Here is a 72,089-nt window from a genome sequence, read left to right as displayed (position 1 = left end):
AATATCTAGGCTAAATGGTGGATTACAATATGAAATGAATAAGCAGCTAAGGATGGTAGTAGGGGAGGCGAATTTTCGATTCGGTTTACTGGCGGAATTTTAGGAAAAGGTGGTTAGCTGTGTAGGAGATCACGCACAAAAGACTAGTGCGACCTATTCTTTAGTACTGCTTCAGTGTTTGGGATCCCCACCTGGTCAGATTAAAGGAAAACATCGAAGTAATTCTGTGGCGAGCTGCTAGACTGGACGCCGGTAAGTTCGGTCATCGAGCGAATATTACTGAGATGCTTTGTGAAGTCAAATTGGAATCACTGGAGAGAGGACAACGTTCTTTTCGCGAAACACTGTCGAAAAAATTCAGAGAACCAGCATTTGAAGCTGTCTGTAAAATATTTCTACTTCCGGCAACGTACATTTCTCGCAAGGATCACGAAGATAAGGCAAGAAAAATTAGGGCTCATAAGGAGTCATATACACAGTCGTTTTTCCCTCGCTCTCTTTGTGAGTAGAACAAGAATGGAAACTGCTAGTAGTGAGGTGAGATACCCTCCGCCATGCATCATATGGCGCCTTGCAGGATATGTATTTACATTCAGATGTAGGTAAACGAAAAAATATATCCAGAAGATTAAAGGATACGTCCGTTCATTGGTGCCAAATATGAAACTTTAGTTTGGATGTAAGAAACGGCGAAATTTTGCGCAAACCCGCTGTAAATGAGAGAGAAAATCCGTAATTACACGGTACTTGGCTCGGTCGTAACGGTGACCCTAGGAACAGTACAGCGTTCGTAATTAAACGAGAAACCACGGTGGGTTTAATCCAAGCCTGAATTCGCTTACCGCTACCTGACATCCACTGCCTGACTTTTTTTCCACTTCTGCTCTAAAGAGCACTTCTCCTGGGAATAAAACGCTCTTTGTGCTGCTTTGACTCAGAAACACCGAAATATTATTACTTTTTCTACGCAGTTATTGTATCCCATTATAAGTAAATGTTCGTGACAAAGCCGCGGCAATTACCGAACGAAGTCAATGCAATCCGCTAAGTGGTCTGGAGCTATTCTGTTTGCTTTGCAAGCAACAGGGAAGTGGTAGGGTCACTGGAAATACTTAAAATTTATGTTCTTTGTTCGATTTCGTAGGTAAGATTGAATCCATACTGATGACGTCCCGTCAAAGATTGTTTCTTTTTTGGATTTTCTTCATCAAACTCTAGCGCCTAATGATGCGTTTTATTTGTTGATAATTTCATTTTCTCTGCCTCGTGATGACTGGGTGTTGTGTGATGTCCTTAGGTTAGTTAGGTTTAAGTAGTTCTAAGTTCTAGGGGACTTATGACCATAGATGTTAAGTCCCACAGAGCCATTTGAACCATTTAATAATTTCAGTACAGAAGCTGTTACTGCTGTATCCAGGCCCGTATGCACCTCTGAAATACTACGTGTCACTTTGCATGCCAAAAGTTTTTGCGAGGAAGGCGGAATGTGGATTGAGACTGCAGATTTTCTGTCACAGTATTATAAAGAGAAGCATTTTCTCCTTTTTATGCTCTGTCAAGCCCATTTTTCAGGTAATAGATCACTGACGAAAAATACCTGGGCAAAAGAGAAAAAACAATATGTTTTGCTCAAGGTGATTACGGAAAAAATAGTTTTTCTACAGAAGCTAATGCTCTATTTTTCCTTTCAGTTTGCTTCGTGCTTAATTACAAAAGCACTGACAGTTTCTGACAAAAGTGGAATATCTGTCTCTCTTTGTTTGTTTGTGTGTGTGTGTATCAACGTCGTTTACGTATGGTAATCCCGAATGCGATGGTATTTTGCGTATACTACTGGCCATTAAAACTGCAACCGAGAGGATATCATGAAACAAACGTCAGACTGTGTTTCAACACAACCGTACAAAATAGTGAAAAGAAATTCTACCCATATTCTTCATAGATTGATGTGACGATAGTCATGGGATACCTCCTCACATCGTGTCAGACAGTAGTGCAGGAACTCAATGTGGTTTAGACTCAAAGTCGTTGGACGTCCCCTGCAGAAAAAATGAGCCACGATACCTGTACAGCCGTCCATAGCTGGGAAAGTGTTACCAGTGTAGGATTTTGCGCACGTACTGACCTCTCGATTACGTCCCACAGATGTTCGACAGGATTCAGGTCGGGTGATATGGGTAGCCAAACCATTCGCTCGAATTGTCCAGAATGTTCTTCAAATCAATCGCGAACAATTGTGACCAGATGACATGGCGTATTGTCATCCATGAAAATTCCATTGGTTTTTGGAAACATGAAGTCCACGAACGGTTGCAAATGGTCTCCACGCAGCCGAACGTAGCCATTTCCGCTCATTGATCAGTTCTGTTGGACCAAATGACCCAGTCGATTCCATGTAAACACAGGACACACCATTATGGAGTCACCACCAGCTTGCACAGTGCCTTGTTGATAATCTGCGTCCATGGCTTCGAGGGATCTGCGCCAGACTCGAACCCAATCATCAGCTCTTACCAACCGAAATCGGTACTCATCTGACCAGGCCTCGGGTTTCCAGTCGTCCACGATACAAACGATACGGTGAAGAGCCCAGGAGAGGCGCTGCAGGCGGTGTCGTACTGTTAGCAAAGGCATTCGCGTCTATCGTCTGTTGATATAGCTCATTAACGCCCAATTTCGCCGCACTGTCCTAAGACATAACGTCTTCGTTCGTCTCACGTCGATTTATGAGCCAATTTCACGCAGTGTTGCTTGCCTTTTAGCACTGACAACTCTACGCAAAAGCCGCTGATGTCAATCGTTAAGTGAAGGTCGTAGGCCACTGCGTTGTCCGTGATGAGAGGTTTTGACTGAAAATTGATATTCTCGGCACGCTCTTGACGTGGTGGATCTCGGAATATAAAACCCCCTAACGATTTCCGAAACGGAATGTCCCATGCGTCTAGCTCCGACTACCATTCAGCGTTCAAAGTTTGTTAATTGCCGTCTTGCTGCCATAATCACGTCGGAAGCTTTCTCACATGAATCACGTGAATAAAAGTAACACCACGGTTAATGCACGCCTTTTTAGACTTTATGTACGTGATACTACCTCTCTCTATATATGCGCGTATTGCTATCCCGTGACTTTTTGTCTGTGTTAGAGTATAAGTAAATTTTACGCAACGGGTTTCTCATCCAGAAATTGCTTTTCAATGGTGATTATTTGTAAGAAGGTCACCTTATACTTCCTGTAAGAAGAAATAACGTTTACGAGCACATGTTACAATTCGAAAGCAACAAGTTTGTGGTCGTGGAGACTGTAATCTATCTTTCGCTATTTTACTGCAAGTGTCGCTCGGGATGCCAGGCCAGGAATGTCACACGAATGTGGATTCGATGGGTTCAGGGGTACCATACTGAACGACAAGCAGGATGTCAACGGCACCCCGCAACTAGCGGCCGAGACGACAGAAGTATAGTTCGTTCTGCAGCGTACGATCATACCCGCACATCAGGTACCATAAATCAGAAAACGGTCTTGTTTACACGAAGAGAAGTATCTAAACGGACTGGGCGACTCTGTCTGAGACGTTTCGGTCTGTCAGCTACACTTAGCTATACTCATCACACGAGTGGCACCATGCTGTCTTGTCGAACGAGTCCCCAATCTGCGTACATGACCACGATGTGCATAGCCATGTATGAGGACTCCAAAGAGAATATACATTGTCCAGTTGCACTCTTCATGATCGTATAGGCCCATACTGTGCATACTGGTATGGGATGCCACTGAGTACACAACGAGACCAAATATGGTTCACGTAGCTGGTTATTTTGACAACCGCTATTACGTTTCTGACAGGTTGCTGTGTCCTTTCTGTGACGTCTACGTGTCGTCATCTTCCAAAAAGATAATTCAAGACTGAATGTGGCCTCTTATTTCCAGTTCACATTTATGCAGAGGACGTTTCACTGTTGCCTTGGCTAGCGAGGTCTCCACATCTCCAACTCACTGAAAACGTTTGGTGAAGGGTTTCTGAGTGACTGGCATGCAGTCACTCGCCAACGTGTATGATTGCTGAACTCTAGCATAGAGTTAAAGCGGCGTGGAGTGATGTAACCTTGTATGTCACTCAAGCCCTGTTAGACTCGATGCCCAGCTCTTTGTACTAAGGTTCGCATTCTTTATACCCTCAAGGTTGGTTGATTGATGTGGGTAGAGAGGTGGTGCCATCGGATTAGGGGAGGATGTGTAAGGAAGTCAACCGTGACCTCTCAAAGGAACCATACCTGCATTTGCCTGAGTCGATGAAGGGAAATCACGGAGAACCTAAATCAGGAGACGCCCAGATGCAGGTTTGAACAATCGTCCTGCAGAATGCGAGCCCAGTGTGCTAACCACTGTGCCACCTCGCTCGGTGTATACCCTCAAGTCACCAAAATATAAGTTCGTATGTTCTTTCTACCACACTGTATATGCACGATAAATAATAATCTGATTTTGGTACTGATAATACAGTTTTCAGCAACTCTGAATAAAATTTTCGGATTCTGTAACTGCGAAAACGAAGAAGCATTGTGTGCTAAGCGAACACATAAGAATCAACTTCGTTTTGCTGATGACAGTGTACTATTTGACTCTATTGCAGATAAACTTCAACAAATGATTTACAGTGACACTAAAATAATAGGAAGACCAACAGATGGAAAAAAATTGTTTCAGTGGCGTTGAAGACATAGAATCAGCTTTCGTATTTAGTGCAGCAGAAGACAATTACTGGAAAAAAAGTGAAAATGATTTGATGCAGTTTGGTAAACTAATTAGTTTGCAAACTGAATATTTCAATGTGAGCGAAACGAAAAGGCTATAACACCAGTTTTGAAGTATGGCAATACACATGGGCTTTCAATGTGACAACTATTAAAAGAACTAAGAATTGCTCGAAGGGCCATGAGATTAAAAATGTGGGCCTGGCCCAGGCACGAACTCGGTACCTTAGCCTTTCGGATGAATCCAGGTTCTGTTTACAGCAACATGATGGTCGCATCCGTGTTTGTCGACATCGCGGTGAACGCACATTGGAGGCGTGTATTCGTCATCTCCATACTGGCGTATCACCCGGCATGATGGTATGAGGTGCCACTGGTTACACGTCTCGGTCACCTCTTGTTCGCATTGACGGCACTTTGAACACTGGACGTTACATTTCAGATGTGTTACGACCCATGGCTCTACCCTTCATTCGATCCCTGCGAAACCCTACATTTCAGCAGTATAATGCACGACTGCATGTTGCAAGTCCTGCACGAGCCTTTCTGGATACAGAAAATGTTCGAGTGCTGCCCTGACCAGCACATTCTCCAGATCTCTCACCAATTGAAAACGTCTGGTCAATGGTGGCCGAGCAACTGGTTCGTCACAATACGCCAGTCACTACTCTTGATGAATTGTGGTATCGTGCTGAAGGCGCATGGGGAGCTGTACATGTACACGCCATCCGAGCTCTGTTTGACTCAATGCCCAGGCGAGTCACGGCCGTTATTACGGCCAGAGGTGGTTGTTCTGGGTACTGATTTCTCAGGACCTATGCACCCAAATTACGTGATAATGTAATCACATGTCAGTTCTAGTATAATATATTAGTCCAATTAATACCCGTTTATCATCTGCGTTTCTTCTTGGTGTAGCAACTTTTAATGGCCAGTAGTGTAATAACTAGGAGCAGGAGCATGTTAACAGTAGAATGTTGGTCGTGATGGGGAAGCCATTTATCTTGAGGCGCTGTTAAAGTAGATAAAGTAATCCTGAGTCGGTGTTGCAGATGGATTCCAGGTACTGGCAAACGTGAGACAGCAGTCAACGATAATACCAAGGCACTTGACATTGGTTCTCCATGGTATGTCAGTTCCGTTTGCTGACAAGTGGGCATCATAGCAGTGAAGCATCATAGCAGTGAAGACAATAGCATTTTGGCGATGTTGACAGTAAATCTCCCATAGTAGGACCAGTGGTGATTGGTGTCCAGGTGCTTTTGGAGTATGCTTGCGACGTATGTTAAGTTGAAGCTGCTCCTGTAGCTCGCAATGTCATCATCAAAGAGAGATAATTGATCCCCTATATGATGAGGAAAATCATTCAAGTAGGTAGGATAAAGTATTAGACTCAGAATGGAGCCTTCAGGAACTCCTGCAGCAATGATTCGCAGTAGGGTATTGCATCACTCTACAGTAACACAGAATTTACTATTACTGAAAAAGGAAAAGATGGTTTTGACAGTGTGAAAGGGACAGTCTTGAGAGAAAAGTTTATGGATGAGCCCAGGATGCCAAACTTTATCAAAATCTTTTTCTAGATCTAAAAATACAGCACCAGATCTGTGCCATATTTGACGTGATACACAGATGTGTTCAACCAAGTGTAGTGTTTGATGGACCATATTGTGATTGGTGCGAAAGCCAAACTGCTGGAGAATGAGAATATTTCTGGCTGTGAGGCAGTGCCTGAGAAGCTGCAGAATAATGAGTCTGAAGACTTTTACAGGACAGCAAAGAGAAGAAATCGGCTTTGAATTCTGTGAAGACTGTAAGTGCTTGCTACGCTTAGGCAAAGTGATTACCTAGCTTCCAGTGTTTAGGACAATAAAGCTGGTCGAGGCAGGTATTGCAGAAGTTGGTAAGGTACGCAGCGCTCATAGGTGGCAGGTGCTGAAGATAGAGAGGAGTAATTGCATCAGGTACAGGAGCCCTTTTGTTATGTAACGTGCCAATGTTTCCACATTTACATGTGGAAAAGTAGACGTAACTGGAGCACGTAGTCGATGGGCTACCTGCCTCATGATTGTTTCCTCATCATCGTCACTTTCATGATCGTCGGAATGGGGAAGGTGAATTGTAGTTCCAAAATGTTAGCCAAGGCTTACGCTTTTTTTGGTGTTGGTGTGGGGGGGGGAAGGGCATAGGTCAACCAATTCCATCCATGAAATGGTTTGACCGGTGCAGTACGACTTTCCTCCGACCTCACTTATCTGGGTTACCTTTTCCTTCATGATGGGACGTCTGCCAACACTGACATCTGTACTGTTGAAGCTGCTCCATGATTTAACAACCGAGACGGTCCATCTGGTGGCGATATGAGGGATCTCAATGGTTCTGCCAGCGTCTGCGAAATCCTCGTTTTACTCACAGAAGATCTGAATGTGCTATGGAAGGAAGCGCCTGTTGTTATGGTGAGGGAAGGTTGCGGTCGCTCGTTTGCTGTGAAGGAGGTGACGTCTTCGTTGATTGCCGCCTTGGAAGCTAAGGTGGGGAATAGCAACGATCATAGTTGGTATGGGTAGACCGGATGGGGCCTTCTGTGTAGCGCATCAGTGACCCTGGTGGATCACCTTCTCGATGATCGGGCAGTGCCTGCCGCTATGTCCACTTGTGGCTTTCCGCACCAGCTAGAAAATAAAGCAGCAAGCTAACTATATATGGTCCAGCTTCATTCTATGACCCGAGGAGAGAGCGTTGAGATCAAACCCATGGTGCTTGGCATAGCAATATATATATGACGAATCAGAGCTCCATCGACGAACTGTCAGAGGTTGTTCGGGCAGCAGACAGCCCAGACGGTCCATCTGGTGGCAGTCTGCCGGAACTCAATGGTTCTGCCGGCGTCTGCGGAATCCTCGCTTTACTCACGGAAGATCTGAATGTGCTGTGGAAGGAAGCGCCTGTTGTTATGGCGATTATTTTAGTGCAAGGGACTCATGGGCTCTGGCGGCTCGTCACAGAGTATTAATGTAATTATGATTTATTCGGTTTGTTACTGCAGTCACAATGTTTCTAAGGACATACTTTAACAACAGTGAAGAAGTCTGTAATATGCAATGACCAAAACGTACAACACACAACACAGTAACGTAAATACCCTTAGACGAAAAACGTAAAGTTTTATCACAGTGTGTTCATTCTGTACTGCCGGTATTCAGGACAGCACATAAAAAAATCCGAAGCTGTTCCCTTGCAGGTGTTGTTAAAAATTTCGACTACCTTGAACATGGCAGAGTGCACAGTGATGCGCCATCGACTGCATCACACACTCAATAATTCCAAGACTTTGGCGCACTACTTTCTTGGCTGCGATAATCCACCAACCAAGTGAGCTCTCCAATGCCCCTAGAGGAAGTCAGTTAGTGTCACTACTATCACGGTCGTCCAAATTGCACTTCAGTGTGGTTCCTAACGAATTCTCAGCGGCACTTCTTCTAGGACCCGTGGGAAGACACTCTGAAAGAACATTTCGTACACAGCTCCGTACAGAGTATGAGGAAGTAGATAAGGCGCATTCAAAGAGTAGTTGATAATACTGACCCACACATACACAGCAAGCTTCTGTTTACAGTATAGACAGGCCATTGCTTGCAGATTTCCGTTGTCTAATACATGGCTATTCCTACTGTTGAATACACCCTGTGTTGTAAACATGGACTCGTCTGTAAGCAAGACGAAAGCAGTAAAATTGGGATTTTCTGCACATTGTTGTAGGAAACAATTAGCAAATGCCTCTCTAAATAGGAAATGTGCCGTCTGCAATGATTTTATCTTCTGAGGATAAGATGAATGCAGTTGTTATTCATATAAGAAAAAAAGGTTCAAATGGCTCTAAGCACTATGGGACATGTGAGGTCATCAGTCCCTTACATTTAGAACTACTTAAACCTAACTAACCTAAGGACATCACACACATCCATGCCCGAGGCAGGATTCGAACCTGCGACCGTAGCAGCAGCAAGGTTCCGGACTGAAGCGCCTGGAACCACTCGGCCAGCGCGGCCGGCTGTTCATATAAGATACTCCGAGCAGTTGATAAGGCTACGTTCAGGGGTCGTGCTACGCTCCTACTACTGGAGGCAGGTTTGTCACCAATCGCTTGTAACACATTGTCTTCCATATCAGGTTTTTAATCGTGCCTTGCCCAGTATCTCCCATTCTGTCTCGGAAGGGTCCAGTTCCTCATAAGCGCCTGTGTACAGATGCAAAAGTACTGTGATGTCGTTGCTGTCGGTGTGGTGCAGGGGTGCACGGCGAATACACCTTTACTTTGTCAGCGTGGTGTTGGCGAAACTGTATAGGATTTCTCGGCGATAATAAAACGTTCAGATTTACAGTATTGTGTTTCCTCGTCAGCGTCTGCTTACGTTTCGTGCCAGTGACACAGCAGAATTCCGCTGACTACTGTTGTCGGCTCGGCTGGCTGTCATCAAGGCCGTTGCTCCAGCAACGCAGCTTAAGTTATTACGGCTGCCACCTGGACATCTGCAGGAGAAGACGTAGCGCGAGTATGTGCCCCACACTGCTCGATACCGCTCCAGTAGACGACGAAAATCTGCTCCACCAGACAGAGAGACCCCCGGCTCCCCAGTGTCTGCAGCGATAATCAGGAACAGAGGCACCAGATTGCCCTCTCACCCAGCAGTGGAGATGAGATGAGTATTGTTTTTGTTTTGCATGTTGGCACTCCGGTCACTTAGGGTTTGTTTATCGATTGTCATTCTTTTTATTTGCAGTTCAATGTCGCTTTTTTTAGTCTAGATATTATCATTTTGTCATTTGGAGATTGTGGGAGGGGCTGTGCACGCTAGAAAACGGAGTTCCAAGTGGAGAAACATTTCCGACGTATTCTTGTGTTTGAGTTCAATAGAGAGGCGGTAGCAGCGGAGTCAGTCAGAAACATGGGGATAATGCCATTGGCACTGGACAGAGCACGGCAAGAAAATGGTTTTCTCGTTTTAAGGGGGATCGTTTTAACATTAGTGACTCTCCGTGTTCAAGTAGACTTAATGGTTCGATGAAGATTGTTAGAACGTATTAATGTACAGTGATCTACGTCAGAGTATTTGACAACTGGATAACGTAAGGAGCTGTGATCTATGTATGGGTACTGGATGCTCTAAGCCAAAATCACAAAAATCGACGAAGCTGTCCATCTCTGCTACTTCAACATTGATCGGGTGGTGAAGAACACTGACCATTCCTATCCTGTATCTTTTCGTGAGACGAGAAATACCGCTAACATAAGGGGAAAAACGACGGTTGAGACCCTAAAAAAGCAGCAAGTCCAAGTACAAAGAACTGCGCGCATCCGCCAAAGATAATGTTACGCATCTAGGTGAATGGCGATGGTGTGTGTAGTATAAATTGTTTCCCCGATGTGTAGCCATCACGGTCAATATTTACTGTCAATAACAGAAGTTTTGCAGACGCAGCCCAAAAACAATGACCAGAAATGATGTGTCTAGGAATCCTGCATGGTCGGTTCGCTAGAGAAACAATCAAATAACTCGTATTATTACAACGAAACAAGTACAGTTACTTAACTCTGAGCTGCGCGGAGTGGCCGCGCGGTGTAAGACGCCATGTAACGGATTGCGCGGTCCCTCCCGCCGGAGGTTCGAGTCCTCCCTCGGGCATGGATGTGTGAGCTGTTCTTAGCATAAGTTAGTTCAAGTTACTTTAAGTAGTGTGTAAGTCTAGGGACCGATGACCTCAGCAGTTTGGTCCCTTAGGGTGTCACACACATTTGAACAACTTAACTCTGATAGTCTTCTTCAGAATAGAGAAACACAAGTCCTCGCTACGTAGAGCTTACTAATGACAGAGGCTAACATCCGTCGGCTAACCAAGTGGCTAACGCTGAAGCTGCTATCGAAGTGATCTGCCAGCGGCAGGGCGCGGCGCCTATGTCCTATTCACCTAGGGGGCCGCTCCTGTCGCGTTGTCATCCTGGAGGGCGGTCGGTCAACGTGCGATTGGGCGACCTCTACATCTACATTCTACATTTATACTCCGGAAGCCACCCAACGGTGTGCGGCGGAGGGCACTTTACGTGCCACTGTCATTACCTCCCTTTCCTGTTCCAGTCGCGTATGGTTCGCGGGAAGAACGACTGTCTGAAAGCCTCCGTGCGCGCTCTAATCTCTCTAATTTTACATTCGTGATCTCCTCGGGAGGTATAAGTAGGGGGAGGCAATATATTCGATACCTCATCCACAAACGCACCCTCTCGAAACCTGGCGAGCAAGCTACACCGCGATGCAGAGCGCCTCTCTTACAGAGTCTGCCACTTGAGTTTATTAAACATCTCCGTAACGCTATCACGGTTACTAAATAACCCTGTGACGAAACGCGCCGCTCTTCTTTGGATCTTCTCTACCTCCTCCGTCAACCCGATCTGGTACGGATCCCACACTGATGAGCAATACTCAAGTATAGGTCGAACGAGTGTTTTGTAAGCCACCTCCTTTGTTGATGGACTACATTTTCTAAGCACTCTCCCAATGAATCTCAACCTGGTACCCGCCTTACCAACATCTAATTTTATATGATCATTCCACTTCAAATCGTTCCGCACGCATACTCCCAGATATTTTACAGAAGTAACTGCTACCAGTGTTTGTTCCGCTATCATATAATCATACAACAAAGGATCCTTCTTTCTATGTATTCGCAATACATTGCATTTGTCTATGTTAAGGGACAGTTGCCACTCCCCGCACCAAGTGCCTATCCGCTGCAGATCTTCCTGCATTTCACTACAATTTTCTAATGCTGCAACTTCTCTGTATACTACAGCATCATCCGCGAAAAGCCGCATGGAACTTCCGACACTATCTACTAGGTCATTTATATAGATTGTGAAACGCAATTGTCCCATAACACTCCCCTGTGGCACGCTAGAGGTTACTTTAACGTCTGTAGACGTCTCTCCATTGATAACAACATGCTGTGTTCTGTTTGCTAAAAACTCTTCAATCCAGCCACACAGCTGGTCTGATATTCCGTAGGCTCTTACTTTGTTTATCAGGCGACAGTGCGGAACTGTATCGAACCCCTTCCGGAAGTCAAGAAAAATAGCATCTACCTGGGAGCCTGTATCTAATATTTTCTGGGTCTCATGAACAAATAAAGCGAGTATGGTCTCACACGATCGCTGTTTCCGGAATCCATGTTGATTCCTACATAGTAGATTCTGGGTTTCCAAAAACGACATGATACTCGAGCAAAAAACATGTTCTAAAATTCTACAACAGATCGACGTCAGAGATATAGGTCTATAGTTTTGCGCATCTGCTCGACGACCCTTCTTGAAGACTGGGACTACCTGTGCTCTTTTCCAATCATTTGGAACCCTCCGTTCCTCTACAGACTTGCGGTACACGGCTGTTAGAAGGGGGGCAAGTTCTTTCGCGTACTCTGTGTAGAATCGAATTGGTATGCCGTCAGGTCCAGTGGACTTTCCTCTGTTGAGTGATTCCAGTTGCTTTTCTATTCCTTGGACACTTATTTCGATGTCAGCCATTTTTTCGTTTGTGCGAGGATTTAGAGAAGGAACTGCAGTGCGGTCTTCCTCTGTGAAACAGCTTTGGAAAAAGGTGTTTAGTATTTCAACTTTACGCGTGTCATCCTCTGTTTCAATGCCATCATCATCCCGGAGTGTCTGGATATGCTGTTTCGAGCCACTTACTGATTTAACGTATGACCAGAACTTCCTAGGATTTTCTGTCAAGTCGGTACATAGAATTTTACTTTCGAATTCACCGAACGCTTCACGCATAGCCCTCCTTACGCTAACTTTGACATCGTTTAGCTTCTGTTTGTCTGAGAGGTTTTGGCTGCGTTTAAACTTGGAGTGAAGCTCTCTTTGCTTTGTACCACGGTGGGTTTTTCCCGTCCCTCACAGTTTTACTCGGCACGTACCTGTCTAAAACGCATTTTACGATTGCCTTGAACTTTTTCCATAAACACTCAACATTGTCAGTGTCGGAACAGAAATTTTCGTTTTGATCTGTTAGGTAGTCTGAAATCTGCGTTCTATTACTCTTGCTAAACAGATAAACCTCCCTTCCTTTTTTTATATTCCTATTAACTTCCATATTCAGGGATGCTGCAACGGCCTTATGATCACTAATTCCCTGTTCTGCACATACAGAGTCGAAAAGTTCGGGTCTGTTTGTTATCAGTAGGTCCAAGATGTTATCTCCACGAGTCGGTTCTCTGTTTAATTGCTCGAGGTTATTTTCGGATAGTGCACTCAGTATAATGTCACTCGATGCTCTGTCCCTACCACCCGTCCTAAACATATGAGTGTCCCAGTCTATATCTGGTAAATTGAAATCTCCACCTAAGACTATAACATGCTGAGAAAATTTATGTGAAATGTATTCCAAATTTTCTCTCAGTTGGTCTGCCACTAATGCTGCTGAGTCGGGAGGTCGGTAAAAGGAGCCAATTATTAACCTAGCTCGGTTGTTGAGTGTAACCTCCACCCATAATAATTCACAGGAACTATCCACTTCTACTTCACTACAGGATAAACTACTACTAACAGCGACGAACACTCCACCACCGGTTGCATGCAATCTATCCTTTCTAAACACCGTCTGTACCTTTGTAAAAATTTCGGCAGAATTTATTTATCTCTGGCTTCAGCCAGCTTTCTGTACCTATAACGATTTCAGCTTCGGTGCTTTCTATCAGCGCTTGAAGTTCCGGTACTCTTCTCACAGCCGTCTCTTCTCTGTCGTTCCCGACTGGCGTGCCGGCGCTGACTTTAAGCCGTAACAAGAAAGACTGCGAGAAGTGATGCTACTCCACGATAACGCCCACCCGCTGTCTGCTAGACTGACAGAAAGTGCTATAGGCCTATAAGAGCTTTCCAAAAGGACGTTTTCACTTAATCTTAAGCCCTCAGATTTTCATCTTTTCTACTGTTTGCCGAACAATCATCAAGGAACTTCCTTTCAGAATGAAAATGCGCTCCAAGTATGTATCGACGAGTTCTTCACCTCAAAACCAAGTAATTTCTACTGCCGTGATTCCTACGTTACACCAGCATTGCCAGACTGTTGTAAATAGTGAAAGAGAATATATTATTGATGACTAAAATCTCTGTTATGTGATCTGTTGTATTTATTAAACTAATGGGAAAACGCTACGAACTTATGCACCAACTCAATCCAATAAGCACCACGAGATGTACTGCTATTGGAAGAGCCTGGGATTGTGTCCGCATCATCGAGGCAGTAGGTGGCGGCCAATTCCAAGTCCCACAAACGACAGATCGTGGATACATGGACGTTGTAATCTCGGCAACGGCAACCAACCTGTTCACGAGAAGTGCTGGAACATATAACACATAGATGTTGCTACACCGCAATAATAATTGAACTGTGTGTTTAGGTACGAACGCCATCGCAGTACTAGAGAACTAAGATCTTTACGGAGATGGGATTCACGTAACAAGAGCTAGCGGATAATCTCTGTCTCTCTCACTCGGTGGTCATTTTGCTGAATGCGTAACTTGCGCCTGGGGATTGGTGCCGGTGTAACAACGTGTGGTGTGCTCGTTACGCGGCTGGCTTATAGTTTTTGTTGTTTATTTCTGCTGCATACCTATGTCATCTTCTCTGATTTGTGCCTCCACTTTCCTCCTATGTCGCCTAACATCGGGAACAGCTCAGCGTAGCGTCGTTGTGGCGCTCTTCCACTGCATTCAGTGAACCCATACACGAGGTGCATTTCGGCCACCTCTTCATCTGTAAACCTACCCACAGTACTGCTCTATATCACTGCTAATGCACAAGTAACGCTGTCATTAAACAAAACCCTAGAAAGAACCGAACAGTACTGGATGCAAACACGAGGACAACGATTTAAGGAGGGCACCACTGTTGTTAACAGCGAATCGAAGCAACTCACACAGTGCATACCGCCAGCATATGCACTGTCACGCACTATTTTCAATGTAATGTAGATACAAAGTCAATTGGGGCAAGAAACGAGACGAAATGCAATAACTCAGTAACGAGCTGCCAGAGGTGTTGCGTCCCTTGTAGCAAAAACTCAGTATTTATGTATGTATATATGTAAACCGGGGACCTAGAAATGACGGAGAGGCTCTGTCCCCTCGCAGCCGCAGTGGTCCACAACCCCACGACGACTACCGCAGTCCACTTCACCACTCCGCCGCCCCACACCGAACCCAGGGTTATTGTGCAGTTCGGCACCCGGTGGACCCCCCAGGGAACGTCTCGCACCAGACGAGCGTAACCTCTATGTTTGCGTGGTAGAGTAATGATGGGGTACGCATACGTGGAGGATTTTTTTGCACAGCAATTGCCGACATAGTGCAGCTGAGGCGGAATAACGGGAACCAGCCAGCATTCGCCGAGGCAGATGGAAAACTGCCTAAAAACCATCCACAGACTGGCCAGTTCATCGGACGTCGACACAAGTCCGCCGGGCGGATTCGTGCCGAGACCAGGCGCTCCTTCCCACTCCGGAAAGCCATGCGTAAGACCACTCGGCTAACCGGACAGGCCAAAACTCAGTAAGTATCCCACAACATCTAAAAGTTTGCTGTTGGAACTCTGGTTCACCGTATTTTGTCATTAAGTGAGGTGACCTATCCAGTTATTGAGCCCATGTGTGTCTGCAACTTATTCTTCCATGAGGAACTGTCTTTGGCGAAATTCAGCCAGTCGACTCCACTGATCTTCCACGGGTCTTCATCCCATGGGTTTGTTGGACCCCGTCCAAGCACTGCCTCTGTCGTTCGGTAAACATTTCTTCTGGCATCATGGCTAGCCCATTGCAATTTCGTCGATTTCATACATACAGAGTGTTAGAAAATTATACAAACTTCGATGGGCTGTAGAGGGTACCTTGAGGAACCATCTGTGGATAGGAACCAGTGTCTGGAAACATCATCCAACGACGCTACAGAGCGTCGAAGTTATAGGTGCTGGTGCATGCCGATCGGACACCCTTCGGCAGCAAATGTCACTTTCTCCGTTGACTGACGACAGGCTGAACGTCTCGCAATGTTGGTTATTATTCAGTGATCGCGATTAATCGCCACGATCGACAGCGGAGGAGATGCAGCTACCTGATGCATAGACAGGCCTTGTCTCCTATGAAACCGATGTTCTGTTGCCTCATTGGATGACTTTTCCAGATAAGGGTTCCTATCCCCACTTTATTCTTCACGACCTGCTATTTAAATTCATTGTAGATTCCCAGTACCTAGAAAATACAGCGACTATCGATACGACCATAAATTGCGAAAAGCACTCCGTCTTCAGGCCACAAGGGGCCCATCTGTACCATCCGACCGCCATGTCATCCTCAGATGAGGATGCGGATAGCAGGGACGCGTTGTCAGCACGCCGCTCTCGCGGTCGTTATGATGGTTTTCTTTGACAGGAGCCGCTACTATTCGGTAGAGCAGCTCCTCAATTTGCATCACGAGGCTGAGTGCACCCCAAAAAATGGCAACAGCGTAAGGGGGCCCAGATGCTTAGCCATCCAAGTGCCAGCCACGCCCGACAGCTCTTAACTTCTATGATCTGACGGGAAGCGGTGTATCCACTGCAACAAGGCCGTTTGCCACAAATTGCATAAAATGAGACTATTTTAATTTCCAGCACTTCACCTTTTTAACCATGGTTTGCACTACCTAAGGGTGGCAAGAACGTACATTGTTAAATTACTGCGTACATTATCAAATTTAGCCGGAAACAGTAGTCGTGTTGAAACAGCAGTAAAAACTGACGATTAACACCAAATTCATAATTGTGAGATTATTTAGTTTCCAGTTGCATATCTTCGAAAAAGTCCATCAACGGCATATCTGACCACAATAATTGTGCCTCTCGTTGTATGCTTCCACAGAATAGAGAAATTGCTTACCAAAAGAAACCTTTCAAAAGAAACTTTTGTAGTACGACTCCTCGTTCTGAAAATTGTATCTGCAACAATATTAAATGAAAATTAAGTTTTGTTTTATTTTTACAGTACCGTCTCTACCGTGCATTTTATGTATTCGCCAAATATAATATTCCTCAAATCACAGTAGTTTACTGGAAATTCTCTCTCTCGTTTATCCTTTTGATCACTGTCTGCTTTTACGCTGCACTGAGATGTCTATTATGACCAATGATACATTCATAAAATTGACATTCCATTAACTGAATGAATATTTCCCCGAAAGGCAAAGTGGAGGGCATGATTTGAGTGAAATAAAAGCCTAACACATACGAAATGCGATGAATATACAAAGCGAATATGTTGAAATTTCGCTACATTACTGTTGACGTTGACGTTCATCCCTTAAACATACTTTTTTGGTTCTACCAAGATATTAGTGCTACTCATCAAATAATGCAGTAGACTGTAATGTAGTTGAAATGTGAAAGAGTAGTTCCGGACAGAGAAAGAAAAATATCACTGTTACTTTATCAATATTAGATCTCGTTTAACTCAGTGGCTGTTATGCGAGTAAGGTATGTAGACAGAGGAGACAAACAGTCGCAGCCACAAATACGTTTTTAAAAAAGCTTTATTTTTATAGCCATAAACAATTTCTGGCTGCCATGCCCATCGTCAGAAGCTACGCTCGTTTTACTAGAGTATCATATTTGTCAGTTGCATTTCATTCGAATCTGCAAGGCATAAGAGTATTTGCTTACTTAACGACACTTTAAACGTCCTTTGAAAAACAGTGCAGAAAAATACGATAATATGGTACAGCTGGTAAAATAATTGAGCGAGTTGTATGCATTTAAACTGTTACGGTGAATATCGTATGGCCTTATTTGCCTCCAGCATTTCTGGAAAGATGCTCACGTACATCACACTGATAACTGTGTCACCTAAACACTTCACAAAATGTTCCATGTCAGTTGCTGCTTTACAGATGTGTTTTACATGTAAAATTTTATTTATAGTGCAAATACTACATATTACATCAGCATTTCCTCCACTTTCAGACTAGTAGTTGTAACTATTATGAGTAACGTATTTTAGGTTGGTTAGTATCTGCGTAACAAGCAAGCTTTTGAAGTATATTTTCTCCTGGGCAGCAGATCAGGTACTGAATTGTAGATGCGTGCAGGCAAAATGATTATGTATGCTGACACGCGTAGTCCACTCCACAGATCAGTTCCGACTGCGCAGAAAACATCAGGTAGTAAATGGACTAATATGTTTGCAGAAAGACTGTTAGAGACAGAGAGAGCAACTTACACGCTGGAGATAGAGAGCCGTCGGGTAGACCGTTAGCCTAGTGCAAGTCTTTTGAGTTGACGCCTTTCGGCGACTTGCGTATCAGTGGGGATGAAATGATGATGATAAGGACAACACAACACCCAGTCCCTGGGCAGAGAAAATCTCCGACCCAGCCGGGAATCGAACCCGGGCCGTTAGGTATGATATTCCGTCGCGCTGTCCGTTTTTTTTTCTTAAATCTCATTTTTATCGTTATTGGTCGCTGTATTTGTTCGGGGCGGACGTCCCGCGAAGCTTGTCTGAGGTCATGGGTGATCCATACACACTGTTTTTCTTTTCTTACTACAGAAGGCAACTAACCTTGTGACCGAACATACTGAGCTGCCGTGCCGGCTTTTGTTCGTTCGATTTCTTCGGGGCGGACGTCCCATGACGCTCGTTCAAGTTCATCGTTGATCCATTAACTCAGTTTTTTCATTACAGAGGGCAGATAACCCTCTGACCGAACACGCTGAACTACCGAGGTTCTATATTGTTCGTTGAATTTGTTCGGGGCGGACGTTCGATGATATCCGTTCTGGTTCCTCGCCGTTCACTCAGTTTTTAATTACAGAGGGTAGCTGGGTATCCGCAAATGAATGTGCCGGTCGGTGTGGCCGAGCGGTTGTAAGCGATTCAGTACGGAACCGCGGGACTGGTACGGTCGCTGGTTCGAATCCTGCCTCGGGTATAGATGTGTGTGATGTCCTTAGGTTAGTTAGGTTTAAGTAGTTCTAAGTTCTAGGGGACTGATGACCTCAGATGTTGTTAAGTCCCATAGAGCTCAGAGCCATTTGAACCATTCTCTATAATCATCTGTACTAGACAACATTTTTCGGTATTTAGAGCAAGCTCCCGTTCATCACACCAAACAGAAATTCGATACTGTAGTGCCTCCCTGTGTTATTCAGAAATACTATGCAAAGTTCCTTCGGACATGCAGGGTCGTATTTATCAGCCGAAATGGGGCAAGCGACTTTCAAGCAAAATGTCGCCCCTGTGCAGGGAATACACAAATTGTATGTACGAGTACAGGTTGTAGGCAAGGAAGTTTGGGCGTGAGTCGTGCTCGGGTAGCCAAATGGTAAGGCGACCGCTCACGATAAGTGAGAAATCCGGGTTCGAGTCCCCAAACAGCACAAAAAAAAAATGTTCAAATGTCTGTGAAATCTTGTGGGACTTAACTGCTAAGGTCATCAGTCCCTAAGCTTACACCTATTTAACCTAAATTATCCTAAGGACAAACACACACACCCATGCCCGAGGGACCACTCGAACCTCCGCCGGGACCAGCCGCACAGTCCATGACTGCAGCGCCTTAGCCGGCCGGAGTGGCCGAGCGGTTCTAGGCGCTACAGTGTGGAACCGCACGACCGCCACGGTCGCAGGTTCGAATCCTCCCTCGGGCGTGGATGTGTGTGATGTCCTTAGGTTGGTTAGGTTTAAATAGTTCTAAGTTCTAGGGGACTGATGACCTCAGACGTTAAGTCCCATAGTGCTCAGAGCCATTTTTGCAGCGCCCTAGACCGCTCGGCTAATCCCGCGCGGCCCCATACAGCACACATTTTCCCTGTCGTCGTTCCATTATACAGCTGATGGTTGTCCATATTGGCAACTGCGAATACATTTCATGTATTAAACAGAAATTCTGTCCAATTCGTCATGTATCCTTCTATAGTCCCTCAACAAAGACGCTTTCTTGCAAACTACAGCGTCATCGGCAAACAGTCGCAGATTGCTGCTCACCCGATCAGTCAGATCATGTATGTATATACAGAATAACAGCGGACCTACAACACTTCCCTGGGGCACTCCTGACGAATACTTTGTCTAAGATGAAGACTCCCCAGCTAGGACAAGGTACTGGTTCGTATGACTTAACAACTCCTCGAGCCACTCACGTGTATGGTAATCCATTCCATATGCTCGAATTTTCGTTAAAAGTTTGCAATGAGAAGCTCTGTCCAACCCTTTTCGGACACCTTAATATATGGTATCTGCCTGTTGCCCTTCACCCTTGGTCCACAGTATATCGTGCCACAAAAGGGCAAGCTGAGTTTCCCACGAGTGCCGCTATCTAAATCCGTGTCGATTTGTGGACACAAACATTTCTGTCTCAGGAAAATTTGTCATATTCGAACTTTCAAGCTCTACAATAATAATATTGGTCTGTAGTTTTTCGGGTCCGTTCTATTGCCGCGCGGGATTAGCCGAGCGGTCTGAGGCGCTGTGGTCTTGGACTGTGCGGCTGACCCCGGCGGAGGTTCGAGTCCTCCCTCGGGCATGGGTGTGTGTGTTTGTCCTTAGGATAATTTAGGTTAAGTAGTGTGTAAGCTTAAGGACTGGTGACCTTAGCAGTTAAGTGCCATAAGATTTCACACACATTTGAACATTTTTTGTCCGTTCTATTATGTGTGAATCAACTGCGCTCTTTTCCATTCGCTTGGGATTCTGCACTGGACGAAAGAGTCTTTATAAATGCGGGCTAAGTGAGGGACCAATGGCGAAGAGTACTCTCTCTCAAACTGAATTGGGATTCCATCTGACCTGAGGAATTATTTGTTTTCATCTCTTTCAGTTGCTTTTCAAGGCCAGCTGTGCCTATTTCTACGTCCTCCATAAGGGAGCCGGTCCGACGTACAAACGATAGTATGTTTGTACGATCTCGTGGGTATATGATTTTTTTATCGATTTAACGTGGACTTCAAAACCTGAAGCTTCCGTTTTACTGTCTTCTATTGCCACACCAGACTAGTCGACACAGCATTAGGAACTCTACGTGGGACCAAATTCTTCTTGCGTTATAGACGCTCGAATTTCTACCAAATTTTACTTTGCGACACTTCTGCGTTATTTTTTGTGTGGCAGTGCTGTAAAAAAACGATACCATTTGTTTCGGGACAGTCGACCATCTTTTGTGACAAGTGAACTTGTTGCAAACGTTAATTACAGAAGGAAAGATAATTGTCGGTACATTGTTACACAGCCGCCCGGGGCGGCCGAACGGTTCTAGGCGCTTCAGTCTGGAACCACACGGCTGCTGCTGTCGCAGGTTCGAATCCTGCCTCGAGCGTGGATGTGTGTGATGTCCTTAGGTTAGTTAGGTTTAAGTAGTTCTAAGTCTAAATGGTTCAAATGGCTCTGAACATTATGGGACTTAACTTCTCTGAGGTCATCAGACCCCTAGAATTTAGAACTACTTAAACCTAACTAACCTAAGGACATCACACACATCCATGCCCGAGGCAGGATTCGAACCTGCGACCGTAGCGGTCGCGCGATTCCGGACTGTAGCGCCTAGAACCGCTCGGCCATTTCGGCCGATCGAACATTGTTACAGAATTCTCAGTCCGTTTCCCACATATATCTCGGAGATTGTTGAACGAACTTGTTACTGGTAAGTTTCATATCACAAATTTTGTACACGACGGGTCACCAGGATTTTGGCGATGCAGAAGGAGATGAATTTCACACTCACAGTGGATAAACATGGGCTGCATATGCCTGCGTGTGGACAAAAAGAACAGCAAATGGAATGGGGCCACACCAGCTCGATACATAAACTGTTAAAGTGAGCTCAAAACGTCTTCTGCACGAAAAGAGATGACATCTGCTTAATGATAGTTTTCCGGGTACGCAACCGAGATGTTGTTTCCATTTTGTGCACGATATCTCGACGACCAGTGTGTTAACTATTGTTGGTCCTGCGCCGCTATGCGTGGCTGATTTACACTCAGCCCTTATTCGGCCTCTGATGCTCATTTGCTTTTGAGAGCATACAGTGGTTTTGCGTGAAACATACATTCCCTCAGCTTTTTTCAGCTCTGGTGGGCATGAAGGTCGGCGAGTTAATAGGCAGAGAGCCTTGTTTAAATTGAAATCTCCGTCCCTGTTAATTTCGTTTTCAGACATTTTTATTTTGATGGACACTTAATTACGCTGTCATGGAAACTTGCTGTTTTCACCGCGATACTGCTCTCATCGTATTTTATTTCATGATTACACCCTAGGCAGTGCTTGGCGACAACTTATTTACTTTTTTTTAGTCGGGTTTCTCACTAATGTTTCTTGCACCTACGACTTACCTGACTAAACACAATCAAGCGCATAATCTCTTTGTTACTTGGCGTTTAAATAGTGCTGCAATTATAATGGTTAGCAGCGTACTAAATTTTCTTTTTTCCGTTCACTTGTGATACAGAAGCTAGAAAATGGTCAGAGTTCACGTTTGCACCGATGTAAGTATTCTAGAAGTCTTAAATAACAATTTAATATTTTTGCAGTGACTGAGTGTGACTGTCGGTTCTTAATAGAATATTTCATACATCATGAACGAAAACTCAAATTATATGTCGTAATATCCTACAATATTTACTATTTTCTTTCATAAATTGGTTTTCGGCTGTTATGCCTTCATGAGGAACAAAGATAAATCTGTGTGGCTGTGAAATATTTGTAGAATCAAAGATTTTCAACTAGTGAATCTACAGATTATATTAGTTGGTTTCCAAAGATGACAATAATTATTTTTTGATTTAGGGCTAAAACGAGGGGAATGCTTTTAATGAAAATGTGATGGAAAACTACTGAACAAAAAAATGACACATCAAACAAGGAAATACATAATAAATTACTACACTTCTTCTGAGAGGAAAATAAATTGAGCAATAAACTTTCGTGACATGTTCCAAGTGAGTAGCTGAACAAAATAATTTTGACTTTAACAGATCCAATAATAGAAAGAGGTGAGACATCCAAGTGAGATTGTGCAGGTAAGTGAAGCAGCTGTGATTACTCAAAGTAAAATATTTGAACAGGGGAAAGGAAACTATAGTAACTGAAATAAGGGGTAATGAGGCATGTTTACACAAAGTAAAATATTTTAACAGGGCAAATGAAACTATAGTAACTGAAATAAGGGATAATGGGTCACGTTTGTAGGAGGGTAACCTGCAAATTGTCTGGCTCGGATTATGAGCTCTATCTACAGTTAGAAGTGGCAGTAAGGGAACTATATCTGACCATTTACTACCAAGCTTGAGCAAATATTTATTAATCTCCATTATTTCAAGGTAGTTAATCTTCCTCCCTTCATTGGCGTGATGTGAGACTTTATATTGTACCTTGTAAACATGGCCTTCTTTTACGCAGGTTGTCTGCAAAAGTAGAGTCATCTTTTCTAAATTTCCAACTTCTATCATGTTTCTTCAAGAGGGTGCATGTTGTCCAGCTAGACTCACCTATATAACTTTTGGCACAATTACTGTTGATTTTGTATATTCTGCTCTTGTCTAAAGCTGAAGTGCTGTAGCATTCGGCAAAAACTGATCAGTAGTGCTGTGGACAAAAACGATGGTCTAAAGTTCCAGGATTTGAGCTTTGTGACGACATTCACCACACATGTGTGGCTGTGAAATATTTGAAGAATCAAAGATTTTCAGCTAGTGCATCTACAGATTACATTAGTTGGTTTCCAAAGATAACAATAATTATTTTCTGATTTAGGGCAGGATAAAGAGGAGAGGAGACATGTTTTTAAATTAATGGCTCAAATGGCTCTGAGCACTATGGTACTTAAGTTCTAAGCTCATCAGTCCCCTAGAACTTAGAACTACTTAAACCTAACTAACCTAAGGACATCACACACATCCATGCCCGAGGCAGGATTCGAACCTGCGACCGTAGCGGTCGCGTGATTCCAGACTGTAGCGCCTAGAACCGCTCGGCCGACCTGGCCAGCTTTTAAGTTAATATTATAGAATATTACACCAGTGACGTGTGTGAGTTTTCATCCATAATTAACACTTTTATTTTGCCGAAAGAACACATTTTAAAAATCATTCCCACTACCAACAGTCATAGCGCTACGAACATTCAAGTGCAACAGGAGTTTCTGAGATGTGCCGTTGGAAAGTTAAGCGTTTGGAAAAAGCTTGAAACATGAGTACGTAGAGTAAGTTATGAGAAGTTTAGTCAGAGAGACTTAGTGAGCTGATGAGAGGAACGTGCAAAGTACCATGCCGTGCGGTAGCTGTAATGCTGCTGTTCTGGAAGACGTAACGCGAGCGGGGAGTGTGCGCGGGGTCTGCGAGTGGTGTGGGGAGAACACTGATGCACGAGAAGATAGAGACAGTGGGGACGGCAGGGAGATGGCTCCTAGGCGAACACGCGGACAGCCCTGCCGCCGGGACTTACCCTGCGCCTCTGGGTCGTGGACGGGCAGGATCAGCGGAGGGGCCGCCGGGAACGGGTATTCGACAAGTCGGTAAACGTCGCCTGCGAAACACAACCAATGCTGTATCAGCTCCTCTGCCGGCTACCGCTGTGCGCTACCAAGCGTAGCGTGGCCTCAGTGCAGTACCGCGGCGCAGCCGGTTTCATTGAGGTGTCTCTGTGTGTGTGTGCCCACTTGCCGGTTAGTGTGCTCACTGTCGTGTGGGTAAATTCATTTGCCGTTTCCGTTGAGACATCTATAAAAGAATATAAACACAACAGATATTTAGGGTAACATACGAGGGTCACTCCAAAACAAATGCACACTATTTTTTTTTAAATCCATCTTTTATTCTACATGTTTGAAAGTTTTACAGTGTATAGATACATCCTTCAGGAACAATATTTTCATTTCTCCACATAATTTCCATCCCTCTCAACTGCCTTAGGCCATCTTGGAACCAGCGCCTATATACCCGCACGGTAAAATTGTGGACCAACCTGTTGGAGCCACTGTCTGGCAGCGTGCACAAGGGAATCATCATCTTCAAACCTTGTTCCACGAAGAGAGTCTTTCAGTTTCCCAAAGAGATGATAGTCACATGGAGCCAGGTCAGGACTGTAAGGCGGGTGTTTCAGTGTTGTCCATCCGAGTTTTGTGATCGCTTCCGTGGGTTTTTGACTAACATGTGGCTGTGCATTGTCGTGCAACAGCAAAACATCCTTTTTTCGCCGATGTGGTCCAACGCGACTCAGTCGAGCTTGAAGTTTCTTCAGTGTCGTCACATATGCAGCAGAATTTATGGTGGTTCCTCTTGGCATGATGACCACAAGCAAGAGTCCTTCGGAATCGAAAAACACCGTAGCCATAACTTTTCCAGCAGAAGGTGTGGTTTTGAATTTTTTTTTTCTTTGGTAAATTTGCATGATGCCACTCCACTGATTGCCTCTTCATCTCTGGTGAAAATGATGGAGCCATGTTTCATCGCCTGTCACAATTCTTCCAAGAAATTCATCTCCACCATTCTCGTACTGTTCCAAAAGTTAGCTGCATACCGTTTGTCTTGTTTCTTTGTGAGCCACTGTCAACATCCTGGGAACCCATCTGGCACTAACCTTTTTTAACGCCAACACTTTCAGTATTCTGCAAACACTTCCTTCCCCTATCCCAAGGTAACGTGACAATTCGTTCACTGTGATGCGTCTGTCAGCAGTCACCAATTCGTTAGCTCTCTGCACATTGTCTGGAGTGTGTGCAGTACGAAGCCTGCCGATGCGAGGACAATCCTCAATATTACAGTGCCCGCCTTCATCACGTAACCTTCTTGCCCACCGACTAACTGTATTGCGATCGACAGCAGCATCTCCATACACCTTTTTCAACCTCTTGTGGATGTTTCCCACTGTCTCGTTTTCACAGCACAGGAATTCTATGGCAGCACGTTGCTTCTGACGAACGTCAAGTGCAGCAGCCATCTTGAAGACATGCTGTGACGGAGTTTCTCATGGGAACAGGTTGAACTAAGTTTGAAAACAAGAGGGAAGCATATATCTACACACTGTAAAACTTTCACGCATGCAGAATGAAACCTGTATTTTCACAAAAATAGTGTGCATTTCTTTTGGAGTGACCCTCGTATCTCAGTTACTTAAAACCAAACCGTTATACACTGATCAGCCAGAAGATTAATAAATGTCGTGTAACTAGGGCCTCCCGTCGGGCAGACCGATCACTGGGTGCAAGTCCTTCGCTTTGACGCCACTTCGGCTAATTGCGCGTCGATGGGGATGAAATGAGGATGATTAGGACAACACAAGACCCAGTCCCCGAGCGAAGAAAATCTCCGACCCAGCCGGGAATCGAACCCGGGCCCTTAGGATCGACATTCTGTCACGCTGGCCACTTTTTTTGTCGTTGATCGTTGTGTTTTGTCGTTGCGGACGTCACATGACATCCGTTCAAGTTCGTTTGTTGATCCTTCCACTCAGTTTTCTTTTATTATAGAGACCAACCAGCTCTCTGACCGAACACGCTGAGCTACCGTGCCAGCTTAATGATGATTAGAACAACACAACACCCAGTCCCTGAGCGGAGAAAAACACCGACCCAGGGGGGAATCGAACCCAGGCCTTTAAAATTTCCGATTACACAAACTGTTCCCAATATTCTTCCTCGTGTGCCTTTGTCCAACGGTTTCGCATGGTCAAGGCCGGATTTGGCATTGTTAATTGAAGGAGTGGCCGGATGACATTCCTGTCGCCACCTATATACGCGGATGATGACGATAAAATGACGAGGATACACACCCAGTCCCCTGGCAGAGAAAATCACCAACCCGGCCGGGAATCGAACAAAAATGGTTCAAACGGCTCTGAGCACTATGGGACTTAACATCAATGGTCATCAGTCCCCTAGAACTTAGAACTACTTAAACCTAACTAACCTAAGGACATCACATGCATCCATGCCCGAGGCGGGATTGATACGCAAATGATTAGCTTTTCAGAGCATTCACACAAGGTTGGCGCCGGTGGCGACACCTACAACGTGCTGACATGAGGAACGTTTCGAACCGATTTCTCATACAAAAACAGCAGTTGACCGGCGTTGCCTGGTGAAATGTTGTTGTGATGCCTCGTGTAAGGAGGAGAAATGCGTATCATCACGTTTCCGAATTTGATAAAGATCGGATTGTAGCCCATCGCGACTGCGTTTTATCGTATCGCGACATTGCTGCTCGCGTTGGTCCAGATCCAATGACTGTTAGCAGAATATCGAATCGGTGGGTTCAGGAGGGTAATACGGAACGCCGTGCTGCTAGATCCCAACGGCCTCGCATCACTAGCAGTCGAGATGACAGGCATCTTATCCGCATGGCTGTAACGGATCGTGCAGCCACGTCTCGATCCCTGAGTCAACAGATGGGGAAGTTTGCAACACAACAACCATCTACACGAACAGTTCGACAACGTTTACAGCAGCTGGACTATCAGCTCGGAGACCATGGCTGCGGTTACCCACGACGCTGCATCAGAGACAGGAGCGCCTGCGATAGTGTACTCACGACGAACCTGGGTGCACGAATGGCAAAACGTCATTTTTTCGAATGAATCCAGGTTCTGTTTACAGCATCATGATGGTCGCATCCGTGTTTGGCGATATCGCGGTGAACGCACATTGGAAGGCGGGATTGAACCGTCGTCCTCCCGAATGCGAGTCCAGTGTCGAACTACTGCGCCACCTCGCTCGGTAAATTCGTACTCTGAATTCTTCTTTGATTTCCTGTACTGCGTGCTCAAGGAACCGACTGAATGACATCGGGGATAGGCTGCAATCCTGTCTCACTCCCGTCTGAACCACTGCTTCCCTTCATGCCCCGCGACTCTTGTAACTGCCTTCTAGTCTCTGTGTGAGTTATAAACAACCTTCCCTTCTAGTACCCCTGCTACCTTCAGAATTTCAAAGAACGTATTCCAGTCAACATTGTTAAAAGGTTTCTTTAAGTTTACAAATGCTACAAACATAGGTTTGCCTTTTCTAACGCATCTTCTAAGATAAGTCGTAGGGGCTAATTGCCCGGCGTCTTCCTACATATCTCGGGAATCCAAAATTATCTTTCCGGAGGTCGTTTTCTACCAGTTTTTCCATTCTTCTGTAAGAAATTCGTGTTATAATTATGCAACCATAACTTATTAAACCGATAGTTTGGTAGTACTTACACTTGTCAGCAGCATCTTTCTTTGGAGTTGGAATTATTACAGTCTTCTTGAAGTCTGAGGGTATTTCGCCTATTAATACTTTTTGCACAGCAGATGGAAGAGTTTTGCCATGGGAAAATTTAATATAACAAATAAATTTCCAAGAACGAATTGTATTTACTGCCTCCACGAGAACTCTGGAAATAACTTTCCAAGAAGGGATTAGCATTAAAGCATAAAATCCGTACCTGGAAATTTTAAATGCAATCCCATATTTTCATTTTCATACCTTTCATGGAAATACTAAAAAGTACAATGAGCTGAGAATTATTTCGGTTTATTTGCAGCGTTAAGTAACTTAAAAATGGAAAATAAAATTGTTTCCGCGAAGGGACTGTACCATAGGACTCTCGAATTACCGCTCCGTACAGATTCTGCTGCAACAACAGCTCTCCGGTAATTACGCTAACATAAATGGCCCACGCCTCTCCCAGTCCGTGTCAAACACGCTATTTTCTTTTATAAACGCTTCGTCATCTGAAGCTCCCCCTCTGTCACTTTCATTTTTGGTCGAGACCTGTATTTATGACAAATTTGGACGAAATCGGTGATGACGAGTATGTGAGAGCCCCTTCAGAGAACATTTATAAAACGTATAAAAATTGTTAGAAAAAAATTTAAAATGAAAAAAGAAGTTTACGTACAATGCTGGCTATTAAAACTGCACCAGCAGGAAGTATAACATATAGCCGCGCGGGGTAGCCGCGCGGTCTGTGGCGTCTTGTCGCGGTCCGCGCGGCTCCCCCCGTCGGAGGTTCGAGTCTTCCCTCGGGCATGGGTGTGTGTGTTGTCCAAAGCGTAAATTAGTTTCAGTTAAAGTAAGTAGTGTGTAAGCTTAGGGAATGATGACCTAAGCAATTTGGTCCCATAAATTTACAAACAACATGTAAAGAAATTTTACATATTCAGTGTATTCAGTATAGTACGAAGAAAGTTGTTAATGCGGTCTTGAGTCTGCAGATTGGTTTGATGCAGCTTCTATTCTGATCAAGGCTCTTCATCTCAACATAACCTCTCCATACTGAGTCCAATTGAGCCTTCTTACGGTATCCATCCCTTGATCTCTCCCTACAATTTTTACAAGCCCCCCGCCCCTCCCCCTAACAAACATTCCCGCCCATTACCAAAAATTACAGTTTACTGATGGCTCAGGACGTGTCCTCTTCTTTTTGTCAGGTTGTAGCATAATTTGTTTTCTCTCAGTTCAATTCAGTACCTCCTCGTTAGTTACTCGGTCTATCCACGTAATCTTCATCGTAAGTCTGTAGCACCACATTTAAAGTGCTTCTATTCTCTTCTTGTCCGAATTGCTTAGCATCCACGATTCACTTCCGTATCATGCTAAACACCAGACAAATGTCTTCAGAAAATATGTGAATGTCGACTTTCCCGGCGTATAAATTTGTAAATTTGTGGTAAGGACTATGGGACCAAACTGCTGAGGTTATCGGTCCCTAGGCTTACGCTCTACTTCATGTAACTTAAACTAACTTACGCTAAGGACGACACACACATCCATGCCCGAGGGAGGACTCGAACCTCCGACGGGAGGGGCTGCGCGAACCGTGACGAGACGCCTTAGACCGCACGGCTACCCCGCGCGACCCCGTCGTATAGTACTCAAGAAATCTTCTCGGTCTTCCATCATGGTGCCTACGTCGAAATGCTGCGACGTTTCGATGAGTGTAATTCATCAACATCATCTGGCGCACTGTCGAGATAGCGCGGGCATCCCATGTAGGTACTGAGCGGCGTACCCTTTCCCTCAGGCGCTGGATCCGGCCGAGATATGAAAAAAGGGGGGGGGGGGGGGTCGAGGTGGGCGGACCACCGGTCGACTCCGGGTGCATTCTGTCCGATCTACATTTGCGGAGCATCAACTGCGTGTTGCGTACTTGGTGTGATGTTGCTAGTGCAGGGTTCCACGTCCATCTTAGCTAATAACCCTGTCGTGAAGCCTTATTTCAATAGATTCTTTGATGACACTGTCCCAAAAGCGACTAGTTGGGCACAATATTCTTGTTATAGCATTCCTTGCGAATGTGGTGACCAGTACATCGGGCAAACAAAGCAACCCATCTCGCAGCGCTGCAAGGAGCACATCAGATGCATACGCCTGAGGCATAAACTTAAATCAGCAGTGGCAGGACATAGCTTCAAAGAGGGACATACGTTCGAATTTGAGAATTGTGCTGAGCTAGTATCTTTTGGGAGAATATCGTCAGAGAAGCTATTGAGACAAGGGTCTATGAAAATCTCGTCAACAGGGATGGTGGCAAACAGCTAGGTTTGCTTTGGAACACAGAACTAGCAGCTTTACCCCAAGAACGCAGCCAGCAGTTGACGCTTAATAAAACACAGTGCTCTGCTGCGTGGAGAAGTCCGTAACTACCTGACGCAAATCCTCATCCGACAGGAATCTTTGACCCTTGACGGCCTTTTTCAGGGGAAGGAAGGTGTGATAATCGCGTGGGGAGAGATGAGCACTGTAGAGCGGATGCTCGATTGTCTCCCACTTGAGTTCCGTTACGACATTTGCGATATCGTTACGTGCGTTAGCATGAAGCAGCAGTATCCCTTGGCCCACCATTCCGAGACGGTGGTTTTCGACAAACATGCTACTCCATACACACCCTTCACTATCCGATGGGTGCCAACTGGTGTACGTGTCTTGGCACCCAGAAAGGAGTAACAGCACGTTCTCGACATCTACCTCTACGTGATTACTTTGCTATTCGCAATAAAGTGCCTGGCAGAGGGTTCAATGAACCACCTTCAAGCTGTCTCTCTACCGTTCCACTATCGAACGGGACGCGGGAAAAACTAGCACTTAAATTTTTCTCTGCGAACCCTGATTTCTCTTATTTTATCGTGCTGATCATTTCTCCTATGTAGGTGGGTGCCAACAGAATGTTTTCGCAATCGGAGCAGGAAACTGGTGATTGGAATTTCATGAGAAGACCCCGTCACAACGAAAAACGCCTTTTTTTTTTAATGATGGCCACTCCAATTCACGTATCATATCTGTGACACTATCTCCCCTATATCGCGATAATACAAAACGAGCTGCCCTTCTTTGTACTTTTTCGATTTCACCCGTCAGTCCCACCCAATGCTGATCCCACACCGCACAGCAATACTCCAGAATAGGGCGGACAAGCGTAGTGTAAGCAGTCTCTTTAGTAGACCCGTTGCACCTTCTAAGTGTTCTGCCAATGAATCGCAGTCTTTGGTTTGCTCTACCCACAGTATTATCTATGCGATCGTTCCAATTTAGGTTATTTGTAATTGTAATCCGTAAGTATTTAGTTGAATTTAGAGCCTTCAGAATTGTGTGACTTATCGCGTAATCGAAATTTAGTTCATTCCTTTTAGTACTCATGTGAATAACTTCACACTTTTCTTTATACAGGGTCAATTGCAACTTTTCGCACCATTGCACTTTTCTTATCTAACTCACTTTGCAAGTCGTTTTGATCATCTGATGGTTTTGCAAGACGGTAAATGACAGCATCATCTGCAAACAATCTAAGAAGGCTACTCAGATTGTTTCCTATGTCGTTAATATTAACCAGGAACAGTAGAGGGCCTATAACACTTCCTTGGGGAACGCCGGATATTACTTCTGTTTTACTCGATGACTTTCTGTCTGTTACTACGTACTATGACCTTTCTGACAGGGAATCACGAATCAAGTCGGACAACTGCGGCTATATTCCATAGGCAAGCAGTTTGGTTAGAAGACGCTTGTGAGGAACGGTGTCGAAAGCCTTCTGGAAATCTAAAAATATGGAATCAATTTGACATCCCCTGTTGAAAGCACTCATTACTTCAGTAGTATAAAGAGCTTGTTGTGTTTCACAAGAAGGATATTTTCTGAATCCGTGCTGACTACGTGTCAATAAATCATTTTCTTCGAGGTACCTCATAATGTTCGAACACAGCATATGTTCCAAAACCCTACTGCAAATCGACGTTAGTGGTATGAGGCTGTAATTCAACGGATTACTCCTACTTCCCTTTTTGGGTATTGGTGTGACTTGAGCAATTTTCCAGTCTTTAGGTACGGATCTCTCTGTGAGCGAGTGATTGTATGTAATTGCTGAATATGGAGCTATTTTATCAGCATACTCTGATAGGAACCTGACTGGTATACAATCTGAACCGGAAGCCTTGCCATTATTAAGTGATATAAGATGCTTTGTTACACCGAGGATACCTACTTTTATGTTTCTCATCTTGGCAGTTGCTCTTGATTGGAATTCATGAATATTTACTTCGTCTTCTTTGGTGAAGGGGTTTCGGGAAACCGTGTTTAATAACCCTCCTTTAGTGGCACTGTCATCAGTGACTTCGCTGTTGTTATCGCGCAGTGAAGGTATTGATTGCGTCTTGCCACTGGTGTGCTTTATGTATGAGCAGAATCTCTTTGCGTTTTCTGCCAGATTTAGAGACAGAATTTCGTTGTGGAAATTATTAAAAGCAACTCGCATTGAAGTACGCGCTATATTTCGAACTTCTGTAAAACTTTTGTCCTGTCTGGACGCATGGAACGGTAATAACATCGCCATAGTTCACGTTTCCACATTTAACGCACGCACGTCGGAAGGACACAAATGCCATAATAACCCCTAGCGTAAATGCCGTTGCTTACATATATCGCACCGGAGTCGCGCTATGTTGTATATACGTTGCAGCAACGCACTCTAACGGAAACTTTTTGATTGCCCCATATACAGGGTGGTGAGAGAGTCTGAAAAGCTTGTAATGTTTGCAGAGTGCGTTGTGGAGAAATAAATCTTAGGAAAAAAATTCGAAGCACTGCGCCGTTTCCCGGTTAACAGCATTCAAATTAGCCGTTGCTCGTGAAAACTGAAGTGCCCCGCCAGAGACAGTGTTACCAAAACCGTTCTTCATGTGGTTTACTAAACCCGAACAAGAGAGCGACACAAAAATTCGACATGGGCCGGTAGTAAAGATCGAACCTGAGCCAAAGGCTGAGCAGTCTCGTGCGCTTCTACCTACGCTATGACAACAGCTGACGTTAACTGTATCTGATGGGCCTCTTGAAATTGCGCTCAAAACGGCCTGTTCGATAACTTCAATGCTAATCAATTTTGAATCCGCGAAACTTATCGATTTTGTTTCCTCAGCAGCTGTTTCTGAGGGCAACCTACCATGAAACACCGATACAAGCTTTTCAGACTGTTTGTCAGAATCTCGTATATGGGACGCCAACCGCATCGCGACACTTCGCCAGATGTGGCACTCATCCAAACGTCGCGAAATTTCGACGCAACCAATTGGATAGAAGCTAGAGAAGACTTCATCACCTTCAGAAATGACTTACTAACACTTAAATTTGTATTTGTATTGTATTGTATTGTATGTTAACGGGAGGCCTAGAAATGAGGGAGAGGCTCCGTCCCCTCCGCAGCCGCAGTGGTCCACAACCCCACGACGACTACCGCAGTCCACTTCACCCCTCCGCCGCCCCACACCGAACCACTCTTTCGGGGTTATTGTGTGGTTCGGCCGCCGGTCGACCCTCCCCCCAGGGAACATCTCACACCAGAAGAGTGTAACCCCTATGTTTGCGTGGAAGAGTAAAGGTGGTGTACGCATACGTGGAGAAGTTTTGCGCAGCAATAGCCGACATAGTGTAGCTGTGGCGGAATAAGGGTAACCAGCCGGCCTTCGCCGAAGCAGATGGAAAACAGACTAAAAATCATCCACAGACTGGCCGGCTCACCGGACCTCGACACAAGTCCGCCGGGCGGATTCGTGCCTTACGGCTAACCGGGCAGGCTATTTTTGTATTAGACAGTCACATCGCCTCAATTCCACACGAGCAGCGCTAAGTGCGTACGATCTGACGATTTGTCTGTCGTAGCGGTGATAAATTAAATATAAAAGCCTTCCTTGAGAATCTGTCTATCTGTTAGTGAAAACTGTATCAAAATCACTAGAGTATTTCCTGAGATGAGCTGTCACATGCAGACAAACTATGTATGGGATCTGAATTGAGTAGTGATGTTAACAAATACATCTTTATCAGAAATGTCTTTCTTCCTACCACAAGTCTACATTTTATATCCTTCTTTGCCCATAAGTTATTTTTCTGCCGGCACAGGAAAATTCATGTACTACTTTTAGTGTATAATTTCCTTATCTGATTCCATAACCATCGCCTGATTTCATTCTAACGCATTCCATTACCCCCTTTTTATTAATCTTGTTGGTGTTCATCTTATACCATCTTTTCAGGGGTCCATCCATTCCGTTCAACACCTTCTACAAATAGTTTCGTGCCTCTGACCGAATTACATTGTCGGAAACAGTTTCTTCTCCCCGAACTTTAATGATCATTCCATGACTGTTTTTGAAGGTGATTTAGGGGTATGTTTGGTGCGTCATTTCGTAGACGGAGCTACCACCGCTGGCAGAAGCAATGTTTCTGACCCGGCTATTGATCAAGTCTGCCAGCCGGTGTGGCCGAGCGGTTCTAGGTGCTTCAGTCTGGAACCGCGCGACCGCTACGATCGCAGGTTCGAATCCTGCCTCGGGCATGGATGTGTGTGATGTCCGTAGGTTAGTTAGGTTTAAGTAGTTCTAAGTTCTAGGGGACTGACGACCTCAGCTGTTAAGTCCCATAATGCTCAGAGCCATCTGAACCATTTCATCAAGTCTAACGTCACCCTTGAATGACACCAGTAGACATTCAATTCTGCTTCAACGCTATTGTTATTTCTCATTTTTCTTTCCTCACGCGATTCAGTGAATAAACAAGTAGTATTTGCGTATCTAGCGGTTGACTATTTTCTTTCAACCTTTTATAAATGTTTGCGTATTTTTAGGTAATTTTCATGCGTCAGCCGACAATGTAGCCGAGTTCTAACCAAAAGCAGCGTCGGAGCGGTACTAATAATGACACCAGCCGGCTATTTGATTCTTGAAATTTTTCTATATTTATCACACGTAAAGATCAGAACTAAAATATCTTTGCATCCAGAGCAGTTCGATGGAAATCTCAAAAATTATCGAGAAATATAAGCTTTGAAGATGTCTGAGGAACTTTAATTCGCCAAAATTAAGGCCATTTTTCTCAAAAGGCCTTGTGGGTTAGTCTGTAGCAATGGAGAACGATAAGCAAGAAATCAATGGAACAGTGGTTGGAATCTCTTTATGCTCTTTTTTCAGTTATATTTTTTCGTGCAGTGCGAGTAACAACATCATTTAAATATAAAATCAATCAAATATATGCTAATTAACATTTATGTAATCATCATTTCATGAGAGATGTACATCATCTTATTTCTAATTACATATTATGCACAAGATTCGAGTCTTCATTACAAATATAAATGCTTATAAAAGGTTATTGACAAATTTCTAAGGTTACAGTTTTAAATTAAGTAATCTTTACTAATAATATTCATAAAATATTGATAACTAGGAATTTATACTTGAAATTGGTACATATGTATTTCGAAACAAGAAGAAGTGCATTTTTCATAAGAAATGATGATAAGATTGATTTTAATCTATCTGTTACGTATATAAGGCATGGTTTATGTGTGTGCATGTGTGAGTCTACTTGTATATCTGGGATTTTTTCCAAAACCCCTGTATCGATTTCAACCAAATTTGGCACAGAAGCAGCGGGTCTCATGAGTGTCAGCACTGTGGGATTTATAGACTCCTAGCTCCAATAGGAGCTGAAATATCGGCAAAGACGTTTTTTTTCCAGCTCCTTGCACAGAGGTTGCCCTGAAAAACAAGAATTTTGTGTGAGAACAGTATCGGACACCAGATCAATCTGATTTTCGCAGCAAACAGCATGTCAGGAGCAAGAAACCGTTTTCAGCGCCCTAACTTGTAGGCTGTTCTGCATGACAGTCACATTGTGTTGGAGCAGTGTCATCCTGCTTTATCGACCTGCTCTGAATGGTGACCCGCATGTCAGGAGCAAATAAATGAGTGTCAAGCCCCTGATAAATAGCCCACTTTGCATGCAAGGCGTGTTGTGGGAGTAGTAACAGCCTGCTTTACTGAATGTATTGCAGGGGCTACATATGCCAAAGAGTATGACTGGGGACAGGCTAAGATAGAGGAGGAGATGGACAGGCCAACAGGAGGAGGAAATGGAGAGTGAGAAGGAAGGAGGTGACACATGAGGTGGGTGGAAGGTTTAGATGGGTAGAAAATAAACTGTGGGAAGTGAAATGGAGATGGAGAGAGAGAGAGAGAGAGAGGAAGATGTGTATATGATCAGAGGAGGAAAGAAGATATTATCAGAGAGAGAGAGAGAGAGAGAGAGAGAGAGAGAGAGAGAGAGAGAGAGAGAGAGAGAGAGAGAGAGAGAGAGAGAGAGAGGGAGGGAGGGAGGGAGTGGAGGAAACGGAAAAAGAGAGAGGAAGGAGAAGATGAAGAATCAGAGAGTAAGTAGGTAGAGATAGGCAGCTAGAGGTGTGAGGGTGGGATGGGCAGACAGAGGGCGGAAGTGGTGGACACAGAGAGGGGATCAGGAGGTGTGTTCAATATATGTGTCAAATGCGTACACAGATGATGTCACAGCGAAAAGTCTAGTTAGCAAATATTTGTTGGTGTTTACATTTAAATTTTGTGGGTATGTGAACTGAATGAAAAAAAAATAAAACAAAAAAAGCCATAGCAAGGTTTGAACCTTTGTTATCATACTACAGCACCACCCTCACCGGTGTCTCTCAGATGACAATAGTGGTCATGAGGAGAACCTGGCAGATCCAGTGAAGCGCATCCACTGAGTCATACCTTCAGAAACTCCGACTATGAGCGCCTTCTGTCACTGCGATATAGGGTGGCTGGTGGCAGCTACATTGCCCAGTCTCATTCACAGACATTGATAGTCTACTGCCTTAGTCAGCCATCGACAGTTTGCTAGTGCACTAGAAGGGGGAGCTTCGCACTGCATGACACTTTTAGTTTGCCTCGGTTTTGTGAGGTTTCTTTGTTACACTTGGAGAAAGCTACAGCTTAAGTAAAACTTCTGTTCACTGCATTTAAATGTTTATTAATCATTTATGCTTTTATCCAGCTTCTCTGTGACGACTGCTGCTGCACCACTCTGCACCCCAGCTCCCTTTACCATTGTGTACAAGGTAGTACACAACAAAACCAGTGACACATTGATTACTCAATTAGCATTCTCCAATACTACTGAGTTAGCCACATGGCCAATCTTAAGGAATCACCTTACCTTTAGCGAATTGTAGTTCCTCAGGACCTTTATTTACAGCAGCTGACATTTCCTAGAACTTTGTTTCAAAAAAAAAAAATATTTCATTGTATAAGTGTCTGAGTGTATACTGAGATCTCCTTCTATAAAACTGGATCAGTTTTAACCAAATCAGGAATACATACTACTTGATGTCTGGGAATCAACACTCATAGCTCCCTTAGCAGTGGAGATATGGGTGAAAAGGGTTTTCAGTCCCTGGCATCTAGGTTGCTTGCGCAACAGGTGTGTTTTTCAGGTGGTATTGGCACATGTTGCAGGGGCTACGCATGTGGATGCTTGCAGCTGAGCATAGCGAGGGAGATAGATAGTGAGGGAAGGTGGACAGAGAAAGATGGGGAAATGAGATAGGGAGAGAAGATGGAGGGAGAGGGGAGGGGGAGCTGATGGATGGGGAGGCAGTAGGAGATGGACTAATAGAAGATTGGGATAAATAAAAACCTGGGCAATGTAGGTGCTCTGCTACTATGAAAGTTCTGCTGCGTATTCGAAACAAGGTTGGGGACGTGTGGGTGGGCATTTTGTAGATAGTTTGTTTCGACTACGCTACAGCAGTTTCGCTGGGAAGTCCTTTTGTATCCTTCATACAGTCTCTATCTCTCCCCATGCAATTTCCATATTTTTGGAACCCTGAAGAAAGACATTCACGGCCGTCGATTTTCTTCAGACGAAGAGGTGCCTGTCGGGGTACAAAAATTGTTCCGTAAGCAAGAGCAATCATTTTTCCATGAAGGTATTGACAGTCTTGGCTCACAATGGAAGAAACGTATTAACGGTTATGGCGATTACTTTTGCAATAGCAAAGGTTTAGTTATTCCAGAATAAGAAAGGAGAGCTTCTGTAAAGTTTGTAAGGTAGGAGACGAGGTACTGGCAGAAGTAAAGCTGTGAGGACGGGTCGTGAGTCGTACTTGGGTAGCTCAGTTGTGCCCTCGGTGGCTCAGATGGATAGAGCGTCTGCCATGTAAGCAGGAGATACTGGGTTCGAGTCCCGGTCGGGGCACACATTTTCAATATGTCCCCAATGAAGTATATCACCGCCTATTTGCAGCTAGGGTGCCCATTTAATTACCATTTCATTCTAGCAACGCTGAATGTCATCAACGGTAACTGCCGGCCGCGGTGGTCTCGCGGTTCTAGGCGCGCAGTCCGGAACCGCGCGACTGTTACGGTCGCAGGTTCGAGTCCTGCCTCGGGCATGAATGTGTGTGATGTCCTTAGGTTCGTTAGGTTTAAGTAGTTCTAAGTTCTAGGGGACTTATGACCACAGCAGTTGAGTCCCATAGTGCTCAGAGCCATTTGAACCATTTGAATCAACGGTAACTGTTCTTTCGGGAACAGATACTACCGTCATATATGGTTAAATATTTACTTAAGAGTAACTCTATTTTATAAAGCGGGCACGGTAGCTCAGCGTGTTGGGTCAGAGGGTTAGCTGCCGTCTGTAATAAAAAAAATTAATAAAAAAAAACCGAGTTAATCGATCAACAACGAACTCAAACGGATGTCTTACGACGTTCGCAACGAGCAGATGCAACGACCAAAAGGGAAAAAAATGAGATTAAAAAAAAAAAAAAGTTGGTAGAGTAATTGACCGCGAAAGGCAAAGGTCCCGAGTTCGAGTCTCGGTCCGGCACACAGTTTTGATCTTCCAGGAAGGTTTAGTTATTTTTTCTCCGTATGTCTCGTTTTCATTCTTTTTTTTTCTTTGTTTTCTGAAGAAAGAAAATTTACATTTCTGAACATTTAAAGCAAATTGCCATTCTTTGTAACAGCTTCAGTCGGGGCACACATTTTCAGCTGTTCCCATCGAGGTATATCAACAACACCTGTCGAGAGGTGAGGGTTTCAATTAATTTTCTTATACTCACATAGGTGGACCACATAGAATACATTTTCAACAGAGCTCACTTGAGCCTCAGACAACTCTACGCAATGCTCAACAGGGAAAGTACACTGAATAGGAGGGTATCGAGGTCCATATCCACGACACTCACCAAACCTCTGATGACGAACGCAGTTCCCATCTGGGGATATGCAGTTCCTACACGCCTGCCCCGACTGCAGGTACAGAACAAAATGCTAATTAGCAACTCTCCACGCTACACAAGCACCGCGGATCTTCACAATGAATACCGCCCTGAAATCCTCAAGGAAGTATTCAAAAAACTCACCACACGACTATACAGAAAATCCAGACAATCGAACAATCCTTTCATCCTTACTCTGGGGTACTATGACCACAACCGTAGGTGGAAGCATAACCGACCAAACACACTGGTAATTTGAGCATAACCACCTGTGGCGAGGACACATACAAAATCAGAAGTGACAACATCGGCGAGCCCCCAGCGTATCAGCAATACTGACTGGTTGTGCCACAGGCAGCAGCAGTGAAACCGATAAACTCTCACAGTAAAGTGCCAACAGTATCCTACAATGTGACCTATCGGAAACTAATCGAAGATGAACCCTACTGCTGCAGGTATTCCGATGTTGGCCGAGAAGACAATGCCGGTACCAAGCTGTAGCATCCGAGTGACAACGCCTCGCAACCACTGAATATACGTGCACTTTTTTTCAGAGACTATTTAGTTATAACTAAACGCATCATCTGGGAAAATTCCGAAGATACTATTAATATTGTGTGAAACAATTTTGTTTAGCTACCCTGAGGCAAGCATGAAATTTACCTTTTCTGTCTTTCGGTGTTGGTAACAAGTTTTAATCTGGTACGATACGGCAAAGGCGGCCTTAAATGTACACTGCTGGCCACCGTAAATGCAACACCCTGAAGGAAGCATCCGAATCAAGTGAAATTTACACCATGGGTTTGCAGCGATGAGATATGCAACTGATTAGAATTTCAGCGCAGACGCACATCACGCGCGCCTGTGGCGCCACCTCATAGCGCCATTTAAGGCTTGGCGATTTCGATGAGTGTACGTTCGGCACGTGTGTTTACTTTGTGGTTGTTTCACAAGACGATCAGTTATGCCTCGTAGACAACAGCGAACATCGTTTGATCAAGTATCCGAGTTCGACAGAGGAAGGATAGTGGCTTACCGAGATTGTGGATTATCATACAGAGAAATCGCTAGTCGTGTTGGACGAAACCAAACAACTGTAATGCGGATATGTGACCATTGGATGCAGGAGGGTACGACGGACCGACGTGGTCGATCGCATTCACCTCGGTGCACCACTGCACGTGCTGATAGGCAAATTGTGCGCATGGCAGTGGCGGATCGCTCAGTGACATCCCGAACCATAGCACAGCACATTGCGTCTGTAACGCATCATCCAGTGTCTGCGCGTACCATTCGACGCCGTTTACAGCAGAGTGGTCTGTCCGCAAGACGTCCATTGCTTCGTCTACCATTGACGCAGAACCACAGACGTCTCCGTCGCCAATGGTGTGATGACAGACGGATGTGGACGGCAGAATGGAATGACGTTGTCTTTACTGACGAGGCACGCTTCTGTCTGCAGCACCACGATGGTCGGATTCGAGTGTGGAGACACTGTGGAGAGAGGATGCTGGACAGCTGCATTATGCACCGCCACACTGGTCTTGCACCGGGTATTATGGCATGGGGCGGCATTGGATATTACTCTCGCACGCCTCTAGTACGCATTGCCGGTACTTTAAGTAGCCGACGCTACATATCCGAGGTGCTGGAGCCAGTTGTCCTTCCTTACCTTTAGGGCTCGGCCACAGCCATATTTCAACAGGATAATGCGCGACCACACGTGGCACGCATTGTCCAAAGGTTCTTCGTCAATAAACAGATTGAATTGCTGCCCTGGCCGGCTCGCTCTCCGGATCTTTCGCCGATAGGAAACATGTGGTCCATGGTTGCTCAACGAGTGACCCAGATTACATCCCCAGCTGCCACAGCAGATGATCTTTGGCAACGTGTGGAAACTGCTTGGGCTGCTGTACCCCAGGAACACATCCAACGTCTCTTTGACTCAATGCCGAGACGTGTGGCAGCGGTGATTCCCAACAATGGCGGCTACTCTGGCTACTGATTCTGGCAGGAACCACATGTCACAGACGTCTGTAAACGTAATCATTTGATACTTGGTCAACATGTTATCTACAAAATAAATCTTGTTGTGCTACCTCTTGTCTTTCTTGGTGTTGCATTTACGGTGGCCAGCAGTGTAAATATGCAGAAGCTTATTCGTTCGGATTGGAAAAGGATTGGTTGTTACAAGCAATTCTAAGCCCTTTTGAGGGACATAGAGTGACGTGAGAATCAGAATTAAGAGGAACAGACTGGAAAGTGGTGGCACTTCGACCGCATTGTGAATAGAGTGCTTTCCCCGCTTCAGGGCAGCCCCTAGAGTAAGACGTCGCGCGTACCGAAACCGACGAAGAAACGTGGATGCGGCTTCCATTTCCGCACTGGGACTCTACCCTTCGTCCACAATTCCCAATTCCGGTGCTGTTCCTCGTGGGAACGGGAAGCTGAGAACGAATCTAATTTACGGCACAGACAAGCGTAGTGGCTGCGATCAACTCGATAGGAGCGGCGGCGGGCGCCTAGGGAGAGTCTTCTCTGTGGTGGGGGGAGGAGTGTTGGTGGGGGGGGGGGGGGGGTGGACAACACCACCACCGAGGGTACACGTGTCTACAGCTCAGGCGTGGCGCGCTTCCTGATTCAATTGGGCGCGCATCGGGAGGCCGGGAATGTGTAATACGGTTACCGGCGCAGAAAGGGTCCGCCCCGCCTGGCCAATATGCGGAGGCCTCGGAGAGCGGTTTTATTAAAACGTTCTACACATTCTGCCACCAACGCACGTGGAGGATTTCATACGTAACCTTGCCAAATCTGCAATAACGTACACAGAACACACGGCCTGTTCGGAGTAAACAGCCAGTACTGCCGCAACGTTTCTGACTGCAGATGAAGAAGGTAAATATTTCTGATTCCTTCAGAACATCTCACGAAATAAACTACTGGCCATTAAAATTGCTACACCACGAAGATGACGTGCTACAGACGCGAAATTTGACCGACGCGAAAAAGATGCTGTGATATGCAAATGGTTAGCTTTTCACAGCATTCACACAAGGATGACGCCGGTGGCGACACCTACAACGTGCTGACATGAGGAAAGTTTCCAACCGATTTCTCATACATAAACAGCAGTTGACCGGCGTTACCTCATGAAACGTTGTTGTGATGCCTCGTGTAAGGAGGAGAAATGCGTACCATCACGTTTCCGACTTTGATAAAGGTCGGATTGTAGCCTATCGCGATTGCGGTATATCGTATCGCGACATAGCTGCTTGCGTTGGTCGAGATCCGACTGTTAGAAGAATATGGAATCTGTGGGTTCAGGAGGGTAATACGGAACGCCGTGCTGGATCCCAACGGCCTCGTATCACTAGCAGTCGAGATGACAGGCATCTTATCCGCATTGCTGTAACGGATCGTGCAGCCACGTCTCGATCCCTGAGTCAACAGATGGGGACGTTTGCGAGACAACAACCATCTGCACGAACAGTTCGACGACGTTTGCAGCAGCATGGACTATCAGCTCGGAGACCATGGCTGCGATTACCCTTGACGCTGCACCACAGACAGGAGCGCATGCGTTGGTGTGCTCAACGACGAACCTAGGTGCACGAATGGCAAAAAGTCATTTCTTCGGATGAATCCAGGTTCTGTTTACAGCATCATGATGGTCGCATCCGTGTTTGGCGACATCGCGGTGAACGCACATTGGAAGCGTGTATTCGTCATCGCCATACTGGCGTATCACCCGGCGTGATCGTATGAAGTGCCATTGGTTACACGTCTCGGTCACCTCTTGTTCGCATTGACGGCACTTTGAACAGTGGACATTACATTTCAGATGTGTTATGACCCGGGGCTCTACCCTTAATTCGATCCCTGCGAAACCCTACATTTCAGCAGGATAATGCACGACCGCATGTTGCACGTCCTGCACGGGCCTTTCTGGACACAGAAAATGCTCGACTGCTGCCCTGGCCAGCACATTCTCCAGATCTCTCACCAATTGAAAACGTCTCGTCAATGGTGGCCGAGCAACTCGCTCGTCACAATACGCCAGTCTCTACTCGTGATCAACTGTGACATCGTGTTGAAGCTGCATGGGCAGCTGTACCTGTACACGCCATCCAAGCTCTGTTTGACTCAATGCCCAGGCGTATCAATGCCGTTATTACGGCCAGAGGTGGTTGTTCTGGGTACTGATTCCTCAGGATCTATGCACCCAAATTGCGTGAAGATGTAATCACATGTCAGTTCTAGTATAATATATTTGTCCAATGAATACCCGTTTATCATCTGTATTTTTCTTTGTGTAGCAATTTTAGTGGCCAGTAGTGTATTAGTAAAGGGGACATATGTCCGTGCTACAGTTCGCCACCTCCTAATCATCTCTCCAGCGAGGTCAAGGTCAACTTTATGTTTTCAAACAGCCCCCCCCCCCTCCCCAATTTTTACTGCATATTCAGAATATTCGCAATAAATAAATAAATATTAAATGCTTACGGTTTACTAAAACCATTGTTTCCCAGTCATGGAAGATGGCACTGCAAACACCACGACACACACCAAGGTGCCTATTTTTGCAATTCAGACAGTACAATATTTTTTGAATTATTTCTAGAAGCCTTCAGCTGCCATTTTAATTATTTCCTGTACGATTGCACAATTTCCGCCATTCGGACGAGGTGCCGATCTTCTCGGGGTGTGGTCTGCAAGGTGCGACCTGACCCATCTCGTCGTGTTCTAATGTCCTCCGTGAACCTTTCTGTACCCATCTGTTGCACTGCCGTAACATTTCGTCACACACGAGCAACAATTTCCCGGGTGGATGCATGACATTCTCTCATTTCAGTAATGCGCCTTCTTTCAAACTTAATGATTTGGCTGCACGTTTGGAGAACACGTCCGCTGAAGTCACACTGTTCCATAACCTTCGGTTTATAGCGCAGGCACATTTTAGCTTTAGGTTTTGTTGCGTCGCGATATCGATACTGAGCTTGAAACTGCGGGCCGACATGGTTCAAATGCTAATCACTTCTGCAGAACGTACTAATGTACATGTCCTGTGAATGTGAACAACCTATCTCTAGGCGTTCCAGGTGTTCTGTTTTTTTTTCTGAACTTGATTGTAGTTCATCCGAAGCGGCTGCACAGTGGCTAGCGTCGCGGCATCACAATTTCGCGCCAGTGTTCCAAATTCTATTACTATTTTTTCTCTATTTTTCATTTATCTATCCATGTCCATAGAAGATTACTACACGAATGTTTCTTTATGTATACTGACATAACTTTGTCTTTATCTGTCTACTCACTGTATCTCTGATGACCTCAGATGTTAAGTCACATAGTGCTCAGAGCCATTTGAACCATTTGAATAACCTGCGATCCGTAGACATACTTTTCCTGCACAACACCCGAAACGTCATTTTTCAGCAAGACAGCGTGTGACCAAATGTTGCTGCACAAACACACAAACACGTACTTTCTTGATGTCACAGGATGTCAGCCTTTTACCGTGACCGTCAGATCACCACATTTGTCGCCACACGAAAATGTGTGGGATATGGTCAAATGACAAGTGCAGTGCTATGACCCAACGTCAACCACCACAGATGGACACTGGAGCCAGATAAATGCGGCATGGATGGCCACATCACAGGACACCATTCACGCATTATACGCGTCGATGCCATCACGCATGGAACAAGTTATCAGGGCCCATGGCGGACCCTGTGACTACTAGGCAACAGGGCACATATTTAACCGAGGTGACTGAAATGCTAATCATTTCTGCAGAACACACTAATGTACGTCTCCTGTGAATACGAATGTCCTATCTCTAGTCGTTCAAGGTGTTCTGATTTTCCTGAACATGGTTGTACTTACTTGCTAAAAATCTTTGACTGCCGTTTTCTCTGAAACGTTATCTACAGGGTGTTTCAAAAATGACCGGTATATTTGAAACGGCAATAAAAACTAAACGAGCAGCGATAGAAATACACCGTTTGTTGCAATATGCTTGGGACAACAGTACATTTTCAGGCAGACAAACTTTCGAAATTACAGTAGTTACAATTTTCAACAACAGATGGCGCTGCGGTCTGGGAAACTCTATAGTACGATATTTTCCACATATCCACCATGCGTAGCAATAATATGGCGTAGTCTCTGAATGAAATTACCCGAAACCTTTGACAACGTGTCTGGCGGAATGGCTTCACATGCAGATGAGATGTACTGCTTCAGCTGTTCAATTGTTTCTGGATTCTGGCGGTACACCTGGTCTTTCAAGTGTCCCCACAGAAAGAAGTCACAGGGGTTCATGTCTGGCGAATAGGGAGGCCAATCCACGCCGCCTCCTGTATGTTTCGGATAGCCCAAAGCAATCACACGATCATCGAAATATTCATTCAGGAAATTAAAGACGTCGGCCGTGCGATGTGGCCGGGCACCATCTTGCATAAACCACGAGGTGTTCTCAGTGTCGTCTAAGGCAGTTTGTACCGCCACAAATTCACGAAGAATGTCAAGATAGCGTGATGCAGTAATCGTTTCGGATCTGAAAAATGGGCCAATGATTCCTTTGGAAGAAATGGCGGCCCAGACCAGTACTTTTTGAGGATGCAGGGACGATGGGACTGCAACATGGGGCTTTTCGGTTCCCCATATGCGCCAGTTCTGTTTATTGACGAAGCCGTCCAGGTAAAAATAAGCTTCGTCAGTAAACCAAATGCTGCCCACATGCATATCGCCGTCATCAATCCTGTGCACTATATCGTTAGCGAATGTCTCACGTGCAGCAATGGTAGCGGCGCTGAGGGGTTGCCGCGTTTGAATTTTGTATGGATAGAGGTGTAAACTCTGGCGCATGAGACGATACGTGGACGTTGGCGTCATTTGGACCGCAGCTGCAACACGGCGAACGGAAACCCGAGGCCGCTGTTGGATCACCTGCTGCACTAGCTAAGCGTTGCCCTCTGTGGTTGCCGTACGCGGTCGCCCTACCTTTCCAGCACGTTCATCCGTCACGTTCCCAGTCCGTTGAAATTTTTCAGACAGATCCTTTATTGTATCGCTTTTCGGTCCTTTGGTTACATTAAACCTCCGTTGAAAACTTCGTCTTGTTGCAACAACACTGTGTTCTAGGCGGTGGAATTCCAACACCAGAAAAATCCTCTGTTCTCAGGAATAAACCATGTTGTCTACAGCACACTTGCACGTTGTGAACAGCACACGCTTACAGCAGAAAGACGACGTACAGAATGGCGCACCCACAGACTGCGTTGTCTTCTATATCTTTCATATCACTTGCAGCGCCATCTGTTGTTGAAAATTGTAACTACTGTAATTTCGAAAGTTTGTCCGCCTGAAAATGTACTGTTGTCCCAAGCATATTGCAACAAACGGTGTATTTCTATCGCTGCTCGTTTAGTTTTTATTGCCGTTTCAAATATACCGGTCATTTTTGAAACACCCTGTATGTATAAGCTGAGACGTGTGTTCACTTATTTTGACCCCACTTCCACCCAGCGAAGTTTCTGGGAAATCCTGTTATGGCACTTTCCGTGTTCTCCTTGGCAGAGGTAAACTGGTTCGAATCCTGGTAGTAGGAAATCTTCATTGTAAGTATTTGGCCGTGAAAGGGAGGAGAGGTGGTGTCGTACAGTTCCTGATCACCAGTCTTCGCCCCAATGTCCTGCATTAAATTCCACTCCTCTCCACAGTACTTCATGGAGAGAAACCATGCGACACGTTGAGCTCAGTGGTCAGCTCGGTGCCATTGGGAAGGGTAGGGTACGAGCCGGCATAACATTTCACTCTCTTCCTTCCCTTCACCCATAACAACAGAAAACCAACACTATACTGTGCAAGTTCTCATCACAGTCATCCACACGACGCAAATACACACTTTACACTTTATAACAGGTCGGAACAAGGCTATGATAAGCCACCTACACTAGGACCTTGCCTAGAACGGCTGGGCAGGGTTCCTGCAACGGCCCCACAACCCTAGTTCCCTGAGCATGGGACTACTTTGACTTGATTTTAGTCAAGCCTTGGTAACCCTTTACAATTTTTACTCCCCACACTTTTCTTCTTTACCAAACTGACGATTCTTTGATGCTTCAGGATACATGCTACCAACCGGTTGTTTCCTTTAGTCAGATTGTGCCATAAATTTCTCTTCTCTCCAGTTCGATTCAATACCTTTGCAGTAGTTATTCGATGTACTCTTTCAACCTTCAGAATCTTATTTTGTAGCAGCACATTTCAGAACATTCCAGTCTCTTGTCGTCTGTATTGTTTATCGTTCACGTTTCAGTTCCGTAAATGGCTGCACTACAGACACATAGAGTTAAAAGAGACTGTGGACCACTTAAATATGTATTCGATGTAAACAAATTTCTCTTTATCGAAAACACTGTTTTTGCTGTTGCCAGTCTTCACCTTATGTCCTTTCAACTTCGGCCATCGCCATTTATTTTCCCACCCAAACTGCAAAACCCATCTACTGCTTCCAGTACTAATTTCCTAATCTAATTCCCTTAGCACTGCCCGATTTAGTACCCCTGGTTCTATTACCTTTGCTTTACTTTTTTAATACTTATCCTACAACCCCAATTTGAGACACTATCCATTCTGTTCAACTGATCTCCCAGTGATTTGCTGTCTCAGAATTATAGTGTCATCGGCATATCTAAAAGTTTCTATTTCTTCTCCCTGAATTTTATTTCCTTCTTCAAATTTATGCTTGGTTCATTTTACTGCTTGCTCACTGTACAGAATGCAAGATATTTGTGACAGACTATAACACTGGCTCAGTTCGTCGTCAATTACTGCTTCACTTTCGTGTAATTCGACTCTTGACCTTGCCGTCTAGTTTCTGTACAAGCTATAGACAACGTTTAGCTGCCTGTATACTATCGCTGCTACCTTCTGAATTTGAGAAAGTGCATGACCTGTAGTCATAAGCTTTTTCTAAACGCATTAAACCTTAATATTTCAGGAATAAAATGTGGGAGGTAATCTGCAACCTGTACAGAAACCAAGTTGTAGGAGTCTCAGGATACGAAAAAGAGGCAGTAATTCAGAAGGAAATGGAACACGGACGTAGCCTGGCCCTTCACCTTCCCTGTCTCCTTGTTATGCAATCTGTACGTCGAACAAGCAATACGGAAACTAAGGAAAAATTTGGACCAGAAGAAAAAATTGGTTCAAATGGCTCTGAGCACTATAGGACTTAACATCTGAGGTGATCAGTACCCTAGAACTTAGAACTATTTAAACCTATTAAACCAAACTAACCTAAGGATATGACACATATCCATGCCCGAGGCAGGATTCGAACCTGCGACCGTAGCGATCGCGCGGTTCCAGACTGAAGCGTCTAGAGCCGCTGGGCCACACCGGCCGGCCACGGAGAAGAAAAAAAAAAGTTTTACTGTTTTCGGATGGCATAGCAATTCCGTTAGGGATTGTAAAGGACTTGGTAGCTCAGTTGAAGAGAATGGTTAGAGAGTGACCGTACAATTTTATAAGATGAACGCAAAGAAAAGTGAAATTGGAATAATGGACTCAAATTAAGTAAGGTGATGTTTCGGGAAAAATCTGTAAGTAGACACACAAACGCAACTATCATCAGCCATGAGGCAAATTCTGCCCTCATTTGTGAAGACAACCCGATCCAGGATGCACTCCAGGTATTCCCAACTTTTCAAGCACCACCATTTTGGGGAAGGAATGAGTGAGGGATTTACTGTCGTTCACGACAGTCGCGTAGAGGCCAAACTGATCGTTCGGAGATGGTGGGGTATGACTCGATCGACAACTCTTCCAGCTGCCTGCAAAAACTAGCGCACAGTTCTGTTGCATTCTTATCGGACTACCTACAAGCCATAATTTGAATGTATAACTCGCTGCTGATGTTGATTCCGTGCCACTATTACCATTCCGATTTTCTATGACTTCCGATCTCACGATAGCGGGTGCATACACGAGTGACGTAGTCCTATTGTAACTCAACAAGGCGAGCATCTTCTCTTCCTAGAGTGAAATGACAATGATAGCTCGTTCTAAGCTTGAAATGATTCTTCGATACATCTTGTCAGGATGAGAAACACACACAAGCCCCATTGTCCCGCTGACGGTTTAGGGCAGAGCGAGCTACACTGGAATGCCCTTATTATGTTGCGAAAGTGCTACAGGACCGTTATTTTTCACAATAGGCAGGAGCTTGTTTTATCTTGAGGCAACTAAATGTCTCGCAAACGACACACCGTACGAAAAAAGTGTTCTTGATGAAAAGTTAATACACTACTGCCCATTATAATTGCTACACCACGAAGATGACGTGCTACAGACGCGAAATTTAAGCGACGGGAAGAAGGTGCTGTGATATGCAAACGATTATCTTTTCAGAGCATTCACACAATGTTGACGCCGGTGGCGACACCTACAACGTGTTGACATGAGGAACGTTTCCAACCGATTTCTCGTACACAAACAGCAGCTGAACGGCGTTGCCTGGTGAAACGTTGTTGTGATGCCTCGTGTAAGGAGGAGAAATGCGTACCATCACGTTTCCGACTTTGATAAAGGTCGGATTGTAGCCTATCGCGATTGTGGTTTATCGTATCGAGACATTGCTGCTCGCGTTGGTCGAATGCCAATGACTGTTAGCAGAGTATGGAATCGGTGGATTCAGGAGGGTAATACGGAACGCCGCGCTGTATCCCAACGGCCTCGTGTCACTAGCAGTCGAGATGACAGGCATCTTATCCTCATGTCTGTAACGGATCGTGCAACCACGTCTCGATCCCTGAGTCAACAGATGGGGACGTTTGCAAGACAACAACCATCTGCACGAACAGTTCGACGACGTTTGCAGCAGCATGGACTATCAACTGGGAGACCATGGCTGCGATTACCCTTGACGCTGCATCACTGACATGAGCGCCTGCGATGGTGTACTCAACGACGAACCTGGGTGCACGAATGGCAAAACGTCATTTTTTCGGATGAATCCAGGTTCTCTTTGCAGCATTATGATGGTCGCATCCGTGTTTGGCGACATCGCGGTGAACGCACATTGGAAGCGTGTATTCGTCATCGCCATACTGGCGCATCACCCGGAGTGATGATGGTATGGGGTGTCATCGGTTACACGTCTCGGTCACCTTTTGTTTTCATTGGCGGCACTTTGAACAGTGGACGTTACATTTCAGAAGTGTTACGACCCGGGGCTCTACCCTTCATTCGATCCCTGCGAAATCCTACATTTCAGCAGGATAATGCACGACCGCATGTTTCAGGCCTGTACGGGCTTTTCTGGATACAGAAAATGTTCGACTGCTGTCCTGCCAGCACATTCTCCACATCTCTCACCAATTGAAAACGTCTGGTCAATGGTGGCCGAGCAACTGGCTCGTCACAATACGCCAGTCACTACTCTTGATGAACTGTGGTATGGTGTTGAAGCTGCATGGGCAGCTGTACCTGTACACGCCATCCAAGCTCTGTTTGACTCAATGCCCAGGCGTATCAATGCCTTTATTACGACCAGAGGTGGTTGTTCTGGGTACTGATTTCTCAGGATCTATGCACCCAAATTGCGTGAAGATGTAATCACATGTCAGTTCTAGTATAATATATTTGTCCAGTGAATACCCGTTTATCATCTGTATTTTTCTTTGTGTAGCAATTTTAGTGGCCAGTAGTGCATTAGTAAAGGGGACATATGTCCGTGCTACAGTTCGCCACCTCCTAATCATCTCTCCAGCGAGGTCAAGGTCAACTTTATGTTTTCAAACAGCCCCTCCCCCTAATTTTAGTGCATATTCAGATTATTCGCAATAAATAAATAAATATTAAATGCTTACGGTTTACTAAAACCATTGTTTCCCAGTCATGGTAGATGGCACTGCAATCGACAAACACCAAGGTGCCTATTTCTGCAATTCAGACAGTACAATATTTTTTGAATTATTTCTTGAAGCCTTCAGCTGCCATTTTCTTTATTTCCTGTACGATTGCACAATTTCCGCCTTAGGCAATTTTCAAGTATCTAAAACGTAAGTTTCATAAATTGGATACATTAGTGACACTTGTGATGTTGATGTAGGAACAAGTCATACCTGCAGATATATTAGGCGCATTATAACTTACTTTACGGATGATTTTTTGGTAACAGATTATATCATATGCGTTGTTGCTACTATGAGATCATGTCACGTTCATAAATTAGTTCAAGATGTTCACGCTATTTTAGGAGCACGTTACTTTCGAGCAGTTTTTACTAGGCCCCCGTGGTTCTCAGTACTATCTCATTAGAATACTGTGATAAATGTGATATATAAGATCTCTGTACCAACTATTCAAAAATGACGTGCTCCTGCAATAACGGAACAAATATTTACAAGTTATTTTAAAGAAATTACGTACAGTCATATTTACACCAACGATGAACGAGAGCTAACTATAACTGAAAACAAAAGCATATGCATGTTAAGTAGCAAAATTCTGTAAAATAATTTTAATCTTCCTAGTGTTAAGTACGTTATATATAAGAGCTTTGCAACAACTGCTCGAAAGTAACGTGCTCCCAAAATAGCGTGAACATCTCGAACTAATTTACGAACCTGACATTATGTCATAGTAGCAACGACGTATATGATATAATCTGCTACTAAAAAAATTTCCGTAAAGTAAGTTATAATTCACCTAGTATATATACAGATATGACTTGTTCCTACATCAAAATCACAAGTGTCACTAACGTGTCCAGTATATGAAACTTCCGTTTTAAATATTTGAAAATGGCCTAAGGCCGAAGTAGTACAATCGTACAGGAAACAAAGAAAATGGTAACTGAAGGCTTCAAGAAATCCTTCAAAAAATCCATCGCAGCTGCGGACCCTGTCGCATTGAAAATTACAGTACAATATGTTCAGCAGTTTCAGTGACTGGTTAGAAACTACGTTAGCGTGATCATAATCAACGATATGGGTGTTGCCATCGGGATGCTTGATATCGGCGAGTCCCCTTCTCTCTCATCAATGGGGTGCTTCATTTCGGTGAGTATACATCGTAGGTGCGCCTGTTACTAAGACTTCACGGACATTTTATATTTTTACAATGGTTGTGGTGTGCATTCGACCAGTAGCCGTGTAGTGGACAGCGCGAGAGTTACGGAGGTTGGATGGAAACACACTCCGAAATCAGCCACCCTGATGGTGGGGTTCGAGAACGCCCGTCGAAATCAAGCATTCTGAAGGTTTGGGGACTCACGACAAACATCCTCGCAGGGAACAGAAAACTACGTTACGGTACAAGTACACTGTCTGCCAGAAATGCCAATATCTAGCCATATTATTTGTACTGTACAATCACATTTGCAACCCTCAAGTAACATTTAAACATCAGCATCAACCGTTAGAACACAAATGCCTACATTTGCGTCATAAATGAGATGTAGAATCAAATGCGTCGGATTTTAAATGCGAAAACATGCAGCCTGATATTTGACGCTTACAGCGCCATCTACTACGAGTGGTAAACAATGGTTCAAATAAACCGTACTCATTTTTTGGCGGAAAATATGAAAATGCAATAAAATGGGGGGTTTTCATTTGAAAATACAAAGTTGTCCCCGCTCACGCAGGAAGTGTGGTTAGGAGGTGACCTGCTGTAACACAGACAGATGTCCTCTTCACTAATATTAATTTTTCACCTAGAACTTTTTTTGGAACGACGCGTCGATTTCGAGGTATTTAGTTGTCTCAAGTTAAACAAACACCATGTACATAAACGACCTAGTAGACAACGTCGAAGTCTGGAAACTGAAACTTTGTGGTAAGGTCTTATGAGACCAAACGGCTGAGGTCATCGGTCCCTAAGCTTACACACTATTTAATCTAATTTAAACTAATTAACGCTAAGGACGACACACATATCCATTCCCCAAGGGAGGATTCGAACCTCCGACGGGGGGAGCCGCGCGGACTGTGACAAGAGGTTCCAGACCGCGCGGCTAACCCGCGAGGGTCGAAAGCTCCACGAGACATTTCACGGATGATGCTGTTGTATAGAGAAACGTAGCAACGCTAGAAACATGTAGCGAAGTGCAAGAAAACATGCAGGTTGGTTGCTTGGTGCTGAGATTCGCAGCTGACTTCAACATACTCAAATGCAAAGTACTGCGCATAAATGAGAAGGTAGGCCCATTACTGTATGGTTACACGATTGCAGAACAACCACTGTAGGCAGTCACATTCATGCCAACGGCCTTCCCGCAGATCACCGAAGTTAAGTGCTGTCGGGCTGTACTAGCACTTGGATGGTGGATGGGTTACCATCCGGTCTGCCGAGCGCTGTTGGCAAGCGGGGTCCACTCAGCCCTTGTGAGACAAACTGAGGAGCTACTTGATTGATAACTACCGGCTCAGGTCTCGGAAACTGACATACGGCTGGGAGAGCGGTGCGCTGACCACGTACAACTCCATACCCGCATCCAGTGACGTCTGTGGTCTGAGGATGACACGGCGGCCGGTATTGACAAATGTGAAAATTACCGAACTATCAATTTAATAAGTCACTGCTGCAAGATACTAACATCAATTCTTTGCAGACGAATGGAAAAAATGGTAGAAGCCGACCTTGGGGATGATCAGTTTGGATTCCGTGAGGCAATACTGACTCTACAACTTATCTTTGAAGATAGATTAAGGAAAGGCAAACCTAGGTTTCTAGCATTTGTAGACTTAGACAAAGCTTTTGACAATGTTGACTGGAATACTCTCTTTCAAATTCTGTAGGTGGCAGGAGTCAAATACAGGGAGCGAAAGGCTATTTACAATTTGTACAGAAACCAGTCGAGGGGTATGGAAGGGAAACAGTGGTTGGGAAGGGAGTGAGACAGGGTTGCAGCCTATTCCCGATGTTATTCAATCTGTATATTGAGCAAAAAGTAAAGGAAACAAAAGAAAAATTCGGAGTAGGAATTAAAATACATGGAGAAGAAATAAAAACTTTGAGGTTTTCCGATGACATTGTAAGTCTGTCAGAGACAGCAAAGGACTTGGAAGGAGGATATAAGATGAACATCAACAAAAGCAAAACGAGGATAATGGAATGTACTCGAATTAAATCGGGTGATGCTTAGGGAATTATATTAGGAAATGAGACACTTAAAGTAGTAGATGATGATCGAAGAAGAGAGGATATAAAATGTAGACTGGTAATAGCAAGGAAAGCGTTTCTGAAGAAGATAAATTTGTTAACATCGAGTATAGATTTAAGTGTAAGGAAATCGTTTCTGAAAGTATTTGTATGGAGTGTAGCCGTGTATGAAATGGAAACATGGACGATAAATAGTTTAGACAAGAAGAGAATAGAAGCTTTCGAAGCAGAAGAATGCTGAAGATTAGATGAGTAGATCACATGAGTAATGAGGAGGTACTGAATAGAATTGGGGAGGAGAGAAATTTGTGGCACAATTTGACTAGAAGAAGGGATTTGTTGGTACGACATGTTCTGAGGCATCAAGGGATCACCAATTTAGTAGTGGAGCGCAGAGTGGAGGGTAAAAATTGTAGACGGCGACGAAGAGATGAATACACTAAGGAGATTCAGAAGGATGTAGGTTGCAGTATGTACTGGGACATGAAGAAGCTTGCACAGAATAGAGTAGCATGGAGAGCTGCATCGAACCAGTGTCTGGACTGAAGACCACAACAAGAACAACAACAAATGTCTTAGAAAATTTAATGAAATAGGTTGCCATTTTTTCATAGAGAGGGAACGTGAAAGTAATTAGTAAAACTGCACCATTCAAAAAAATTAATCTAACTCTGTGTATCGTTCATACATAAACACCATGTTATCAGCGTGACATTCTTGAAAATACTATGGAAATCTGGGAAGGTTTCATTATAGCACACAGGAATTAAACGTATACAGGAGAAATTCTAGACGTAAACATTATACAGATGCTAGGCAGGATATTATCTTCTCTGGCAAAGCGTTGTTTCATATAATTTTATTTGTTGTGAGGAAGAACAGAGCGTGTTTATTTTCGAAACCAATTGACGAGGAACTGAATGAAACATTCTCTGTGGGCTAAACTTATCGGCAATAAATCAATTAAACAAGAAGTAAGTATCTGATAAATGCTGCGTTATTAGTCTAAAATCGTGCAGAGGAGAGTAGCAACACTGTTATTAAAAACAATAAACTGATATCGTCTAGCCATAGACGTAAAAGGAAAACAAGGTTTTCCCAAAGGAGCAAAATCTCTTTCGGTGGCGATGTCGTACTAGTTTTGGTCTCGACTGAAAAATTAATGAAACACACTTCAGAAAAGAAAACGTAAGAATGAAAAAATAAACGAGAAACTGGAAAAAATCGTTGATTATTAAGAACCTGGGTTCGTGGTGAAGAATACAAAACCCACCAGCAGTCGACTTGGGAAGCTGTAGAAGGGTTGTAATGTTTCCATACCGAATGCAAACATTTACATTGAAATTTTATGTGATGTTTGCATGTTGTTCTGCCTCTCTTTTCCAACAAGCGCATATTTTATTTGTGGCTTTACTGCAAACGGAAAATTGTAGAATATAAATCCTTTGATTTTATTACGTGTTAGTGTGACAAAATAGTATTTTTAGTCTGTGCAGGTACTGGGTGAAACGTATTAGGGAATGATTGTATAGCTGCGATAGGCAATACAGGGTATATATACAGGGTGATTCAGCTGGCCCACAGCTACCGTTTTATACAACCCGCAATGTTAAAACTGGTCATCATAAACCACCCGCGAGATTTTCATATTTTCTCGCTCTCTACGAGCAAACTATTAGTCCTGACAAAAAAATAGCAGGAATTTTTGTAGGAAATTTGATGTAGCTAAATTTTGTACTGGGATACGTTTTCTACTTATTCAAGAAAGATGTACGAAAGCTACCTTGAAACGCACCTCTGCTTCACACTCGTCCCTCAGCAGCCAGGATTTCTGGCATGTTGTTCGTGCCACTTCCTCTTATCACTGTACAAAAATATACGGCTACGCGAACTGTTCCCGATATTCGACCTTTTTTTGGTATCTATTTATTGGGCTATTATGCTATTTTGTTAACATTACTAATGTAAACAGGTCGGTAAGAATAATGAACGGAAAACGACTTTTGTAAGCTTTACGCTGCAACTAATTACGCTGACAATTCGATTCAAACTTAATCCTGACAACTACAGTAGTTTCGTAGTCAGAAGGCCTGACCACACAGCGATGTAATTGTTTGCTTTATGCTTTTAAAAAATTTACGAAATTGTTAGATAAAACTTACGCAAACGCCAGATTTACAATTTGTAAGTGCTTGACTAAGCCGGTGGCCTAATAAGGCCTGTCATGAAGACCAAAATAGGTCGAATGTGGTTAATAATTCGTGCAGTCTCAGATATGTGTAAAGTGCTGGGAGGAATTATCATGAACAGTGTGCTAGAAATCCTGACCGGTGGTGTCGGAGTGTGGGACTGAGGGTGCATTTGAGTCACTTTTGTACGTTTTTCTTGAGTAACTCGAAAACTACGGCCTCCAGTGGAAACGTTTCCCAGTATAAAAATTGACTACATTAAATTTCCTACAAAAACGTCCTGTTTTTTCCTGTAGGACTAATACACTCCTGGAAATGGAACAAAGAACACATTGACACCGGTGTGTCAGACCCACCATACTTGCTCCGGACACTGCGAGAGGGCTGTACAAGCAATGATCACACGCACGGCACAGCGGACACACCAGGAACCGCGGTGTTGGCCGTCGAATGGCGCTAGCTGCGCAGCATTTGTGCACCGCCGCCGTCAGTGTCAGCCAGTTTGCCGTGGCATACGGAGCTCCATCGCAGTCTTTAACACTGGTAGCATGCCGCGACAGCGTGGACGTGAACCGTATGTGCAGTTGACGGACTTTGAGCGAGGGCGTATAGTGGACATGCGGGAGGCCGGGTGGACGTACCGCCGAATTGCTCAACACGTGGGGCGTGAGGTCTCCACAGTACATCGATGTTGTCGCCAGTGGTCGCCGGAAGGTGCACGTGCCCGTCGACCTGGGACCGGACCGCAGCGACGCACGGATGCACGCCAAGACCGTAGGATCCTACGCAGTGCCGTAGGGGACCGCACCGCCACTTCCCAGCAAATTAGGGACACTGTTGCTCCTGGGGTATCGGCGAGGACCATTCGCAACCGTCTCCATGAAGCTGGGCTACGGTCCCGCACACCGTTAGGCCGTCTTCCGCTCACGCCCCAACATCGTGCAGCCCGCCTCCAGTGGTGTCGCGACAGGCGTGAATGGAGGGACGAATGGAGACGTGTCGTCTTCAGCGATGAGAGTCGCTTCTGCCTTGGTGCCAATGATGGTCGTATGCGTGTTTGGCGCCGTGCAGGTGAACGCCACAATCAGGACTGCATACGACCGAGGCACACAGGGCCAACACCCGGCATCATGGTGTGGGGAGCGATCTCCTACACTGGCCGTACACCACTGCTGCACGTCCAGCACGAACGGTGGTCCAACTGAGGCGCCAGGTGGAAATGGCATGGCAAGCCGTTCCACAGGACTACATCCAGCATCTCTACGATCGTCTCCATGGGAGAATAGCAGCCTGCATTGCTGCGAAAGGTGGATATACACTGTACTAGTGCCGACATTGTGCATGCTCTGTTGCCTGTGTCTATGTGCCTGTGGTTCTGTCAGTGTGATCATGTGATGTATCTGACCCCAGGAATGTGTCAATAAAGTTTCCCCTTCCTGGGACAATGAATTTACGGTGTTCTTATGTCAATTTCCAGGAGTGTAGTTTGCGCTTAGCGAAAGAGAGAATATGAAAATCTTGATCGTGGTTTACGGTCACCGACAACATTACGGGATGCATATAACGGCAATGGTAGGGGCCGTTGAATCTCCCTGTGTATATAACAAATGAGTGTTTTGGAAATATAATTTGTGGTAATTTCAATACATGGCGCTTAATATGTATCTGTGCCGGATACTGTTGGTTGAGACTAGCTCCCTGTACACATTAACGTATTGGTAGCACCCGAAGATTTCATGTCAGTGTGCAAGTGAAGTTACAACACTGTCCGTCTTGCATCTTCTTGGCTCATTATATGTCGTCTTACACCAGCAGAAAAATGTACTGTTGCCTCATCTTGTATCTCCCACATTCCCCAAACATGGGTCATGGGTGAGTCTCGATCACAGTTACTTAGCAAGGTGATTAGCACACTGGACTCACATTCGGGAGGATGACGCTTCAAACCCGCGTCCGGCCATCCAGATTTAGGTTTCTCGTGATTTGGTTCGTTTGAAGTGGCATGGCCGATCCGCTTCCGCATCCTTTCGTAATCCGAGCTTGTGCTCCGTCTGTAACGACTGCGCTGTCAAACGGGACATCGAACTCGAATCTTCCTTTCTTGGCACCCATTTAGAAAGGCTCAAACGAAAAGCTTATATTCGAAATACATCTGTACTGCTCTAGGACAGTATTTCATCACGAAATCAGTGTCTGTTCCTGATTACTCATTCACAACTACCTTACAACCAGCTTTGCCGGAACGTTCCTGCCTTCCATTATCGTACAGTTTCATCTGTTTCAGTTTTCACTTTGGTGCGTAAGTTCGTAGTGTTTTTCCGTATGTTTAGTAAACATAACAGATTTTAGTGGTCAATAATACAGGGTGATTCAAAAAGAATACCACAACTTTAGGAATTTAAAACTCTGCAACGACAAAAGGCAGAGATAACCACTATCTGTCGGCGAATTAAGGGAGCTATGAAGTTTCATTTAGTTGTACATTTGTTCGCTTGAGACGCTGTTGACTAGGCGTCAGCGTCAGTTGATGCTAAGATGGCGACCGCTCAACAGAAAGCTTTTTGTGTTATTGAGTACGGCAGAAGTGAATCGACGACAGTTGTTCAGCGTGCATTTCGAACGAAGTATGGTGTTAAACCTCCTGATAGGTGGTGTATTAAACGTTGGTATAAACAGTTTACAGAGAATGGGTGTTTGTGCAAAGGGAAAAGTTCTGGACGGCCGAGAACGAGTGATGAAAATGTAGCACGCATCCAGCAAGCATTTGTTCGCAGCCCAGGAAAATCGACTGGCAGAGCTAGCAGAGAGCTGCAAATTCCACAATCAACTGTATGGAGAGTCCTACGAAAAATGTTAGTTATGAAACCTTATCGTCTGAAATTGGTTCAAGCACTGTCTGCAGCTGATAAGATTAAAAGAATCGATTTCTGTGATTTTATCCTTGCTCAAATGGAAACAGATGAATCTTTCGTTTCAAAGATTGTGTTTAGTGATGAAGCAACTTTCCACACTAACGGGAAAGTCAACCGTCACAATGTCTGTATATGGGGCACTGAGAATCCGCGGGAAACAACTCAGTATGAACGTGACTCGCCTAAGGTGAACGTTTTCTGTGCCATTTCAGTCAATAAAGTTTTTGGTCCCTTTTTCTTCGAAGGTGCTACTGTAACTGGACTACAGTATCTGGAGATGTTAGAGAATTGGCTGTTCCCTCAGCTCGAACAAGAAGCACAACAATTCATATTTCAGCAGGATGGAGCGCCACCACATTGGCACTTATCTGTCCGTAACTACCTGAACGTCAACTACCCGAGGCGATGGATCAGCCGCCAGGCAGCCCGTGACAGAGCACTTCATCACTGGCCTCCAAGAAGCCCTGATCTTACCCCTGCGATTTTTTCTTATGGGGGTATGTTAAGGATATGGTGTTTCGGCCACCTCTCCCAGCCACCATTGATGATTTGAAACGAGAAATAACAGCAGCTATCCAAACTGTTACGCCTGATATGCTACAGAGAGTGTGGAACGAGTTGGAGTATCGGGTTGATATTGCTCGTGTGTCTGGAGGGGGCCATATTGAACATCTCTGAACTTGTTTTTGAGTGAAAAAAAAAAACCTTTTTAAATACTCTTTGTAATGATGTATAACAGAAGGTTATATTATGTTTCTTTCATTAAATACACATTTTTAAAGTTGTGATATTCTTTTTGAATCACCCTGTATATTCTCTTTCTCCATTTACGACAGTCTGCAACGCTGGGGTAACTTTTCGATTTCGCGACTGCAGAAATCGCGCGTTTTTGAAGCGAAGAACTCATCGAGCCATGTTCGGCACAAGAGCAGGTGAATTAGCAGCACCTCACGCAGTCTTCCTGGCCGTTGCTCTTGAATTCTGTGTGCAAGACGTCTCAGTTGACAACAAATGTCAGCAATGATGATTACACCTCGAGGAAGCAATTCATAGGGCACAACACCGTCACTGTTCCACCACATGCATAACATTATGTTTTGTGGATGTGCAAAGGTCTTCGCACGGGCAGATTCTGCTTTGTTTGGGCTTCAGCGATCCTTTCTTTTCCTCATGTCATCTACCGTCATCAGTAACGATACAGTATAGGAATGGTCGGCGTTGTTCACGGGCCAACTGATGATGATCAAGCAGAGGTATACATATGGTTACCCAATGATTTTTGTTATTTTTTCTTAGAGCATGTGATACCCATACACCCGATTTTTGCATCTTCCCCACTGCATGCAATTGTTGCACGGCGGTGGAATGATTACATTTCAGCACATTTTCTAGTTGTCGAATACAATGACGTGGCTCATTGACGATTAATGCATTTAAACGATCTCCAACAAACCTCAAAGGTCTTCCTGAATGAGCACTCCATCTTCAGGCCACAAGTGACCCATCGGTACCATCCAACCGCCATGTCATCCTCAGCTGAGGATGTGGATAGGAGGGGCGTGTGGTCAGCACATCGCTCTCCCGGTCGTTATGATGGTTTTCTTTGACCGGAGTCGCTACTACTCGGTCGAGTAGCTCCTCAATTGGCATCATGAGGCTGAGTGCACCCAGGAAATGGCAACAGTGCATGGCAGCCCGGACGGTCACCCATCCAAGTGCCGGCCACGCCCGACAGCGCTTAACTTTGGTGATCTGACGGGCACCGGTGTATCCACTGCGGCAAGGCCGTTGCCCTCTTCCTGAATGAGGAGTGTCACTAACGTTAAAAGAGTCCTCCTCAAATGGAGAGATCCATTTTCTTGCTGTGCTCTGTCCAATGGCAATATCCCCACACATGTGCAAATGTTTCCGGCTGCCTCCACTGCTGTTACCTCTCTATTGAACTCAAACAGAATAATAAGTAAGAAACGTTCCGATGTCTCCACTTGGCACACCATTTCCTACCGTCCACAGCTCCTCTCACAATCTCAAATGACAAAATGACAACATGTAAACACAAACGGCGAACTACAAATGAAAAATGCGAATCGATAAACAAACCCATAATAACGGGAATGCCAACGTGCAAAACAAAAACGCTACGAACTTGCAGACACTCCCGATGGACATTGTGTGCCGTAAGAGCCGTCAGGCGCATTTTCTCCGGTGTTTCGGAAAATATTTGCCGTTTATATTTCGCGCCGTGTAGATGGAATTGGCCCAAACAGTTGCTGCTAATCACCTGTTCGTTGTTTCGTGCGAGGCCCAGTATCAACAGAAAGGACCCGCTTGTTTTTCATTACAAGCGAACTGATTTTTGTCCTAGAAGTTTACGTGCCCGTTCGGTAGAGTGATTCCGAATTAGCCTAGTCCAAATTTCGTTTGAACGATTTCTATCAACAAGGACAGGAAAACAAGCAGAATAACCAGTACCCCAACAGCGACTGAGCAGCGCTGCATGGCGCTAGCAGTTAGGGCGGGCTTGGCAGTTGTTATTCTTCGTATTTTACTGTGCATGTTAATGCGTGACGACGAAACGAACATCATAATAGGCTAATTTTGAAACTCCCTACCGAATGGACGCGTAAAATTTTATTTGTAACGGGAAACTAACTGTCGGTTTCTGTCAACACTGGACGTCATAAATAAGGCGAGATGGGTGGTATTAGTCTGGGCTGAATTCAGCTACACATGCAAAAACAAAATTGGAATTATCTTCAGAAACACCAGAGAAAAAGCGTCTTACGACTCTTGGAAGAGGTATCAGTCAGCCTCAGTTGAAACTGTCGGCAGAAAAATAAATAAATAAATGAAAGTTGTAGGTTTGATGAAATTATTGCGATAGGATCTATATAATTCATTAAAGCTACAGAGTATAAGATGCAAATCAACTTACAAATTAGGAAAGGCCGACGAGTTCTGGACTGCACGGCCTTCGAACGGAAACTTTTTGACCGCCCCTTAATCCTTCTCTTGTTAGAGACACTCATTCTTGAGGTTTTCTTGTTGAAAATCGCACCATTAACTTACTGGATCAGGTAGTATGTAGGTCAACGGCCTTGCCGCAGTGGTAACACCGATTCCCGTCAGATCACCGAAGTTAAGCGCTGTCGGGCTGGGCTAGCTTTTGGATGGGTGACCATCCGGTCTGCCGAGCGCTGTTGGCCAGCAGGTTGCACTCAGCCCTTGTAAGACAAACTGAGGAGCTACTTGACTGAGAAACAGCGGCTCCGGTCTCGTAAACTGACATACGGCAGGGAGAACGGTGTGCTGACCACATGCCCCTCCGTATCCGCATCCAGTGACGCCTCTGTATGAGGATGACACGGCGGCCGGTCGGTACCGTTGGGCCTTCCTCGCCTGTTCGTAGTTTAGTTTGGTTTTAGGTAGTATTTAGCACACATGGTTTGTAGACCCTACTGTTAAGTGAAATATCGTCTTCCCAAGATCGGCGAATGCAATAAAACCACCCTTGGCGCCGCCAGGAAAACTTCAGTGAACATTTTGCCCCCAACAAAATTTGTGATCTATCAGTCTCACATGTTTGTGCAAAGACTGAAACCTCCTATACTGAGAAATGTGTGTGTTACTGTAACATCAATACGCATGTTATATGATCTAAAGCCCTAAATGATCTTGGTATGGGAATACACGAATGTAACACGACTTTTATTACCAACGATCGTCGTTCCGATCGATAAGGTTGGCGCGAGCTATTTTAAAAATCGCCACACACAAAAAAACCGTCGGAAGTGTTTGGTGTGCATGCTGCTCGCCGGGGAACTTTTCGCGAGAAAGATCTGACGGACTGGGTGAACGTGATAGCAAAGGTCATTGAGTGCCTGACATGCAACAGCTCACGCAAAAGGCCGCCGTGCTTTATTAATAGTTGCATTGATCACTGAATCACACCGCGCACCCTTACTCTGACCTCACAGCGAACAAAGCGGAACAGTAAAGAAATCACTCATTCTGCGATGGAAAACTCGGTTAGTAAAATTTGGCTTTGGCGTTTTCAAAGAAACCAGTTGCCTCAGAGTAACATCGGAAAACCTCATTATTATGGCTACGTCTAGGTTTGAACTCAGAAACACCCAAAAACTGTTTACTGTCTTAACCACTGCACTACTTCGATTGTTTTAGCGACAATCTAACTACCGCTCGTTGTCATTGGACTGACAAGAGCAATTGTCGAGGCAGCCACTACGGACTATTTCATCCCATGATTCCAGGAGTATCATGGTACCATAGGAAACAAACATCAAGAAGCTTCACGACGGTTACAGAACGGCTGAAATTTAATCATCGGAAGTTCAACAAACACCTCTACCACCTCAACTTAAGTGGGACCCCTACACGTGTTTGCGGAGAGGACGAAGTTCCAAACGACATATTCCTAGAATTTCCTCGAAACATATATGACGTAAATGTACTTACAATTAATCTTCGGGCTCTTTGTCACCAGTTCCCAAGCCGTCTCGAACGATACCGCAACGTATAAAATACTAAACGAGTTCGTCACCAGTTTGTTGTGAAACCTGATAAACTGAAGGATATACGCAAATCGATTCCGTGCCATGGCAGCAGTATAAACTGCATGAGGAATATTTTCATCTCTTATCCACATTTCAGACACTGATTCCTCTCGGCAGCCAACAGCTCCAGCAATCAGCAACACACCAAAACACGCTCTTCAGTTTGACAGAAACTACCTCTGCCAAAATTCTCAATCTTTTCAGAACCGCATTTGCATTGTAATGTTGAATAACACATGATACGTCAGCTTTGGTGAAGGTACATTTAGCTATCAAAAATTTTGGCATCAAAGAACGTGTGGAAAACTTCAGAAACAGTAAGTGAATTGGTCCGGGAGATCCTTTGACAATATTGTTTTGACGACAACGAGACCCCAGGGGCACTGAAGTTTACACTTTCGTCCTGATTTTGTAATAAAATCATCCCCTTCGTCGGAATCCGCATTAGATTTTTTGTTGACAATGTCAGTTTCTTCTGTATTCGCTCCAAGGTTATTTCTGATTCTGAAGCATTTCGTTCTGGAATAGCCATCAGATTCGCTCAAGATACCTTTCGGGTAACTGACATCACACTCATCCAGCATCTGAGAATGGCATCATCTGAGGTTTACTTGCAGGCTATTTTTGAAAATTTATAGCTTTGATATTATGAAAAAAATCCATCGAAATACACTCCTGGAAATTGAAATAAGAACACCGTGAATTCATTGTCCCAGGAAGGGGAAACTTTATTGACACATTCCTGGGGTCAGATACATCACATGATCACACTGACAGAACCACAGGCATATAGACACAGGCAACAGAGCATGCACAATGTCGGCACTAGTACAGTGTATATCCACCTTTCGCAGCAATGCAGGCTGCTATTCTCCCATGGACACGATCGTAGGGATGCTGGATTTAGTCCTGTGGAACGGCTTGCCATGCCATTTCCACCTGGCGCCTCAGTTGGACCAGCGTTCGTGCTGGACGTGCAGACCGCGTGAGACGACGCTTCATCCAGTCCCAAACATGCTCAATGGGGGACAGATCCGGAGATCTTGCTGGCCAGGGTAGTTGACTTACACCTTCTAGAGCACGTTGGGTGGCACGGGTTTACGTGCGGACGTGCATTGTCCTGTTGGAACAGCAAGTTCCCTTGCCGGTCTAGGAATGGTAGAACGATGGGTTCGATGACGGTTTGGATGTACCGTGCACTATTCAGTGTCCCCTCGACGATCACCAGTGGTGTACGGCCAGTGTAGGAGATCGCTCCCCACACCATGATGCCGGGTGTTGGCCCTGTGTGCCTCGGTCGTATGCAGTCCTGATTGTGGCGCTCACCTGCACGGCGCCAAACACGCATACGACCATCATTGGCACCAAGGCAGAAGCGACTCTCATCGCTGAAGACGACACGTCTCCATTCGTCCCTCCATTCACGCCTGTCGCGACACCACTGGAGGCGGGCTGCACGATGTTGGGGCGTGAGCGGAAGACGGCCTAACGGTGTGCGGGACCGTAGCCCAGCTTCATGGAGACGGTTGCGAATGGTCCTCGCCGATACGCCAGGAGCAACAGTGTCCCTAATTTGCTGGGAAGTGGCGGTGCGGTCCCCTACGGCACTGCGTAGGATCCTACGGTCTTGGCGTGCATCCGTGCGTCGCTGCGGTCCGGTCCCAGGTCGACGGGCACGTGCACCTTCCGCCGACCACTGGCGACAACATCGATGTACTGTGGAGACCTCACGCCCCACGTGTTGAGCAATTCGGCGGTACGTCCACCCGGCCTCCCGCATGCCCACTATACGCCCTCGCTCAAAGTCCGTCAGCTGCACATACGGTTCACGTCCACGCTGTCGCGGCATGCTACCAGTGTTAAAGACTGCGATGGAGCTCCGTATGCCACGGCAAACTGGCTGACACTGACGGCGGCGGTGCACAAATGCTGCGCAGCTAGCGCCATTCGACGGCCAACACCGCGGTTCCTGGTGTGTCCGCTGTGCCGTGCGTGTGATCATTGCTTGTACAGCCCTCTCGCAGTGTCCGGAGCAAGTATGGTGGGTCTGACACACCGGTGTCAATGTTTTCTTTTTTCCATTTCCAGGAGTGTATGTAACATAATGTACGAACCAGTGTGATGCCAGTTTATTTTTTATACGTTTTTGACGATTACATCATAGATCTAATTATGCAATATAGAGGCTGAAAATTAATAAAACCGACATTGTAGGGACGAATTCCTGACTGGAAAGGGAAGAAAAAAGGTTGTATGAAGATTTGTCCGCAAATGGACAGTGAGCGTGCAACGACAACAGATCGTCCCGCAACACCACAGCACAGAGGCGCACCGCATCCACGTCACAACATATGTTAAAAGTGGCCGCCATGGGATGCAATACACGAGTCCTCTCGTCGCATCATGGATTGCGGCACTCTTTCGCACGTTCTGACCTCTCTCTGAATAACATCAAAGGCATCGTGAATACACTGTCTGCACATCAGGAACTGGTTCAGCATTCACATTGCTTTTCTGTTATCCCCTGAGGAACAAATTCAGGGGGTTTAAGTGCGGTGATCCAGCAGGCTACGCTACAGAGCCTCCGCGTCCTATAAAACGTCCGGGGAAGATGTTAAGATGTCGGTGAACTGTAATGCAGAAGTGGAGTGGTGCTCCGAAAAGCAAAAACCACGTAACCCGTCGTATTGCCAAAGACACATTCGCAAGCAGCTCAGGCAGAGTATTCCACAGGAAGTCCAGGTACGTTCCTAGGTCGAGGTGTTGTGGAGTAATATCCGGTTCAAGCATGTGGTTGCCAAGAAACCCTGTCCAGACGCTGATGCTGAACCGATGCTGATGAGACGCCTCAACCATTTCCTGAGGATTGTCGGCAGCCCACAGATGAGTATTACCCAGATTGGTGAAGCCATTTCTGGTAACGTTTGCTTCGTCGATAAAGAGAACTGATGACAGAAATCCCATAATTGTGACGGTCTTGTGCAGAAACCATCGACAAAATCTTTCCTGTAGAGGGAAATCCGCTGCTGAGAATCCTTGCATCCGTTGCAGGTAATGGGGGTAGTAGCGTGTGTCATGCACAACACACATAATCGTACTTTGGCTTACAACATGTGCGCGGGCCACTTGCCTGGAGCTTGTACTAGGGTTCGTCTCAATATCCTGAAGAAAACCGGTCTTCGAATCGGGTGTACGCACAGTTCGCCGCCTCCCTGCACGTTCGTCTGTCTGAAAGGACCCACGATCACACAAACGCCCAAAAAAGGTCTTGAAATGTGTGATGTGGTTGATGTCTGTGTTTTGGTATAAGTGTGCTGCCCCTAGACCGTTTCCATCTACTTGGCGGTACACAAACACCATCTCGTCTTGTTCTCGAGATGAATACCGCACCATTCTGCTGCTTATCAAATGGTTCAAATGGCTCTGAGCACTATGGGACTCAACTGCTGAGGTCATTAGTCCCCTAGAACTTAGAACTAGTTAAACCTAACTAACCTAAGGACATGACAAACATCCATGCCCGAGGCAGGATTCGAACCTGCGACCGTAGCGGTCTTGCGGTTCCAGACTGCAGCGCCTTTAACCGCACGGCCACTTCGGCCGGCTCTGCTGCTTACAGTACGCAGCGTGCAACTCACAAGGAACACACGGCACGTGGTCAGAGGAACTTTCATTCGTCAGCGCCATTTAGCGTGGCAAAGATGCGTCTTCGGGCAAACGTTTATAGGACCTTTTTCCCGCCATTTCTAGTCAGGAACTCGTCCCTGCAGTTTCTCGGCTTTATTAACGTACACCCCGTATACCTTAAACATATACAGGACATAATTCATATGAAAATCAAAAATAAACTGATTCCTATAGTTGCCGCAGACTAGCAAAAATCATTCCTTGAGGACACCGCTTGGTGTGTTACGGGTTAAATCAACACACTGTTAGCCTTAGAGTGCGGCTAGACGGTGTGGGACTCGCACCACGCGGTCATGCTACTCTTCACCGCCGATGAAAGGTATGACAGTGAAACATTGTGTATGTGCCATTTGATTGTACGCATTAAGCTCAGTGAGATATGTCCATGTGAAAATGTGAAAGAATAATAGAAAACAACTATCATGTTTGAAGGTTCTCAAAGAGGTCAGATATTAGATAACTGGGCTTCATAACTATCCTTTCAAGGTAGTTCTCAAAGACGGAATTGAGTTCTCAATGACGGCATGTTTCGCAGGATGTCTTGCCGCGTCCAGTACTTTCAAAACTTTAATTTTCCCAAGCTTTTATTGGATGATTGAAGTGACCCTTGATGACAACAGTACGGAATAGCGAACTTAGGTCTTCTCTAATGTTTTCTGTTACATCTGTAGGTGAGTTTCGTAGTCGATAGAAGGAACCCACTATAAGTTTATGCCCACCCATTATATTGAGTTTCTACATCTTCATCTACATACATATTCCGCAAACAACCTTCTGGTCCGTGTCGGATGGTACCCCATTCCTAGCCATTTAATTTCCTGTTCCACTCGCAAATAGAGCGAGGAAGAAACGACTGTTTATAAGCCTCCGCACAAGCCCTAATTTCTCTCATATTACCTCCGTGGCCCTTACGCAAAATGTACGTTGGCGGCAATAGAATTGATCTGCAGTCGGCCTCAAATGCCGGTTCTCTAAATTCGAGCAATAGTGCATAGCGAGAAAAGCGTCGTCCTGCCTCCGGGGATGTTCAAATGTGTGTGAAATCTTATGCGACTGAACTGCTAAGGTCATCAGTCCCTAAGCTTACACACTACTTAACCTAAATTACCCTAACGACAAACACACACACCCATGCCCGAGGGAGGACTCGAACATCCGCGGAGACCAACCGCACAGTCCACGACTGCAGCGCCCTAGACCGCTCGTCTAATCCCGCGCGGCCCACCGGGGATGTCTTTTCGAGTTCACGAAGCACTTGCGTAATACTTGCGACCAGATCAAACCTACCGGCGACAGATCTAGCAGCACGGCACTGAATTGCTTCGATGCCTTCCTTTAATCCGACCTGAGGAGGACTCGAGTAGTACTAGAGAAATGATCGCACTAGCGTTTCAGGCGACATCTGCTCTTTACACGAACTACACTTTCCCAAAATTCTCCTAATAAAACGAAGTCGAGTATTCGCCTTTTCGATTACCAAGACGACGTGCTAATTACATTTCATGACGCGTTGGAACGTTATACCTGTACATTTAATAGATGTGACTGTATCAAGTAGCACGTAACTAATGCTGTGTTCGAGCGTTTCAGGGTTGTTTTTCCCAGAATTAACTTACATTTTTCTATATTTAGACCAAGTTGCCATTCTACGCCCCAACTGAAAGTTCTGTCTAAGTCATGTAGTATCCCCCTTCAGTCACTCAAATACGACACCTTTCCGAGCACTAAACCGTCATCAACAAACAGCCGTAAACTACAGTTCACTTTGTATGACAGATCACGTATGTAAGAGTATATAGACAATAGGAACGGTCCTATCACACTTCCCTGGGGTACTCCAGACGATATCCTTATTACTGATGAACACTCGCCGTTGAAGACAACGTACTGGGTTCTGTTACATAAAAAATCTTCGAACCACTCATATGTTTGGGAAGCTAAGCATTATGCTCGGACTTTCGTTAATAGTGTGCAGTCTGGCATGGTGTCATACACTTTCCGGAAATCTAGGGTTACGGAATACACCTGTTGCCCTTATCCATTGCTCACAATATACACTCCTGGAAATTGAAATAAGAACACCGTGAATTCATTGTCCCAGGAAGGGGAAACTTTATTGACACATTCCTGGGGTCAGAAACATCACATGATCACACTGACAGAACCACAGGCACATAGACACAGGCAACAGAGCATGCACAATGTCGGCACTAGTACAGTGTATATCCACCTTTCGCAGCAATGCAGGCTGCTATTCTCCCATGGAGACGATCGTAGAGATGCTGGATGTAGTCCTGTGGAACGGCTTGCCATGCCATTTCCACCTGGCGCCTCAGTTGGACCAGCGTTCGTGCTGGACGTGCAGACCGCGTGAGACGACGCTTCATCCAGTCCCAAACATGCTCAATGGGGGACAGATCCGGAGATCTTGCTGGCCAGGGTAGTTGACTTACACCTTCTAGAGCACGTTGGGTGGCACGGGTTTACGTGCGGACGTGCATTGTCCTGTTGGAACAGCAAGTTCCCTTGCCGGTCTAGGAATGGTAGAACGATGGGTTCGATGACGGTTTGGATGTACCGTGCACTATTCAGTGTCCCCTCGACGATCACCAGTGGTGTACGGCCAGTGTAGGAGATCGCTCCCCACACCATGATGCCGGGTGTTGGCCCTGTGTGCCTCGGTCGTATGCAGTCCTGATTGTGGCGCTCACCTGCACGGCGCCAAACACGCATACGACCATCATTGGCACCAAGGCAGAAGCGACTCTCATCGCTGAAGACGACACGTCTCCATTCGTCCCTCCATTCACGCCTGTCGCGACACCACTGGAGGCGGGCTGCACGATGTTGGGGCGTGAGCGGAAGACGGCCTAACGGTGTGCGGGACCGTAGCCCAGCTTCATGGAGACGGTTGCGAATGGTCCTCGCCGATACGCCAGGAGCAACAGTGTCCCTAATTTGCTGGGAAGTGGCGGTGCGGTCCCCTACGGCACTGCGTAGGATCCTACGGTCTTGGCGTGCATCCGTGCGTCGCTGCGGTCCGGTCCCAGGTCGACGGGCACGTGCACCTTCCGCCGACCACTGGCGACAACATCGATGTACTGTGGAGACCTCACGCCCCACGTGTTGAGCAATTCGGCGGTACGTCCACCCGGCCTCCCGCATGCCCACTATACGCCCTCGCTCAAAGTCCGTCAGCTGCACATACGGTTCACGTCCACGCTGTCGCGGCATGCTACCAGTGTTAAAGACTGCGATGGAGCTCCGTATGCCACGGCAAACTGGCTGACACTGACGGCGGCGGTGCACAAATGCTGCGCAGCTAGCGCCATTCGACGGCCAACACCGCGGTTCCTGGTGTGTCCGCTGTGCCGTGCGTGTGATCATTGCTTGTACAGCCCTCTCGCAGTGTCCGGAGCAAGTATGGTGGGTCTGACACACCGGTGTCAATGTTTTCTTTTTTCCATTTCCAGGAGTGTATGTAACATAATGTACGAACCAGTGTGATGCCAGTTTATTTTTTATACGTTTTTGACGATTACATCATAGATCTAATTATGCAATATAGAGGCTGAAAATTAATAAAACCGACATTGTAGGGACGAATTCCTGACTGGAAAGGGAAGAAAAAAGGTTGTATGAAGATTTGTCCGCAAATGGACAGTGAGCGTGCAACGACAACAGATCGTCCCGCAACACCACAGCACAGAGGCGCACCGCATCCACGTCACAACATATGTTAAAAGTGGCCGCCATGGGATGCAATACACGAGTCCTCTCGTCGCATCATGGATTGCGGCACTCTTTCGCACGTTCTGACCTCTCTCTGAATAACATCAAAGGCATCGTGAATACACTGTCTGCACATCAGGAACTGGTTCAGCATTCACATTGCTTTTCTGTTATCCCCTGAGGAACAAATTCAGGGGGTTTAAGTGCGGTGATCCAGCAGGCTACGCTACAGAGCCTCCGCGTCCTATAAAACGTCCGGGGAAGATGTTAAGATGTCGGTGAACTGTAATGCAGAAGTGGAGTGGTGCTCCGAAAAGCAAAAACCACGTAACCCGTCGTATTGCCAAAGACACATTCGCAAGCAGCTCAGGCAGAGTATTCCACAGGAAGTCCAGGTACGTTCCTAGGTCGAGGTGTTGTGGAGTAATATCCGGTTCAAGCATGTGGTTGCCAAGAAACCCTGTCCAG

At 45.3% G+C, this 72,089-nt stretch overlaps 2 pseudogenes; one reads left to right on the top strand and one right to left on the bottom strand.

The window, feature by feature from the left end:
* Nucleotides 1-61,303: 61,303 nt before the first annotated feature.
* Nucleotides 61,304-61,421, bottom strand: LOC126199926 (5S ribosomal RNA; annotated as a pseudogene).
* Nucleotides 61,422-62,716: 1,295 nt separating this feature from the next.
* Nucleotides 62,717-62,834, top strand: LOC126199859 (5S ribosomal RNA; annotated as a pseudogene).
* The last annotated feature ends 9,255 nt before the right edge of the window (nucleotides 62,835-72,089 follow it).

This window comes from Schistocerca nitens, chromosome 8 (genome assembly GCF_023898315.1).
Source record: "Schistocerca nitens isolate TAMUIC-IGC-003100 chromosome 8, iqSchNite1.1, whole genome shotgun sequence".
Classification (NCBI taxonomy): domain Eukaryota; kingdom Metazoa; phylum Arthropoda; class Insecta; order Orthoptera; family Acrididae; genus Schistocerca; species Schistocerca nitens.
The sequence above is the reverse complement of the archived record's forward strand: the minus strand, read 5'-3'. Positions and strand labels throughout refer to the sequence as shown.